At 38.0% G+C, this 60948-nt stretch overlaps 3 protein-coding genes and 1 pseudogene across 3 annotated transcripts; 1 reads left to right on the top strand and 3 right to left on the bottom strand.

Annotated features, from left to right (window-relative positions):
• Window positions 1-3066: 3066 nt before the first annotated feature.
• Window positions 3067-4020, top strand: LOC134385064 (olfactory receptor 6K6-like). Its single transcript, XM_063106930.1, has one exon. It carries the CDS (start codon window positions 3073-3075, stop codon window positions 4018-4020), a length of 948 nt encoding a protein of 315 aa, XP_062963000.1. The 5' UTR covers window positions 3067-3072.
• Window positions 4021-33929: 29909 nt separating this feature from the next.
• Window positions 33930-34749, bottom strand: LOC134384324 (olfactory receptor 6N2-like; annotated as a pseudogene).
• A 12224-nt stretch (window positions 34750-46973) lies between these two features.
• On the bottom strand, window positions 46974-47918 carry LOC134384323 (olfactory receptor 6N2-like). The gene has a single exon (XM_063105868.1). It carries the CDS (start codon window positions 47916-47918, stop codon window positions 46974-46976), a length of 945 nt encoding a protein of 314 aa, XP_062961938.1.
• A 7949-nt stretch (window positions 47919-55867) lies between these two features.
• LOC134383138 (olfactory receptor 10Z1) lies at window positions 55868-56809 on the bottom strand. The gene has a single exon (XM_063103899.1). It carries the CDS (start codon window positions 56807-56809, stop codon window positions 55868-55870), a length of 942 nt encoding a protein of 313 aa, XP_062959969.1.
• Between the last annotated feature and the right edge of the window lie 4139 nt (window positions 56810-60948).

The raw sequence follows: 60948 nt of genomic DNA, 5'->3' as shown, positions 1-60948 counted from the left end.
GGAGAAAAGACAGGGGGCTGCGGAAATCCTGAGGAACATTCTCGTGATCTCAGGCAGGGTTAGCGCTAAAGACTGACGTTGAAAGGGTGCCATCTAATCAAGACTTCTAACCTGCCTTTTACTCCAACTGTGCCTGCCTAGTACTTTCTCTATATCCTTAACTCCTGAGAGCCCAGCTGTTGCCCTAGTCTTTAATGGTAAAACCCCATATTTTAAGAAATTTATTACATGAGTGGAGAATTAGAATAATGAGACATAAAATCTGGAAGGGATATTAGAAAATATATAGTTCAGCTAACAGATGAAGATACTGATAATATTCAAGGTATTTTAAACACTAAAATTCTGTGGAAGCCCAAAGAATTGCAAAGTTTTGGGGAGTCACCTAAGAAACTACTGCTTCTTTTCATGAATGAAATCTAATTCAAGTCTCTTTTCACTATGCAAGGAATATTTGTATGCTGAACTCCTTGGGCACTGCTATTATCTCCCATTCCAAATTTTTATGTCCCCTATGTGTTTCAGGAGTAAGGATAATGTTTATTCACCTTTATATAGCTCTTGAACCTACTGCAGTGATTAGCACATATCAGAGTACCAATCAATATATGAGTGTGAACTGAATAAATGAATTATGAATAATGGTACAGTTTTACTAGCGAGAAGGACCCCAAGCTTAGAGCAACAAAATAGTTATTCTGTTTGGCTTTTATGAGCCACTTAGCACTGGACTTTCTTGGCTTTGTTTTTTCCAAAATGACTACTTAGCATGGCCATTCTCTGGTGCTTCAGGCTGAGAAAAGACAAACAGAAAAACAAAGAAGTGAGTGTTGTAGTCAGAGGACACCTCCCACCCCTCCTCACACCTTTCCTCTTGCAGGCTCTGCCCTTCTGCTGAGACCGTTGTCTGTTCTCTTCCAAAGCCTGTCTCCCCCATCTTTCTTCATCAAAGCTTGAGACACAAGGTAAGAGGTACCCTCTATAAATTTGTTTTCATAGTCTACAATGCATTTACTTGAATCTGCTTTTGGCCTCCTGAAGAACCATATCAGCTCGCACCTCAAATCCTAAATACATACATGGGGTACTCAGAGTAGGAAGCAGACAGAATGACTGATGAATCCTGATCTATATCTTAAACTGTGGTACACTGAAGAGCAGTGAAGTACTAAGACTAACGGACCTTGCTTCCAGGTTACTGCTTTGGATCTTAGCCGTGTGAATCTGAACAAGTTATTTCTCCTTTCTGGTTCTCAGTTTCTCTACCTGTAAAACAATGGCAACAGTCTCTCTAACATAGGTAGAAATAAAGGAGATAGAATAGGTAAAGTAAAATATGTAACGCAGGGTGTTCTAGATGTCATGAAAGAGCAAAAATAAAGCACTCTTAAGGGTCACAGGAAAGAGTGATTACTTCGGGTAGTGGGGATCAGTGAGACTTCCACGACGATGGGAACATTTAGGGAAAATTGGCAGCTAGAATTCCAGTAGGAGGAGATCAAGAAAATGGAAAGAAGAAATGGCATCAGCAAAAATAGAAATGCAATATATTGGTCCTATTGGGCTGATATATTGATTATGTAGAAAGATATTTGCCTCCAAAATTTCATTGGAACCATTTTAAAGATGGCAATTACTACCAGGCTAAGACTTTTGGGCCTTATTCTTCAATGTTTTTGAAAAGAAGAAAGTCAGTAAAATCCGTGATTAAGAATATTGATCTGAAGAATGGCCCGTGAAAAGTAAGAGGACCAGTGGAAAAAGACGTTAAAATAGTCAAGATGAGACATATTGCATACTGCTTTCACCAACTTTAGTTACCCTTGCAAAAAGTTTAGTTGCTTTTTCTCTCTGACAGGTAGGTGCTGGTCTGATTTCTATTGCAGCTGACTTTGGTTTTACTCTTTTCCAAAGGCAGCTATAGTTATAATTTTTTTTTTTTTCATTCAGAATTATTTCCTTCCTTTGGCTCTTAGATCTGGCCTTCATAGGAGAAATGGGATGTGTAGCGATGGAGTTACATGCTTTTCCAGAAATCAATGGTCATTAATTAGGTTTAAGGTGATTCTGGACGAACTCTTGGTTTGAGCAACTATAATATCAATATTTGATAGAAGAAAAAGGGAAGAAGAAGTCACAGAGAAAGCAGAGGATGGAGATAAGTATCTAAATGACACTTGGATACTTACCATCTGATGAGAAGCAGGCATGCTGCTATGACATCAAAGGAAAAAAGGCAAAGAAGTAAATATGAATATTTTAGCCAGCCTGAGGCTAGATGTCAGTGCTACATATCAGTGCTGGAACAGATGAGGAAAGCAACATAACTAATTATCCTTATTTGAGCATCACACATTGAATGCAGGTATTGATAACCACAGTATTGATATTCAATGCTGTACCCCACACATATGTACAATCAGCTCTGTCCCAATAAAAAGAAATGAAAAACATTGGAAATAACATTATCCTGGAGACTGAGCAATTCCCACTAAGACCTAGTGTTTGATTTTATATAGGCTTAGAGCATAGCAAATTGCCTTAGAACAGGAGTGGAAAATCGGAGATTCATAAATCAAGGCAAATTAATAAATTCCTGAAATAGTATGGTTAAAAAAATGAATTATTAGGAGAAGGGCTCCTGATAGTGTCTTTGTATGTTTTACAATTTACAAAAAGTAACTTTTCTTGAAGAACAGGAGTAGAGAATAGTTGAAAATAAAAGTACAGCTTTAATTTAAGGCTAAACACAGTGGGGCAGGGAGTGAGCAGAACTCAGAAATTAAAGAAATGCCTGAACCTCCAGAAGATATTTCCAGAGAATTAAATATGTGTTGCTCGTGTTTTCTTCACATCAGTTGAAGATGTTTACAAAAAAAGCCATTTAAGAGTCCCAAAGCAAATATTTCAGATGTTTCCGGCATGAGGGTGCAGCTTAAGAGATATTTCTGTCTTGTTTAGGATCTCAGATTCAGCTTAAGTAACTGCTTACAGAAAGAAGTGAAGCAATAGTTAGTGGGCAATTAACATTCCCATTCTAAGGTTTTCTTTTGTTCCCAGATAACACGTTTGATGACCAGTGGGAATCACACAATGGTGACTGAGTTCCTCTTTTCTATGTTTCCACGTCTGCATGAAGGTGGCCTTTTATTCTTTATTCCCTTGCTTCTCGTCTATGGATTTATTGTAAGTGGGAACTTGATGATATTCATTGTCATCCAGTTGGACATGGCCCTGCACATCCCTATGTATTTCTTCATCAGTGTCCTCTCCTTCCTGGAGATCTGGTATACCACGACCACCATCCCGAAGATGCTCTCCAGCCTAGTCAGTGAGCAGAAGACCATCTCCCTGGCTGGCTGCCTCATGCAGATGTACTTCTTCCACTCTCTTGGCACCACAGAAGGCTGTGTCCTGACAGCAATGGCCATTCACAGGTACATAGCTATCTGTAATCCTCTTCGTTACCCAACCATCATGACTCCCAAACTTTGTATTCAGCTGACAGCTGGAACTTGCCTCTGTGGCTTCCTCCTGGTGCTCCCTGAGATCACATGGATTGCCACCCTGCCTTTCTGTGGTTCCAACCAGATTCATCAGATATTCTGTGACTTCACACCTGTGCTGAGCTTGGCCTGCACAGACACATTCCTGGTAGTCATTGTGGATGCCATCCATGCAGTGGAGATCCTGGCCTCCTTCCTGGTCATTGCCCTGTCCTACATCCGGATCATCGTGGTGATACTGGTGATGCCCTCTGCAGAGGGCCGTCGGAAGGCCTTTTCCACCTGTGCCGCCCACCTTGCTGTGTTCTTGCTGTTCTTTGGCAGTGTGGCTGTCATGTATTTGCGATTCTCAGCCACCTACTCAGTGTTTTGGGACACAGTGATTGCTGTCACTTTTGTTATCCTTGCTCCCTTCCTCAACCCCATCATCTACAGCCTGAGAAACAAAGACATGAAAGATGCTATTGGAAGGATTTTTCGGTATCAGAAGAGGGTTGGTGGGACGGGTAGGTAGTTCTGGATAATGGAAACTCTAGAAAGCCTCCTGGAAGTTCAGAATTTCATCATTCTTTGTTTTGTCCATGATTAAGCCTTCACTATTGCCACAGCTACTCATTCTATTATTACTAAAAAGAATAGTAAACGGCTGTTTCCTAGTCATCGGTGGTAACTGCATAGTCTGTTTACGTCAAAGTCCCTACCGTGCTTGGAATAGCTGAAGCAGTGTATGTGAATTCTGCTGCTGCTGCTCCTCACACTCTACCATCTGGGTTCCTGCCCTTCTCTTCTGTGATCCCACATGCCAGAGAGGCCAGTGAGCAGGACAGAAGAGACATGACAGTCATGACAGCTCTGAAAATTGCTACTGTTAACTTTCCTCCAATTCCCTTTCCAGCATTGAATCTCCCTGTCAGTCAGTATCCCACATACAAAAACAGTTTCTTGACTCTAGAGAGAAGCCTTCTCCACATTTAACTTATTTAGTCCACAAACTCAATTCAGCAGCCATGGACTAATTATGGAAATGATGTGTTATGAATTTTAGGCCCAAAGAGGTTCCACAAAAATTAATGAAAATAACAGTTCACTATATTTCTCTAGCACGTTACTATGTAAAATATTTTCATATATATGAAACCTCTTGAAATTTAAAATGCTCTGAAGCAAATAGGTCAAACATCATCATTATTTAAATGTTGAAACTAAAGCTCAAAGATGTTTAATGACTTGCCTAAGATCATGAAGGAAGTTAGAGACAGAGCTGGGACTTAACCTCAGATAATCTACTGCATTCTCTGTTCCCAATAAATATGTAGTTTTGTCTAAACTACTGGATGTTCAAGAAGCTAAATTATACAAATTTCTTTTTCGAAAAGTTTCATAAAATCTTACTGGTTTTATGAGTCAAGGAGTCCTAGGAGATCTTTTTATTTGTGAATTTCCCAGTCCTGAGGTGATTAAGGCATCATGGAAAGACTATTGGACCAGGGGATTCAAGGACCAGATTTTACACCTATTTTTACAACTAAGGTGTGCCATTTTTGGATGATCCACTTAATCCTCTGGACTTCAGTTTCCTATTCTGTAATGTGGTTGAATTAGATCGGTGATTCCCCACAATAACCGATCATCAGAACTTATTATTCACAGAATCAGAACGTGAAGCCCAAGCGTTTGCATTTCTAAAAATATCCCCAGAAAATTCTGATGATGGATAAGATTTAGGAACAGCTGGATTAAATTATCAGTAAGATCATTTTAAGTCCTAGGGTTCTTTGATATTCATAAAAGCTAACATTTTTTAAACAATGTCTGAACCTATGCTAAGGACCTTACATATATTGTCTCATTTATCATCACAACAATCCCATGAAATAAATATTAACCATTTTTTAAAAATTAGAAACATGAAACAGAATTTCAGTCACTAGTCCAAGCATGAAGAGTTAATTATTAGGAATTCAGGGCAGAAATTCAATTATGTATGGTCTCAAAGTCAGGTTCTTATTGACCATGATCTTTTTAAAAAATTTATTATTTTTTTTATTGGTTATGACTATTCATGAGATACAAAGCTGATTGTCACCCCTCGTGCCCGTGATGTGGGGGCCAGATTGATACTGGCTGTATACCCATTACCACAAATTGCATTTGTACCTCATGTCCCCCACCCAATTATCCCCAATGTCCCTCCCCTTTCCCCCTTCCCCCCCACTTCACTTTGTAGCCCATTGAATGTTCTCTCCCTCTGCAAGTCCATCACACTACTGCGGTCTTTCTTTCCTTCCTTCTTTCTCTCTTAGCTTCCACATATGAGTGAGCACATGCCGTATTTATCCCTCTGTGCTTTGCTTATTTCACTCAACATAAGTTTCTCCAGGCTCATCCATGTTGTTGCAAATGGGAGAACTTCGCTCTTTTCTATGGCAGAGTAGTATTCCATGGTGTGTGTGTGTGTGTGTGTGTGTGTGTGTGTGTGTGTGTGTGTGTGTGTGTGTGTGTGTGTGTGTGTGTGTGTATCACAGTTTCCTTATCCAATCATCCATTGATGGACATTTAGGTTGGTTCCATGTCTTGGCTATTGCAAACAAAGCTGCAATGAGATCTTGAACCTGCATCACAGAGCTTTCATCCTAATCACTGAATCTAAGAAGAGTTCCAAAGGGAATACGGTATTCACTGAGTATATATGGTCTCTAATTATTATATATAAAATAGTGAAAGAATTTATTCCTCTAGTCTTTAAATTTGTTCATTTAAAAAAAATGAGTAGGAACTGTTTGTTTGGCTCTCTGTTCAGTGCAGCATGTTCACTTAGTGACTACTGTATGTGTGGTCTTGGTCTTTGAAGCTCTCAGTATCTGATGCATCATTAATGCTGCTATTAATAAAAATGTTATTATCCAATGGATTCACGGTTTTTTCCCTGTTGCAAGATGTGATGATCCTTATAGTCTCATTGTTTTCTGCCTTAGGCTATTTTATTTCCTCTAAACCTTCCAAGGTTTGTTTTTTTGTGTTTTAAACCTCTTTGAATGTTACCTTTTCTGTACTCCCTTCTCTCAAGCCTGCACATTGATTCTTTCATGAGGATATTCTTAACCTTTAGGGCTGAAACTTTGAAATTATTATTTTTTTAACACCATTGCCCCTTCTTCTCAGCCTTGCTCCAAATTATCTCAAAATTCAAGAAAGATTCCTTTCACTAATATCCCTGGCAATGATTTCAGAATCAATATCGACCCTTATTTTGATGTGATTTATTTTCTTTTTGTTTTTCTTGCTGTTATTGTCATTTTGTTTACCCTGAACCTCCCAGTTAGACTAAGGGTCCACAGATAACAGAAGTAAGATTTTCTCATCCTCTGAATGTCAGAACACTTAGCATAAGGACCTGTAATTATCTGCCTCGTATCCGAACTTTGTTCTTAGATAGTGGACCAATTGATTGACAGGCTTGGCTGGCTGAGAGAACAGGCGAATAAATACTTGTGAGAGCAAATGAAACAGAGAAAAAAGAAATAGCCTTTGAAATCAATGACAAGCAGTGCACATATCAGCCTAAGACAGCAGAAGGAGAAAGAATAAAGAATAGAGGATTTGCTATTCAGGTGGAGGCAAAATTCAAAGGATCCAGACTAAGACAATTCCTTCCAGATTCCTAATTGCTTTATTCTCAGGTCCAACCCCCTTGACCTCTTACTAGCCTCAGCACTAGTTCAATACAGGAGCATCTCTTATAAATAATGGAGCCCTTGCTTTATGCTTAAGGTCATTAATGCAAGATAACAGGTATTTCCCCATTTGTTTTGAACTTGACATCACCTTAGAAGACATCTACTTATTTCTCCACCTAATGTATAACCCCCTCCTCAGCGTATTTGAAAAGAAGGTAATAGAGCATCTGCTTGAACACTTAACCAAAGTGGCCTCCTTCAATGTTAGTTCTAATTATCAGAAAACCTATCCTAATTAGAGTAAACCTAACATGGCCAGGAAGACCCAGGACTTTGGAATCATAATATCTAAACATAAATCTTGGCTTTTCCACTTACCAGCTGTACAACCTTAGAAACTGACGTAAGTGTCCTGGGCCTCGGTGTTCCTATCTGTAATATGGGATCTTCTAGGATTGTGAAGATCAAATGGTATAATGTGTATAAAATGCTGAGCACAGTGCCTATAATGCTTAACTATTTTTTATTATTAATTAATGCTTTTGTTACTGTTACTTTTATTATTGTTGTGAGATGAAAATTACTTCCAGGGCTATCATGTTGTATAATTCCAGAAGATGCCATTCAATCTTTAGTTTTAGCAGTCTGGAACTCAAAAGCTAAGTTCCCCAAATATTATAAAGTTAGTTTCACAGGGCCAGTAGCTGAAATTGTTATATAGCCTTTTGGCATAAACAAAATAGCACCTTGCCATTGCACACGTAGGAAAAAGGAATAATGAAAAGTTATGGTTAATAAGCACAGAGTTTATGTTTAGGATGATGAAAAAAATTGGAAATAGATAGCGGTAGTTGTTACACAGAACTGTGAATTAATCAGCTCCACCCAATTGTATGTTTAAAAATGCTTAAAATGGAAATTCTTATGTTGTATGTTTTGCCACAATAAAAATAAATAAATACATAAATAAAGAAAGAAAATAGAGTCCCATTTAGGATGTAGTAATGTTTTCCCATCTCAGAAATTTACTGTCTTTCATAAGGCAGTTCTTTTTACTTCGGAAACTGGAAAATCATCAGTCTTATAACTGAACCTTTTAGCAGAACAGTCTGGCACTTTCAGAGGGTGGCATTAAACACTGCTCCTCTAAACCTGGAATAAGAGATCCTCATTCTCTCAGTTTAAATCTTATTTCCCTCAAACAGGGATTGCAGTACCAGGGAACAAAGCACCAACTCTGCCTAAGCACATGTGCTGGCCGTGCAAAGCCTTGGATTGAGTCAACTTAACCAGTGCTTCATGTGTAATAGAAAAGTGCATATTCCTTCAACGTGTTCGGTGTATAGGAGATATATATGATACGTGTCATATCATATTCAAGCATATATATATGATTAAGATAAGATTTGATTTTTTTCATACCCTGACTAGTCTATTATTTGCTTGACATTCATTTCCATATTACTTAGAGATAAGTAAAATATATTAATTTCTCCCCATTTTTTTGTTATTTATTTCCTTTTCCATGATTCAAAGCTATGTTGTTAGATATAATCTAGATGAGAATGGTATTTCTGGTGCAATTTTACTTATAATACTTCAGTTTCTCTTTATATTGTTGCTAATGCTACTTTGCCCTATGTCTATTTTGCCCATTATTAATATTGTTGCACCAAACTTTTTCTCTATTTCTCTTTTCAAGACTTTCTATTTGCATGTCTGTGTGTTTGGCTACATATCTTATAAGCAGCATATAATTGGACTGAAAGATACAATATGATAACACTTAATCCATTTGCATGTTTTGTGATTTTAAACATGTTTGGAAGTATTTCTACCAAAACATTTCTTTCCTGCTTTTTTTGTCCTCTGTAATCTTTTTCTTTCTGTCTCTAATTGAATTGATAAATTTTATGTATTTTTTCCTACAAACTTTTTTTCTGTGCTAGCTTGAAAATGTAGGTAAAAATTATTTTTATAGTGATTACTCATTTTAAAAAATGTTTTATTATACAATTTTTAAACATTTGTGGAAGTAGAGAAGATATTAAATCCATATTTTGTATATTTTAATAATTTCTAATATTTTAAAACTTTAGGTATACCTCTTTAAAAAAATAATTTAAAAGTAAATCCCCAAATCTTGCGAGTTAACCATTATCACAATCTAAAAAATTAAAAATTCCTCAATATCACTTAATACCTAGTCCATAGTCAAGGGTCTCCAATGCCAAAAGCCTTTTCACAGGTGGTTTATTTAAACCAAGATTTGTGTTACTTTTGGTTGTTATGTTTCTTTTTTTTTTAAATTTTATTTTGTCGATATACATTGTAGCTAATTAATGCTCCCCATCACCAAAACCTCCCTTCCTTCTCCCTCCCCCCCTCCCCCCCAACAATGTCCTTTCAGTTTGTTTGTTGTATCAACTTCAAATAATTGTGGTTGTTATATCTTCTTCCCCCCCCCCGTTTGTGTGTGTGTGTGTGTGTGTATGTGTGTGTGTGTGAATTTATATATTAATTTTTAGCTCCCTCCAATAAGTGAGAACATGTGGTATTTCTCTTTCTGTGCCTGACTTGTTTCACTTAATATAATTCTCTCAAGGTCCATCCATGTTGTTGCAAATGGCAGTATTTCATTCGTTTTTTTAGCTGAGTAGTATTCCATTGTGTAGATGTACCACATTTTCCGTATCCACTCATCTGATGATGGGCATTTGGGCTGGTTCCAACTCTTGGCTATTGTAAAGAGTGCTGCGATGAACATTGGGGAACAGGTATACCTTCGACTTGATGATTTCCATTCCTCTGGGTATATTCCCAACAGTGGGATGGCTGGGTCGTATGGTAGATCTATTTGCAATTGTTTAAGGAACCTCCATACCATTTTCCATAGAGGCTGCACCATTTTGCAGTCCCACCAACAATGTATGAGAGTTCCTTTTTCTCCGCAGCCTCGCCAGCATTTATCGTTCATAGTCTTTTGGATTTTAGCCATCCTAACTGGGGTTAGATGGTATCTCAATGTGGTTTTGATTTGCATTTCCCGGATGCTGAGTGATGTTGAGCATTTTTTCATATGTCTGTTGGCCATTTGGATATCTTCCTTAGAGAAATGCCTACTTAGCTCTTTTGCCCATTTTTTAATTGGGTTGCTTGTTTTCTTCTTGTAAAGTTGTTTGAGTTCCTTATATATTCTGGATATTAATCCTTTGTCAGATGTATATTTTGCAAATATTTTCTCCCACTCTGTTGGTTGTCTTTTAACTCTTTTAATTGTTTCTTTTGCTGTGCAGAAGCTTTTTAGTTTGATATAATCCCATTTGTTTATTTTTCCTTTGGTTGCCCGTGCTTTTGGGATCGTATTCATGAAGTCTATGCCCAGTCCTATTTCCTGAAGTGTTTCCCCTATGTTTTCTTTAAGAAGTTTTATTGTCTCAGGGTGTATATTTAAATCCTTAATCCATTTTGAGTTGATTTTAGTATACGGTGAGAGGTATGGATCTAGTTTCATTCTCCTGCATATCGATATCCAGTTATCCCAGCACCACTTGCTGAAGAGGCAATCCCTTCCCCAGTGAATAGGCTTGGTGCCTTTGTCAAAATCAGATGGCAGTAAGTGTGTGGGTTGATTTCTGGATTTTCTATTCTATTCCATTGGTCAGTGTGTCTGTTTTTATGCCAGTACCATACTGTTTTTGTTATTATAGCTTTGTAGTATAGCTTAAAGTCAGGTAGTGTTATGCCTCCAGCTTTATTTTTTTTGCTGAGCATTGCTTTGGCTATTCGTGGTCTTTTATTGTTCCATAAAAATGTCTGAATAGTTTTTTCCATTTCTGAGAAAAATGTCTTTGGAATTTTGATGGGGATTGCATTGAATTTGTATATCACTTTGGGTAGTATGGACATTTTCACTATGTTGATTCTTCCAATCCAAGAGCATGGAATATCTTTCCATCTTCTTGTATCCTCTCTAATTTCTCTCAGCAGTGGTTTGTAGTTCTCATTATAGAGATTTTTCACCTCCTTGGTTAACTCAATTCCTAAGTATTTTATTTTTTTGGTGGCTATTGTAAATGGGCAGGCTTTCTTGATTTCTCCTTCTGCATGTTCACTATTGGAGAAAAGAAATGCTACTGATTTTTGTGTGTTGATTTTGTATCCTGCTACTGTGCTGAAATCATTGATCAATTCCAACAGTTTTTTTGTAGAGGTTTTAGGCTGTTCGATATATAGGATCATGTCATCTGCAAACAGGGACAGTTTGACTTCATCTTTTCCAATCTGGATGCCCTTTATTTCCTTCTCTTCTCTGATTGCTCTGGCTAGTACTTCCAACACTATGTTGAATAGGAGTGGTGAGAGTGGGCATCCTTGTCTAGTGCCTGTTCTTAAAGGAAAAGCTTTCAGCTTTTCCCCATTCGGGATGATATTGGCAGTGGGTTTGTCATATATGGCTTTAATTATGTTGAGATACTTTCCCTCTATACCTAACTTATAGAGGGTCTTTGTCATGAATGAGTGCTGAACTTTATCAAATGCTTTTTCAGCATCTATAGAGATGATCATATGGTCCTTGTGTTTGAGTTTATTAATATGGTGTATCACATTTATTGATTTGCGTATGTTGAACCAACCTTGCATCCCTGGGATGAATCCCACTTGATCGTGATGAATAATTTTTCGTATGTGTTGCTGTATTCTGTTTGCTAGTATTTTAGTGAGGATTTTTGCATCTATATTCATCAAGGATATCGGCCTGTAGTTTTCTTTTTTGGTTATATCTTTACCTGGTTTTGGTATCAGGATGATGTTTGCTTCATAGAATGAGTTTGGGAGATTTGCGTCTGTTTCAATCTTTTGGAATAGTTTGTAAAGAATCGGTGTCAATTCCTCTTTGAATGTTTGGTAAAATTCTGCTGTGAATCCATCTGGTCCTGGGCTTTTCTTTGTTGGGAGCCTTCTGATAACAGCTTCAATCTCCTTTATTGTTATTGGTGTGTTCAACTTTTCTACGTCTTCATGGGTCAGTTTGGGGAGCTTGTGTGTGTCCAGAAATTTATCCATTTCCTCCAGATTTTCAAATTTGTTGGCGTATAGTTGTTTATAGTACTCTCGAATGATTCCTTGTATTTCAGATGAATCAGTTGTAATATCGCCTTTTTCATTTCTAATTTTTGTTATTTGAGTCTTCTCTCTTCTTTTTTTTGTTAGCCATGCTAATGGTTTGTCAATTTTATTTATCTTTTCAAAAAACCAACTTTTTGATTCGTTGATCTTTTGAATTGTTTTTTGGTTTTCAATTACATTCAGTTCTGCTCTGATCTTAATGATTTCTTTCCGTCTGCTAACTTTAGGATTGGATTGTTCTTGTTTTTCTAGTTCTTTAAGGTGAAGTGTTAGGTTGTTCACTTGCCATCTTTCCATTCTTCTGAAGTGAGCATTTAATGCAATAAATTTTCCCCTCAATACTGCTTTTGCAGTATCCCACAGGTTTTGGTATGATGTATCATTGTTTTCATTAGTTTCAATAAACTTTTTGATTTCCTGCTTGATTTCTTCTTGGACCCATATGTCATTAAGTAGAATGCTGTTTAATTTCCATGTGTTTGTATAGTTTCCAGAGTTTCGTTTGTTATTAATTTCTAGTTTTAATCCATTGTGGTCTGAGAAGATACATGGGATAATTCCAATTTTTTTGAATTTATTGAGACTTGATTTGTGACCTAATATGTGATCTATCCTGGAGAATGATCCATGTGCTGATGAGAAGAATGAATATTCTGAGGTTGTTGGGTGGAATGTTCTGTAGATATCTGCCAATTCCAATTGGTCTAGAGTCTTGTTTAGATCTTGTGTTTCTCTACTGATTCTTTGCCTAGATGATCTGTCTAATATTGACAGTGGAGTGTTCAGGTCCCCTGCTATTATGGTATTAGTGTCTATTTCCTTCTTTAGGTCTAATAGAGTTTGTTTTATAAATCTGGCTGCTCCAACATTGGGTGCGTACATATTTATGATTGTTATGTCTTCTTGATGGATCAGTCCTTTTATCATTAAGTAGTGTCCCTCATTGTCTCTTTTTATGGTTTTTAGTTTAAAGTCTATTTTGTCAGATATAAGAATAGCCACTCCAGCTCGTTTTTCTTTTCTGTTTGCATGGTAAATCTTTTTCCATCCTTTCACTCTTAGTCTGTGTGAATCTTTATGGGTGAGGTGGGTCTCTTGTAGGCAGCATATAGTTGGGTCCTGCTTTTTGATCCAGTCAGCCAGTCTGTGTCTTTTAATTGGGGAATTTAAGCCTTTAACATTAAGAGTTGTTATTGAAAGGTGTTGATTTATTCCTAGCATTTTATTGGTTGTTTGGTTGTCTTAGGTGTCTTTTGTTCCTTGCTTTCTGATTTACTGTTTGGTTTCTTTGTTTGTTGGTTCCTTAGGTTGTAGATAGTGTTTTTGTTAGCTTGTTTTCTCTTCATGAATGCCATTTTTATTGTACTAGCGGGTTTAGATTTTTCTTAGGTTTTTATGGCAGTGGTAGTTATTTTTCAGGAACCAAACCCAGTACCCCCTTGAGGATTTCTTGTAAGGGTGGTCTTGTGGTAGTGAACTCCCGCAGTTTTTGTTTGTCTGAGAAATATACTATTTGCCCCTCATTTCGGAAGGATAGCCTTGCAGGGTGGAGTATTCTTGGCTGGCAATCTTTGTCTTTTAGTATTTTGAAAATATCATCCCATTCCTTTCTAGCTTTTAGGGTTTGTGATGAAAAGTCTGATGTTAACCTGATTGGGGCTCCCTTATAGGTGATTTGACGCTTCTCTCTTGCAGCTTTTAAGATTCTCTCTTTGTCTCTGAGTTTTGCCAATTTGACTATGACATGTCTTGGAGAAGGCCTTTTTGGGTTGAATACGTTTGGAGATCGTTGAGCTTCCTGGATCTGAAGATCTGTGATTTTTCCTATACCTGGGAAGTTTTCTGCCACTATTTTGTTGAATATGTTTTCAATGGAATCTCCATTTTCCTCCCCTTCTGGAATACCCATGACTCGGATATTTGAGCGCTTGAGGTTGTCTGATATCTCTCTCAGATTTTCTTCCATGTCCTTGATTCTTTTTTCTTTCTTTTTGTCTGCTTGTGTTATTTCAAACAGCCCATCTTCAAGTTCAGAGGTTCTCTCTTCAACTTCGACAAGCCTGCTGGTTAAACTCTCCGTTGTGTTTTTTATTTCCCTGAATAACTTCTTCAGTTCAGCAAGTTCTGCTACATTTTTTTTCAGGACATTGATTTCCTTGTATATTTCCTCTTTCAGATCCTGTATACTTTTCCTCATTTCATCATGATGTCTAGCTGAGTTTTCTTGTATCTCATTCAGTTTCCTTAGAATTATCACTCGAAATTCCTTGTCAGTTATTTCAAGGGCTTCTTGTTCTATAGGATCTAGAGTATGAGATTTATTAACTTTTGGTGGTGTACTTTCTTGATTTTTTGTATTTCTGGTGTCTTTTTTTTGGTGTTTATTCATTGTGGCAGGGGGTTTCACAGTCCACCGGTTTGAGACTAATGACTAACTAGGATGTTGCTGTGGTTGCCAATTTGGTATGGCTCCCGCTGTGACTGCTCAGTTGGCCTCTAGTGTCTTGTGTGTGTGGTTGCCTCGGGTCTTGGGCTTCTCCGGGGATCCACCTTTCTGGTCAGCTTGTACTCTGCTGGGCTGGTGGATCACATACCACAGGGTGTGTGATCTCTGTTGAGCTTTCACTTTCTGTACAGGACTTCTCCCCGTTCCGTGTGCTCTGGCCCAGGCTGTTAGATCGTGCAGTGGCGACCCCACCGGGTGTGTGGTTTCTGTCGAGTCTCCGCCTCCCTGGCTGCACGTCTTCCCCCTCTGTGCACACTGTGCTGGGCTGGGGCGTGTCTTCTGCACCCCTCGTCTATCAGCTGGGCCTTCAAGACCCTGCTCAGCACCGCCTCGCCCAGGAAGTCTACCAGGTTTCTGCTAGGCACAGACGACCGGTCTCTCTGGGTGCCTTTGTAGCACTGTGTAGATCTTTCTCAGGTCTTGTTCACCTTTGTATCCCCCCGGTATAAACCGAGTCTAGTGCCCGCCTGCAGCCTGGTCTCCGGCAGTTTCAAGCGGACCTGGGAACTCTCCTACCACACTATTCCCAACCAGAAATTCGTTAGGCTTTTTTCCAAACTGGTGGTCGCAGAGATGGTATCTGCCTCCCAGTAACAGGAAGTTTACCGGGGCCGGACTCCAGGGTGTGGTGGAGTGACAGTCGGCCCGCCCGTACTTCCTAGCCCTCCCAACACTGGTCGGGACGCCCCACACCCCCAGCCCCGCCAGAGAACCGCGGAGGGAGTGGGAGAGGAGGCCGGCCCGCAGGGTCCGGAAAGCCCCGCGCCAGGCCAAGCAAATGGGCTCAGTGATGGCCGAGCAGGGTGGAGCTGCCCGCTCCTGGGAAAATGGAGGCAGCACCGGCGCAGTGAGTGGCCTGGTGGTGCAGGCGGGAGCCGCGTGGGCATCCACCCCCCGAACAGAGCTTTGCCAGGGATCACTCACAGTGCTGTGCCAGGTCGGGCGCTCGCTCTGTCTCTGGTTTGTTGCCTTCCGTGTTCTCGGCGCTGCCGCCTCGGGCTGTTCAGTCGCGGCGCCGCTCGGGCGCTCCCAGGAATCTTCTTTAATGCCGGCCTGAAACCTCGAATCCTGAATAGGGCAGCTGGCCGCCTTCAGTGCAGCCCCAGCCTCCGGGATCCTGGCTGCATCCACAGCAGCCCTGGCGCCGTGTTCCCTGTTTAGAGACTCGCTTTTGCAGCTAAGAATCAGTTCTTTTCCTGCTCCACACTTCAAAGCTGTTGCCTGTAAATGAGGCAGCCTCTCCTGCCGGGGGCAAAGTGGCGTTGAGCCCCCACGACCGGCCAGCAGCAGCAGTCCTCCCTTAAGAGATGGCCAGAGGAAGGTCCACAAGTTTCCCGGCTTCCTGAGGTCCAATGGCCACCTTTTCCACCTCAGCTACTCCGCGCCAGCCGCTGCAGCCGCCGCCATCTTGAAACTCCTTGGTTGTTATGTTTCTTAAGTCTCTTTTAATTTAGAAGAGCCCTTCCTATGTGCTTGGCCTCTATTCCTCTTTTTCTTTTGCTTTCACCAGTCACTTCTTGAAGAGCCAGTCAGCCTGTAGAGTGTCCAATATTTTAGATTTTATTTATTATTTTGTCATGATATTGTTGCTTTTCTATCCTCTGTAATCTCTTTAAAACGAAAGAGATTAGAGTCTCAGTTATATTTCCGTCATCATTTTTATACAAGCATTTCATTGATTGTGCTGTGTATTTCATACTCCTTCAAATCAGAAAGCATTGGGGAAATTGGGAACTACAAAAAATAATAATGACTTCAATTACTTAAAGCATGTGGACTATATAATATTCCATTAGCTCATAATTAAATACCAAAGGGAGAGAGAGAAAGAAAGCGTAACAAAACAGACTAAAAACGTATTCATCTGTCACCATTGAGATTAGATAGTTTACCCACTCCTTACACAGAAAAATTGTAAATAGGAAGAATTAGGTACTCATCCTTTCTTCTCTGCATGAACCATATTTCAGGATAACCAAATAGCCTGAGTTAATGTTAGAAAGATCTTCTATACCTTCCAATTTGATTTGAAGGAGTGTTCTTCACACACACACACACAGGCTGACTGGTTCTTCAACAAGTGAATGGTGAAAGCAAGAAGAGAGAGAGAGAGAGAGAGAGAGAGAGAGAGAGAGAGAGAGAGAGAGAGAGAGAGAGAGAGAGAGAGAGCGCACGTAGGGAGGTGTCAGGCTGGATCTCAGATCCCTCTGCCCCTTCCTGTGCAGGCCATGAGTCAGATAATTGAAAGAAGATTCTGGCAGCTTTATGCAAAGTAGACATACTTTATTCTTCAGATGTGAGCTTCACAGACATGCTTTATTCTCAGACATGAGCTCTGCCATCCTCCATTGACCCTCCATACTCTGCCATCCAGTGGTTCAGAGCAGTTACCTTTCTACTCTCCGTACATAAAAGTGGCCACAAGCCAAGCATCGCATAATTACAACAATCATGCTGAATCAGTAAATGGACACACATGTGCAGTTACAATACTTTTATAACTTGCCTCTAGTGAATGTGCTGGATCTTGCCCATTTGTAACAGATGCAAGGCGAGTGAGCCTGACTAAACTTTTCTACTTTCCTTATAGGAGGGCTCTTCTAAATTAAAAGAGACTTAAGAAACCTAAATACCAAAAGTACTACAAAACTTGACTTAAATAAACCAACTATGAAGGCATTTTTTTTTACTTTTAATTATGCAAACACATTCTGGTCCCTCCAATTTTATAGTATATGTATGTATTAAAAAAATACTGTACCCCACAATGATGTACTATTAAAATATTTTTAATGTTGCAATTTTAAAAAATAAATAAGTTAAAAAAAGAACAAAGCAACTTAAAAATGACATCCTGTGAATATTAAGATTCCCCTTACCTTAACTTTTCACCTCTTGGTTTGAACATAACATTGATTATTTCAATTATTCATTGAAGATGGCAAAACAATGACTTTATTTTAATTCTAACATCATGTAGACACAGGTAATTCAAAAAGTTTGTGGAAAAATAGAATTAAAATAATATGAATCTTTCCATCAACTTTTTGAAGATCCCTGATATTATATTAAATATTAAATGTTTATATATATATATGGAATTTTTTTGGTATACAAGATCTTCCTATCATCAACTCAGGCTATTTGGTTATTCTGAAATATGGTTCATATAGAAGAGAAAGGATAAGTACCTAATTCTTCCCCTTTAATCACAATTTTCTTAGTAAGGAGTGGGTATACTATTTAAACTCAATGACGACAGATGAGTAAGTTTTTAGCCTGTTATGTTATGCTTGCATTCTCTCTCTCTCTATTTAATACTTAATTATGAGCTAATGGGATTTTGAATATTCAGTGAGCTTTGATTAATTGAAGTCATTGATATTTTTTATACTCAAATTTTCTCTTGGCCATTGAGGAGCCCTCCAGTTTGCATCCTGTGTTCTTTTGATTTCACCTCATTGATCTCTGATAATGTCATCACTTTACAGCTCATAAAATCTCCAGGATTTTATACAGTTTCTCCCCCATAAGTGGCAGCAGCCACTTCACCAAGGAGTCCTGATTCCTTTTTTTAAAAAAAATTTAAATGCATTTCTATTTTTATTTTTATTTTTTTTACTTCCACAGTTTATTTTATTTTGTCAATATACGAATTGGTTGATTATTGTGGCCAATTACCGAAACCTCCCTCCCTCCTCCCTCTCCCCCCTCCCTCCCAACAATGTCCTTTCTGTTTGCTTGTCCTATCAACTTCAAGGAATTGTAATTGTTATGTCTTCTTCTCCCCCCCCCGTTTTTTTTCTTTTGTATGTGTATGAATTTATTTATCTTTATCTCCCACCAATAAGTGAGAACATGTGGTATTTCTCTTTCTGTGCCTGACTTGTTTCACTTAATATAATTCTCTCTAGGTCCATCCATGTCATTGCAAATGGCAGTATTTCATTCTTTTTTATAGCACAGTAGTATTCCACTGTGTAGATACACTACATTTTCCATATCCACTCATCTGATGATGGACATTTGGGCTGGTTCCAACTCTTAGCTATTGTAAAGAGTGCTGCAATGAACACTGGAGAACAGGTATACCTTCGACTTGATGATTTCCTTTCCTCTGGGTATATTCCCAGCAGTGGGATAGCTGGGTCATATGGTAGATCTATCTGCAATTGTTTGAGGAACCTCCATACCATTTTCCATAAAGGCTGCACCATTTTGCAGTCCCACCAACAATGTATGAGAGTTCCTTTTTCTCCACAACCTCGCCAGCATTTATCGTTCACAGTCTTTTGGATACTAGCCATCCTAACTGGGGTGAGATGGTATCTCAGTGTGCTTTAAATTTGCATTTCCCGAATGCTGAGTGATGTTGAGCATTTTTTCATATGTCTGTTGGCCATTCATATATCTTCCTTTGAGAAATGCCTATTTAGCTCTTTTGCACATTTTTTAATTGAGTGGCTTGTTTTTTTCTTGTAAAGTTGTTTCAGTTCCTTGTATATTCTGGATATTAATCTTTTGTCAGATATATATTTTGCAAATATTTTCTCCCACTCTGTTGGTTTTCTTTTAACTCTGTTGTTTCTTTTGCTGTGCAGTAGCTTTTTAGTTTGATATAATTCCATTTGTTTATTTTTCCTTTGGTTGCCCATGCTTTTGGGGTCATATTCATGAAGTCTATGTCCAGTCCTACTTCCTGAAGTGATTCTCCTATGTTTTCTTTAAGAAGTTTTATTGTTTCAGAGTGTATATTTAATTCTTTAATCCATTTTGAGTTGGCTTTGGTATATGGTGAAAGGTATGGGTCTAGTTTCATTCTCCCCCATATAGATATCCAGTTCTCCCAACACCATTTGCTGAAAGGCAGTCTCTTCCCCAGTGTATAGGCTTGGTTCCTTTGTCAAAGAGCAGATGGCTGTAGGTGTGTGGGCTGATTTCTAGATTCTCTATTCTATTCCATTGATCAATGTGTCTGTTTTTATGCCAGTACCATGCTGTTTTGGTAATTATAGCTTTGTAGTATAGTTTAAAGTCAGGTAGTGTTATGCCTCCAGCTTTATTTTTTTTTTTTTGCTCAGCATTGCTTTGGCTATGCATGGTCTTTTGTTATTCCATATAAATGTCTGTATAGTTTTTTCCATTTCTTATAAAAAATGTCATTAGAATTTTGATGGGGATTGCATTGAATTTGTATATCACTTTGGGTAGTATGGACATTTTCACAATGTTGATTCTTCCAATCCAAGAGCATGGGATATCTTTCCATCTTCTTGTATCCTCTCTAATTTCTCTCACCAGTGGTTTGTATTTCTCATTGTAGAGATTTTTCACATCCTTGGTTAACTCAATTCCTAAGTATTTTATTTTTTTTTTTTGGTGGCTATTGTAAATAGGCAAGCTTTCTTGATTTCTCTTTCTCCATGTTCACTATTGGAGAATAGAAATTCTACAGATTTTTGCATGTTGATATTGTATCCTGCTACCTTGCTGAAATCATTTATCAGCTCCAAGATTTTTTGGTAGAGGCTTTAGGCTGTTCGGTATATAGGATCATGTCATCTACAGACAGGGACAGTCTGAGTTCATCTTTTCCAATCTGGATGCACTTTATTTCCTTCTCTTCTCCGATTGCTCTGGGTAGTACTTGCAACACTATGTTGAATAGGAGTGGTGAGAAAGGGCATCCTCTTCTAGTTCCTGTTCTTAAATGAAAAATTTTCAGCTTTCCCCATTCAGGATGATATTGGCAGTGGGTTTAGCATATATGGCTTTAATTATGTTGAGATAATTTCCATCTATACCTAACTTATAGAGGGTCTTTGTCATGAATGAATGTTAAATTTTATCAAATGCTTTTTCATCATCTATAGAGATGACCATATGGTCCCTGTGTTTGCTTTTATTAATATGGTGTATCACATTTATTGATTTGCGTATGTTGAACCAATCTTGCATCACTGGAATGAATCCCACTTGATCATGGTGAATAATTTTACATATGTGTTGCTGTATTCTGTTTGCTAGTATTTTAGTGAGGATTTTTGCATCTATATTCATCAAGGATATCGGTCTGTAGTTTTCTTTTTTAGTTGTATCTTTACCTGGTTTTGGTATCAGGATGATATTTGCTTCATAGAATGAGTTTGGGAGATTTGCGTCTGTTTCAATCTTTTGGAATAGTTTGTAAAGAATTGGTGTCAATTCCTCTTTGAATGTTTGGTAAAATTCTGTTGTGAATCCATCTGGTCCTGGGCTTTTCATTGTTGGGAGCCTTCTAGTAACAGCTTCAATCTCCTTTATTTTTATTGGTCTGTTCAGATTTTCTACGTCTTCATGGCTCAGTTTTGGTAGCTTCTGTGTGTGTGCAGAAATTTATCCATTTCCTCCAGATTTTCAAATTTGTTGGCATATAGTTGTTTATAGTAGTCTTGAATGATTCTTGTATTTCAGATGTATCAGTTGTAATATCACCTTTTTCATTTCTAATTTGTGTTATTTGGATCTTCTCTCTTCTTTTTTTAGTTAGCCATGCTAATGGTTTGTCAATTTTATTTATCTTTTCAAAAAACCTTTTTTATTCATTGATCTTTTGTATTGATTTTAGGGTTTCAATTTCATTAAGTTCTGCTCTGATCTTAATGATTTCTTTCCGTCTGCTAACTTTGGGTATGGATTGTTTTGTTTTTCTAGTTCTTTAAGGTGGCATGTTAGTTTGTTCACTTGCCATCTTTCCATTCTTCTGAAGTAAGAATTTAAAGTGATATTTTTCCCCCTTAGTACTGCTTTTGCAGTATCCTACAGGTTTTGGTATGATGTATCATTATTTTCATTATTTTTAGTAAGTTTTTAAATTTCCTGTTTGATTTTTTTCTTGGACCCATATGTCATTAAGTAGAATGCTTTTTAATTTCTGTGTGTTTGTATGGTTTCCAGAATTTCGTTTGTTATTGATTTCTAATTTTAATCCATTGTGGTCTGAAAAAATACAAGTGAGAATTCCAATTTTTTTGAATTTGTTGAGACTTGATTTGTGACCTAACGTGTGATCTATCCTGAAGAATGATCCATGTGCTGATGAGAAGAATGAATATTCTGAGCTTGTAGGATGGAGTGTTCTGTAGATATCTGCCAAGTCCAATTGGTCTAGTATGTTGTTTAGATCTTGTTTTTCTCTGCTCATTCTTTGCTAAGATGATCTGTCCAATATTGACAGTGGGGTGTTCAGGTCCCCTGCTATTATGGTATTGGTGTCTATTTCCTTCTTTAGGTCTAATAGAGTTTGTATTATAAATCTAGCTGCTCCGACATTGGGTGCATATATATTTATGATTGCTATGTCTTCTTGATGGATCAATCCTTTTATCATTATGTAGTTGCCATCATTACCTCTTTTTGTGGATTTTAGTTTAAAGTCTATTTTATCAGATATAAGAATAGCTACTCCAGCTCGTTTTTCATTTCTGTTTGCATGGTAAATCTTTTTCCATCCTTTCAGTCTTAGTCTATGCGAGTCTTTATGGGTGAAGTGGGTCTCTTGAAGGCAGCATATAGTTGGGTCCTCCTTTTTAATCTAGTCAGCCAGTCTGTGTCTTTTGATTGGGGAATTTAAGTGTTTTACATTAAGAGTTGTTATTGAAAAGTGTTGATTTAATCCTAGCATTTTATTGATTATTGCTTGGATGTCTTAGGTGTCTTTTGTTCCTTTCTTTCTGATTTACTGTTTGGTTTCTGTATTTGTTGGTTCCTTTGGTTGTAGATAGCCTTTTTGTTTGTTTATTTTCTCTTCATGAATGCCATTTTTATTATACTAGTGGGTTTTGATTTTTCTTGGGTTTTTATAGCAGTGGTAGTTATTTTTCAGGTACCAAACTCAGTATTACTTGAGAATTTCTTGTAAAGGTGGTCATGTGGTAGTAAACTCCCACAGTTTTTGTTTGTCTGAGAAATATCCTATTTGCCCTTCATTTCGGAAGGATAGCCTTGCAGGGTAGAGTATTCTTGGCTGACAATTTCTGTCTTTTAGTATTTTGAATATATCATCTCATTCCTTTCTGGCTTTTAGGGTTTGTGCTGAAAAGTCTGATGTTAGTCTGATTGGGGCTCCCTTACAGGTGATTTGATGCTTCTCTCTTGCAGCTTTTAAGATTCTCTCTTTGTCTTTGAGTTTTGCCAATTTGACTATAACATGTCTTGGAGAAGACCTTTTTTTTTTTTTTTTTTTTAATAGTCCTAGAGTTTTTTTTTCTTTTTTTTTTTTAATTTTATTTTCTCGATATACATTGTGGCTGATTATTGCTCCCCATCACCAAAACCTCCCTCCCTTCTCCCTCCCCCCCTCCCCCCCAACAATGTCCTTTCTGTTTGCTTGTCGTATCAACTTCAAGTAATTGTGGTTTTGGATTGAATACGTTTGGGGATCTTTGAGCTTCCTGAATCTGAAGATCTGTGTCTTTTCTAATAACTGGGAAATTTTCTGCCACTATTTTGTTGAATGTGTTTCAATGCAATCTCCTTTTTCCTCCCCTTCTAGAATACCCATTACTTGCATATTTGAGTGCTTAAGGTTGTCTGATATCTCTGTCAGATTTTCTTCAATGCCTTTAATTCTTTTTTATTTCTTTTTTTCTTTCCTCTTTTTTTTTTTTTTTTGGTCTGCCTGTGTTATTTCAAACAGCCCATCTTCAAGGTCAGAAGTTCTCTCTTCTACTTCTGCATGTCTGCTAGTTAAACTCTCTGTTGTGTTTTTTATTTCATTGAATGAATTCTTCAGTTCGGCAAGCTCTTCTTTTTCAGGGCATTGATTTCCTTGTACCTTTCTTCTTTCAGGTCCTGTATACTTTTCCTTGTTTCATCATGTTGTCCAGCTGTGTTTTCTTGTATTTCATTCAGTTTCCTTAGAATTATCACTCGAAATTCCTTGTCAGATATTTCAAGGGCTTCGTGTTCTATAGGATCTAGAGCTTGAGAGTTATTACTCTTTGCTGGTGTGTTTTCTTGATTTTTCATATCTCTGGTATCTTTCCTTTGATGTTTAGTCATTGTGTCAGGGGTTTTCACAGTCCACAGGTTTGACACTATTTTCTGGCTAGGATGTTGCTGGGGTTGCCAATTTGGTAATGGCTACCTCAGTGTCTGCTCAGTTGGCCACCAGTACCTTGCATGTGTGGTTGCCTCTGGTCTTGGGCCTCTCCAGGGAGCCACCTCTCTGGTCAGCATTCACTCAGCCGGGCTGCTGGGTCATGTGGTGGCACCACAGGGCATGTGTTCTCTGCAGAGCTTCTGCTTCCCCTGATGGACGTCTCCCTGCGCTGTGTGCACTGGGCCAGGCTGCTGGGTCACGCACCAGCACGACAGGGTATGTGGTCTCTGCAGAGCTTCCACCTCCCCTGCTGGATATCTCCCTGCTCTGTGCACACTGGGCCGGGCTGGGGATCCTGATTCCTTTTAGGGAAGAATATTTAGAGACCAAAAATGGCAGAGTGTGTAACTCCAAGGGCCTGTCCCTCCACATAAACTAAAATTCAGCAAAAAATGAACATAATCAACTCAGTTCAAACTGTGAAAATGTTAAAAGACTACAGCATCCAAGAGCACCAAGAAATGTGTTTAGGTGATGGGTATGCTGTCTACCCTATGTGAGTCATTGTATAGTGTATGTATTGAAACAATACTGTACCCCACAGATATGTACAATTAACCCATTTTAAAATGCTATGATTAAAAACATTACAAAAAAGAATAAAGCAATTTAAAAATAGGGGAAAAGCTTTGTGGGGTTTTTACTTGCCCTTGCCCACACCTCGTCCCTGGTTCAGTGGTGGTCTTGAAGATGGCAGACTGTATTCCCGGTGTGGGGCCTTCGTCTCTGCTTCCAGAGGAAGCAGAGCAGGCCTTATTCTCAGTGAATTGTGCTTGTCTATTCTAACCTTTCTGGAGGATACTTGGAGGTCTGAAACAGGCACTTGTCCTGGTTTCCACCTAACTTACAACGCATGTATGGGCCATTCTGTGCAAATGAAAAGGTTACAGTTAAGGTAAAACATAAGGCACTAAATACATAGGAGAAAAAGCTCCCAGCTTTTCTTTGGGAAATTGAGCATTCAAAAACACCCATGCATATTGGAGAATATAGAAAGCCATGTGCATGCCCAGGGCAGGACACATGCTCAAGAAAGATCTGAGAATAAATTGAGCTTTCACATCTGTTTGATTTCTGTGTTAGTGCAAGCTGAAATTTGTAAGGCATAGTTGTAAATGGGTTATCTAAGCACTAAACGAGTGCCCAAGAACAGAGATGTCTGCAGACTGAGGAGATTTTTCCTTCCTTCCTTCCTTCCTTCCTTCCTTCCTTCCTTCCTTCCTTCCTTCCTTCCTTCCTTCCTTCCTTCCTTCCCTCCCTCCCTCCCTCCCTCCCTCCCTCCCTCCCTTCCTCTTCCTTCCTTTCTCCCTCCCTCCCTCTCTTTCTCTCTCCCTCATTCTTTCTCCTCTCTCACCCATTGAACCAGTCCCCTTAATCCTGCATACCAAAAGTAGTATTTGCAGAGATATTTAGAATATAATATATTAAGCCATCATGCCAGTGGACAACTTGGCTATGTTCTACTGAGACCGTTCATTCACCCCTTAAGCCCACAGTTTCCTGTAAAACTCCAGGCGATTTACTTCAGTAGTAAATATTTTTAAAGCAAATCATCATAAGCAGGTTGACTTAACTTCAGACCCACTTATAAACATAGATTTATTGAGATATAATTCACAGACTATTTAATACAAGCATTTAAAGTGTGCAATTCAATTATTTTTTAAAATTGTCACAAAGTGCAACCATAACCACAGTTAATTTTAGAACATTTTGATTGCCTAATAAACAAAACAAAACAAAACAAACAAAGCACCCCTGTACTCTTTAGCTATTACACTTTGTCCGCCTCCCAACTCCCAGACACTAATTTCTGTTTCTATAGATGTGCTTAGAAGGTTCTTCTATGTTGGAGCATGTATCAATATTTCATTGCTTTATACAGGTGAATAAGATTCCATTGAATACATGTACATATTTTGCTTAGCCAGTCTGCCATTTGCAGACATTTGGGTGATTTCTGCCTTTTGGCTACCATGCATAATGCTGCTATAAGCATTCCTGTACAAGTTTCTATGTGAACGTACATTTTTGAGGGTAGAGATATAAAACTGGGAGTGGAATTGCTGGGTTATATAGTAACTCTGTGTTTAATCTTTTGAGGAACTGCTAGACTGTTTTCCAAAGTGGTTGCATGATCTTACATTCCCACCAGCAGTGCATGTGGATTTTGATTTTTCTACATTCTCACCAACATCCAAGATTACCTGACTCTTTGATTCTAGACATTCTAGTGGGTGTGTAGTAGTATCTCACTGGAGTTTTGATTTGCATTTCCCTGACGCCTAATGATGTCCAGCAACTTTTAATGTGCTTATTGGTAATGTATATCTTTTCAGAAGAATTGTCTATTTAGACACTTTGCCCATTTTTTTATTTGGGTTGTATTTTTATTATTGAGTTATGAAAATGGTTTATATATGCCAGATACAAGTCCTGTATCAGATATACTGAAAATATTTTCTGTCATTCTGTGTGCTGTCTTTCCACTTTTTTGAAGGTGAGGGCCACTTTTCAACCTGCCTCTGCAACCTCTCAGAAACCAACCTTCTGGTAGCCACTGCCTTTCTGTTTCCAGACCCATAACCTAGTTAACACCTTTTAAACTGTTACTTTCATCTTTCTCATTTTCTGTTTTTTTTCACTGGATCTTTAAAAAACTAGAGGAACCTAGCCTGGGAGGATAAAGACATTACTTTCTTATTCAGAGTCCCTGACTCTGACTTGCTTTGTAGTTTTGGCAAATTATTTCATCTATCTAGGTCTAAATTTCCAGTTTTTAAAAATAAACATAATTACTGCTATGCTTGGTTTCTATAAATGGCTAACTCTGATTTATCCTTGAGTTTTCAGTTTAAATGTAACTTCCTCAATAAGAGAATGCATGTTTATCTTATTATTAATTCCCACAATTATAACTAATTAATCGTAACTAATAATATATTAATTGCAATTTTAATGTCTATATTCTCACCTCTTTTAAAACACCCTAAAGATAGAAACTGGACATATCTGTTTTGTTCATCACTATATTTGGGGCTTATCACTGTATCTGAAACACAGTAAGAGCTAAATAAAAGTTTTGGATTGGATGGAGGGATGTAGGAATAAAAATAGTTTGGGATCTTATTAGAAGGTTCTATGGAATTGAAAGGTTTCCTAAAATTAACATTTGATCCTCTACTCATAGAAGATATTCATATACATAATAATCCCTAAAATTAGCTAATAATTAAATCCCCAGATTTCTCATATGCTACATTTTAGAATTATCTTTCTCATTTAAAAAATATATTTCAGGAAATAACTATCTTGAAATAAAATAAAGAAGTTGTCCAATGTCAAATGAAATCCTATTTACTGCCCTTGACTCAACTCCTAAATTTTCATACCTTATACTGAGCACAGATATTACGACCCGGGAGACTGACACATATGACTCTCCAGGCCAGAACAGACATGTGACAAACTGTATTCTTCTCAAAAGTGATGTCTCGGACAGGTTTACTTCTTTCCTTTGGGGAAAAGTACCTGGAAAGTGTTTTTGTTTATTTATATTTTACTAGATAGTTTTCTAAAACCCAGAGTAATAATTAGCAGTCTGGGCAGAATAAAGTATAACCATTTTGTTTGTTTCTTTTTTATTTTTTATTTACTTATTTATTTACTATCTGCTAAATGCCAGACACTGTGTGCTATGGTTTACAGATCCTATCACTAATTCTTAAAACAACCTTCAAGAAAAAATTGTTATCAAATGATGAAATCAAGACTAAGAGAGGTTGTGCTTTCTAAATTCATATAACTAATAAGTGACTGAATGAACCAGGATTTAAACACAGATAAAAGTGATTTCAAAGAACATGTTTTTCTCTACTACACTAATGTCGGAGGGAGGGTCCGGGGGGTGGGGGCTGACAATCGGCCTCAAACCACCCAGTCGTCTTACTAGGTTCTTGCCTCTACTACAGGAAAGAAGTCAAGGGCGCAGTCACAAGTTTAACAAAATAGATTAGAAATACAGGTTCCATGGAGATAGTGCAGCACGCTCCAGAGACTGAGCAAGGCCCACGCCAAGTTTAACACAAAAGCAAGTTCAGTACAGGCATCAAGTCTAACACAAAAGCCAGAAAAACAAAGTTCAGTACAGAGTACAGACTGGCTCAAGAGAATAAGCCGCTGCTTACTGAAAGCAAGGTAGTTACAAATTCAATTATACACACCGCAGCCAGCAAGGTGCAGTTGTCACCAGGAAAGAGAACAGCAACAACCCTACCTTTGCCTGGGATCCAGCTTTTATAGGTTTTCTATCTAGTTAATATTCAGTTAAAGGGGTGGTTCCCAGTTTTATGCACCAGAATGTTCTGTGCTCTCTATTGAGCATGCCCAGCCACTAGATTGCATAAGCCAGCCCCTTGTCTCATTTTCCTTTGTTGGTTCTAAGAATAGGTCTAACTGGCAACAGTGGCTACTTTCCTCCTGGGGAGAGCTCAGAGGAGGGGACCTGAAACCTCAGGGAATGGCTGGAAACGCAGAGGCATGTCCTGCTGTTTGCCAAACGGGTCCCTAAATTTAGTATTTAAACCTTTCTTTGCAGTGTACCCTCACTAAAAATACACTTTATCCTAAGTCAGTCTGAAGACACCAGACAATTTTCTGGCTCAAATCCATCACTTTCTTCCCTTGACCATCCAAGGTGAACACACATCTTTCCTGCTTCTAAATTCCTGGTAGAACTTCCTCACTGTTCTCTTAATTATATCCTGTCATGTACTGCAATTATTTCCCATGCATATTTCTTATCATCCCAAAGCAACTCTCTGTGAGCTACTTAAAATTAACAAAGAAAGTTTACTCTATATTCTACCTCCCAGTAGGATATTAGCACCATATCTGATATATCCCGGTTGTGATGGCTAATGAGAAAGATGGTGAAAATTAAAATGACTTTGGCAGTGCCTGAGCTCATCAGCTACTCATCTCCTCCTTTGGTCTCCTGTCATTGGAGTCAATGCTCTTCCAAAACCTACCACATGTGCAAATTAGCATTTATCTTATTTTTGTCCTTTGAAATTATATTTTATTCTCCTCACTCCAAGAAGCTTTAGAACAAACCCCTTGCATTGCTCTCTAGTTACCACAGTTGCATTAACCATAGGCTGTAATTATTCAGGGATAGGGTCAAAGAGCTGGGGGTTAGGAGGGTGATGCAAATTTAGAGATCACCTCATTCAGTGTTTTCATTTTGCTAAAGAGAAGCCTAGGATCCAGAAAGAGGAAATGATTTGCTCATAATCACACAATTAAAAGTATAGACAATTTGCTAATCCTGACCCCAGACTCTTCACTGTAGCATTTGTAAAGCAGTATATATGTTTTTTACTTTATTAAAAATAGTTTCTGTGTTGTAAATGATGTGTCCTGTGGCACTAATTATTCAATACCTCTTTCTATTTCTTAATGCTCTAGGTCTCTTCCCAGTGCTCCGACTAGGAAGCAACATGAGGATAAAAACGCCTTCCTGACAAAGACCTTACCCACAGCTTGATGGTGGGGAGAGCTCTGCTAGGACTTGACTCCGGGAGCCTGGCCACTGCTCAGAGTCCAGGATTGCAAGAGACCTGCCTGCTCACTTTCTACCTCTCATTTGTCATATTATATCTAGGCACGCCTGGGGCCTGGAGCAGTTAAAGTTTAGCACTTTGATGGAACCTGTGACAGTAAGTAAAACCACAAAACATTCTTCTCCCAAGACCAGAATCCTTGATGTGGTTCTTACAGAGGAAGAAGCCCCTGGGCCTACTGAGCAGGCCTCCTGGGGTTGCTACAGTGCTCTCTCAGGAGGGGAAGCTCATTCGCTAGTGTTCTTCATCATTGATTAGTTCACTACAACTGTAACTACCAGTGCAAGTTGTGACAGAAAATCTCACAAGGCAACAATTTCCATCAGTGAAAAACAATAACTGTTGTGTGAACTCTCGGTTCAAATAGATCTTTGAATTATGTGACTTGAGAGAAAACATGTACCTTCCAATTATGATAGAACATTTCCAAAATGTGACTGTCCTCTTTGGACCCTGAGAGCAAGAGGATAGGGACAGGCTTAGGACATAAACACTTCAAGGCAAACTCCCATTCACATCCACAGCAGTTTTATATGTGACGTTAGCCACCTCACTGAGCGCTTTATTTCAAAATTGCCAACTAGTAGATTTTAAATGTTCTCTCCACAAAGAAGTGTTCAGTATGTAAGCTGATGAATATGTTAATTAGATTGATTTGATCATTCCACTACGTATATATTTATCAAAACATTAATCACATTGAATCTCAAATATATACAATTATTATTTGCCAGTTAAAAGTAATAATAATTAAAAAATCAAGAGGATACCCCTTTCTTCATATAAAAGTAACAATCAAATGTGATAATGAATGTGAAAAAATGTACTTACAAATTATATACTTTGCGAGAAGACAAATAATTTTTTCACTTTCCAGTGTCACCCACACATTGAATGTTTTTCATCCATGTTTTTTCTTCTCTACCTCCTAATTTCTTCCTTGAAGAGTTTTTTTCAAACTGAGTTGCAAGTGTTATTTATTTTTTGTTTGTGGTAGATAGGTTTTTGCATAATAGTAATAATTTAATTTTTGAATCAATGTATTATTTTATTCTTTGGTATAGATATATTTTAACCAATCATTTAATTTACTTAATGACTATAGCTTTATTAAGGTTTTATAACTCTTTATGAGCCAATTATGAGCTAAATGACCACTACTTTTAAAATTCGATATTTTTCTCCTCTCTATTTCATTTTCAACCACTTCCTTTCTGTGAAATAGAACATTCTGTATACTTAAAATATCACCATTTTTACTATCTCCCCTCCAACTGATATCCTATCTCTCCTTGTGTGTGGGTAAATGTTTAACAACTGGCTTTTTCTTAACAAAGATTTTCTTCTTGATGAAATTGTAGCCAGGCTCCCATGAGCCTTTTTCTTGACTAAGCCTCAATCTCGGCCTATAGAAACTATAGACTTTCAGCACAAATATTTTCACCCATACTCCTACTTTCCCCATACACACATGTAAAATGACTTAATCACTAACATAGTTTCTAACAGCTCAAGGCCATATCCCTAGGATAATCCTGGCCCCTCTTACAGTGCCTGCCTGAGAAAATTCAAGGCTACCCAAATAATTCACTGTTTATCTTAGACAACACCAAAGGGCCCCTGACTACCTTTTCTTAAAGCATTTACTAAAAAGAACTTACAATTGTGAATCTTTCCTTGATTTCTTCGAAAAGTATATACATTTCCTAAAATCAGGAGTTTTTCTCTTAAAGAACTTGAAAGCCCTTCCTTTGAAATGTAATCATCAGAAATGATAAGGCTTCTGTCTCCAGATCTTTCTGGAAGGATAGAATGCAAATTTAGATGATTGCCAGCTACCAGACATGACTGGCCTAATTGCATTCACACTGACCAACCCTTTATAATTTTTCACTTTCCTGGCTCTACTGAGACCCCCTTTTATCACCCTCCCTACTCCCTCATTCTCCCTTAAAACACCCAGTCAACTTTGTACAAGTCAAAGTTGAGTTCATCTCATGTTGAACCCTCTTCCCTATTGTATTAATAGATTATGGATTAAAATCTGTCCTTACCATTTTAACTAAGCGCCTGGCTTTGTTTATCTTTCATATTCCCTCTCCTTGAAAAAAGGGCCTGATTTGTAGCACTTGCTGATTTACATACTGTAAATAATCTACCATACCTGATTTCAACCTAATGGTTCACAAAATTCCTGACGATTTAATCATCAGCTCTCAAAAGCTGGTTTGAGCAGAATTTAACAATCAGCTCTTAAGAGCTGGTAAGATCGTCACTAGCATGTGGCTGCCTATTTCTTTCATGGCATCACATGTAGTAAACATGACGCTCCACTGGCTTCCTCAATACTTACTAACCTCTCAACCCCTTGCAATGTCTTTTACCTCCACCTGTTTATAATGACAGTCTAACAGATAAATTCAATGGTCTCTTCTTGCAACTCATTTTCCCATATTTCTCTGCAGCATATATCGTTTTATTTTCATATTACTTGATACTAAACCCTCCTGGTATTTCTTCGTGGCCTCTTCCTTCACTACCTCCCTTATGAGGTCTCTCCTTTTAATATTCTATCTCAGTCTCTTAATGTGCTTAGTAAATTTCTCTACAACTTAGTCCCAAGCTACCTTTTTAGATTAAAAATCAACTCCCATTCAAGTATCCAGAATTTGAATAAAAGCACACTACTTGAACTTTCATCTTTCGCTTAGGATATGTAAAGCTAAAAACAAGATCGCTCCCATACTTATACATAAAACAAACAAAAAACAGATCATCTAAAAACATTGCAACTTTTCTTGAATCCATTAGAGAGCTGAGCTCACAGGGTAACCTAATTAACTCAAAAGGAGACTTGGGGTATGAGAACTTGCTTACCTGAAAGAGGTGTCAAACATTGGGTGCCATTCAATCAATAAGAAGAAAAAAGTTAAACTTTGATAATGAATTGGTAAAGGCTAAGTATAATCTAGCATAAACATATAGCACCTACAACAGCAACTGACTTAAGGAAGGTTCACAGGAGTATTCTTCATGGACCACACTGAGTGATAGATTAGGAATAGGTTAAGAGCACTGACACAGTCTCCATAATGGTGCAGGATTGGAGAATGGGAAAAGCAGCTACTGTAGGAATGGCATAAAGCCCTATGGAGATCTTTCTCTCTCTCCCATCTCACTGGAACAAAGTCTTAAGCCATTTGGGGAAGGACAGCATGCCCTACCACTCTTTAAGTACAGATAAAGATATTTCAGTTGGTAGAAAGGAAAAGAAAGGGAAAAAAAAAAAAAAAAAACCTTGACCTACAGAAGAGTCAGCTGCATGTCTTAGGTCTAGGACATGAGAAGTCTCCTGTAGTTTGGAAAATAACAAAATAAGTGAAAAGACTTCACTCCAGAGACCCAGGGATGTGAAAACTAAGACTGAACCAATACAGAAGAGAACACCGCTCACTCAACTCCCACAATTGGAAGTTGGGTCACAGTTGACATCAGTCTACTTAGAGGGGAGAATCAAGCACGTGAGGGATACCTTCTGAGAGACACAAGTGCAAACGAAAGACCAGAAGTTTAGAGTAGATCAGACAATGGGAAGAACCCTCTGACAAACCAGTCACTGCCATAAATACAAGGTAATACAGGATTTTTAATTTTGTGCCACATTGAATGTAACATACAGCAACAAATCACATACTCATCTCAACTCCTAACTAAATTAATTCAAATCTACAAAAGACATGGCAAAAAAGAAAAAAACAACAAAAAAAAGACATGCCCATTCTGAGGCATAAATTTACCTCAGTCTCTACTGTACTACAAAATATGTCTGACTTTTAACAAAAAGCTATGAGGTACACATATAAACAAGAAACAGAAGAAAACAAAAACAAACAAACAAACAAAAACCACCTAAAACATAATCAAGAGCAAAACAATTCACAGAAAACAGATCCAGATATAAAGCAAATATTGGAATTACCAACGTTCTGTTCTGAATGCTCATTACATAAAAGAGATTACATTTCAATATGTGAAAGTTCATTGAGTGCACATTTATGTTTTGTACAGTCCTTTGTGTGTTATACTTCAACCATTTTTTGAAAAATTGGTAATCTACTATCTAGCTTGTGCCTTTTGCATTTCTTTGCCAATTTGTAAGTTCTGCATAATAAAGGTGTTTCAGTGCCAAGAAAGGTAGCTGGCACATTGTTGTAGATTTAAAAAGTAATAAGAAAGTGAGCTTAAAAGAACCTAAAGAAATTATGAAGCAGGCCAAAATAAAGTTGTCTTTCCCTATATGATTTCTAAATCCTTTTACTCTCAGTTTCCCATGAAAATTTAGATTCACAACAATATTATATATAGAATATAGAGTAGACTACAGCCAAGTGTTCAGTCAAGGGTCAGTGAATAGCTCTTTTTCAGCCGCACATACAAGGAGATGTGAGACACATGTAGAGAAGGCCTTCTTTCTTCCCACAGCCATTTTTATCTTCAGCACAGCCCCAATAATCCTGCCATAAGAAACCATGATAAAGAGGAAGGTGATGAGAATAATGAAGGCATTGATGGCAAAGTCCACCAGAACATTAGTGGATGTGTCCTTGCAGGCCAAGCTCAGCAGAGGAGGAAAGTCACAGAAGATGTGTTGGATTTCATTGTAGCCACAGAAGGGCATGTGTGAGACCAGGATGACCTCAAAAATGGGACAAAAGAAGCCACAAGTTCAATAACTAGCAACCATTTTGGCACAGAGTGCCATGGTCATAATTTCAGGGTAGTGGAGGGGTCGGCAGATGGCCAGGTCATAGGCCATGGCTGTAAGAAGGTAGCATTCAGAGGCCCTAAGGGAATGGAAGAAGTAGGTCTGAAGGAGGCATCCTGAAAAAGGAATGGTATTTTTCTCACTGAGGAGATTAGCTAGCATCTTGGGAATGGTGGTGGCTGTATAGCACAACTCCAAGGAGAGAACGCTGATGAAATGGTACATGGGCATGTGTAGGGCTGCATCCAGTTGTATAACTAAGAAGATGAGCATGTTGCCACAGACGGTCAGCAGGTATGCCATCAGCAGCAGCACGAAAAGCCAGAGCCTGAGAGGTCCCACGTTGGGGAAGCCAAGGAGCACAGATTCAGCCAGGCTCGAGTGGTTACGTTGCTCCATGGGAGGCTGAGGTGGAGAAGGAGAGGAGAAAACTGTGTCAAGGTGACTGTCAAATCCAGGTCAAAACTTAATTTCATATTCTCTCTCTCTTTTTAATATTTAGAGATAACACATCAATTAGTACTACTGCTGCTACTACTGTTAATACTAGCCTAAAAAAATAGCTTACTCTTATTTGAACTTAGTGGTAACCAAACATTTTTACAAGTGTTTTGAATTCAATACTTTAATTAATTTTCATAGGCCAAAGAGACAAGAACCATTGTTATGTCTGTTTCAAGGATGAGAAGACTCAGGAACAGAGAGAATGGAGAGATTATGACACTCCTATTTCATACAGATACTATGTCACAGAAATAAAATTTGAATTTATGCACTCTAACTTCATGCTGATTATTTCTTTTTTTTAAAATTTTTTTTTCTTTTTGTCATTTTTTTTTTCGTGACCGGCACTCAGCCAGTGAGTGCACTGGTCATTCCTATATAGGATCCGAACCCGCGGTGGGAGCGTCGCCGCGCTCCCAGCGCAGCACTCTACCGAGTGCGCCACGGGCTCGGCCCATGCTGATTATTTCTATACTTTGTGTCTTTCCCCAAATTTTTTATCTTCTCTCCTCAGGTCATAGTTATTTTTTCAGTTAAGTTTCAAAGGGGGAATTCTGTATATGAGATTAGTGCAGAAGCAAATCTTTTCTTACTGCCCAGTTCACCTCTGTAAAACTAAATTTTTTATTGAAAACATACATGTCAGGCATAAGAAATACAAAATTCAGCAAGGTGCAATCCCTGCCTCCCAATAACTGTCAACCTCATAGCAGAAGCAGAGACATCAGTCAGTCATCTCAATATAACCTGTGAAGTTCAGAACACTGCAAAGTGCCAGGGAAGGAGATCATTTCTCCGAGCAAGATGACTGAAAAAGGCTCCTTAGAAGAGAAAGCCCTTGAGCTGAATTTCACAAGAACAGCAGTAACCAGCTAGATAGCATAAAAAAAGAAAAGTTTCAGACAAAATATACAGGCCCTGAGCATAAGCAGCCTGAGTTAAGGAAACACATGTTTCCTGTATGGTAAGAGAAGTGGCAAAGCTCACCCAATGATTTGGAACCTTGTCTCAAAAGATGTGGGGCACCACCAAAGAATGTTAGATAGGTGAGGGGTGCAGCCAGACATAGATTTTTAAAACATAACTGAAATTTAACTCTTCTCACCTCAAGGGCAGAGATGAAGGTGTGAATTTGCCTCATGGGTGTTGCTAATGGAAAGATGAGGGGGCCGGTTAACACACTTGGTGAGAGAATACAGATTAAAAGAAACTTAATAAAGTGGCCATAAGCATAAATTCTGTATTTTTAGAAACTAATTATATAAATACAGAGCTGGCTTGGTGAAATTTCACACCAAAACAACAACAACAACAACAACAACAACAAAACACACAAAGTATTGAACATTCTCATAGTTCTAAAGAACGATGTGAGATAGATACAAAACAAAGAAAAAGAAGAAAAAAGTAACAACAAAAAACCCAAATTATGTGACTTTAAATGCATAAAAATGGTAACCAGTGTCAGCGACACTATACCTTGGGTAGATCACACTGCATTTGAAGATGGGGTCCAATTTCAGCCATCATACTGACAAACTGCAGTCTCTTGCTTTTCATTGTTGTTGTTGTCATTCCAACACTTGGCATAATGGCTGTCACATTAAAAATATTTAAAGAAAATTAAATATTTAATCAAACTAATTAATGTAAATAATTAACTTAGTAAGTAGTAGACCAATACTTTCCCTTTAACTCATACCAACCCCTCAACTCCAAACATTTCTCCCAAACCCTTATGCCTGCCCTGCAGCAGAAATAAACTTTCAGGTTTGATACTTCAAAATGCTAAATTCATTGAAAGCAATTAGTAATTAAGGTACCCCTCCTGTTGAATCTGTTCCATTCTAAAGAGACTGTACATTCATCTCTCCAATCACAGGAGACAGACATGTACAAACAGAAATCCTTGCTTTGTTACATTTTGGGTACCTTTGCCCCTGCTGACCATCTGCTTCGGTTGTATACTGTCCTCGTGTTTTCTCCAGCTGGTAACTGATACTCGTCCTTCAAAATCAGGCCCGAGGTTAGCTCTTTAATGAAGCCTTTCCTGATTCCCCCAGAAAAAGTTACTTATTCTTTCCTCTATGGTCTCATAACTTTTACAGTGTCCACTTAGCACAGCATGTTACCTTTTTATCAAGTCTGCCTTCCTGTAAATTGGTAAGATCTTTGAAAGTAAATATAATACTTCATTAATTATTGCATGTCTCCCTACTAATACCTGGAACAATAAGCGTAGAATTGTGAATTCAATTAATGTTACTTAAATGTACTTGATTTCTTTTTGTTCTAGCCTCAATTTAGGTTATACATATATTTTTTTCAATTTCACCTGAACACATCCTTCCTGTTGTCCTCGGAGCATCTGAACCTCAATATATGCAAATGATCTTAGCATGTCAAATTTAGTCTGGCCTCACTTTCCCTAATCTTGTTGAAGGGCCCGTCATTATTTCCACTGATCCAGAGAAATTAAATTCAATAAATATTTTGTTCATCATCTGTGTTCAAGGGACTGTTATGGACTATTTTTCTTCTTTCTACGAATTAGCTTTTCTGAAGCCAACTGTATGTGTAGGTTAAGTACGGTCTTGTATACGTAGAATAATTTCAGGAGCTCTCTGAAACCCTCCAACACTAAATTCTTGTACCACCAAGTGTCTTTAATCCCCAATTAGAGAACCTATGTAACCCTCTCTAGGTGAAGATTTTTTCAAATACATCTACTCTTGGGAGGACACAATACCTCGTTAAATCTTCTTAGTCACAGCTCCTATGTCATAAATGATATTTTTTAGAAATCTCCACTTTCTGCTTTTCTTACCAGCACATAACAAGTCTAGAGCAGCACACAGGACAATTCCTTGTCGCAACATTTTCAAAGCAGGTGTTAACCAAACTCTTGATTGTAGAGTGAATTTAAGGATCAAATAGGGAAGACAGTAGGCTGGCAAGATGGCCTTTAAAATTTCTCCGTGCCAGCCGCCGCAGCTGCCGCCATCTTGAAAAACCGAGAATTTTGTCTTTAAAGGCACATACTATAGGCCTGCTTTTGCAAAGAAGGCATGAAAATAGAGTTCCCCTGCCTTGAGGTCTGGTGCTGAACAAATCTTTCTAACAGCTAATAGGAACAGCAGCAACTAGGTCCAGAAATGAAGCTGATAAAGACACTCTCATCTAAAATATGTATTTTTAATAATTGCAGACAGAAAAGTGAAAAGAATGAGAATGCTCTACCGATACCACGTCAGAAAGAAAACATTTCAGCATGGCCAGTTTGGAATGGGTGAAGAGCATAAATGATGTAGAATCAAGGGGCAGAGGAGGCAGAGGATATGGGCAAGACCAGTGAGAAACAGTTTCCTCTACTGCAATTCCCTTCTACAGTGTTCCTGATGGCTGACTCCTGTCATTCTCCCCACCAGATGATTAGTCCAGGCTAGTTGTGGTAATTTTATTTTATTTTATTTTTCGCCAGTGATTGGTTTAGAAATAGACATGTGACCCGATGAGGAAAAGTTTCTGGGGAGTTTGGGGGAAAAGTTTCCTCACTACCATGAAAGAGACAGAGGAAGAGATGGACTTTCTTTATTGTGTGTATATTCAACTAAACCTATATTCAGAAGTTCGCAGAGTGGATAAATGGAAAGACTTCAGTATTTCATGAAATTGCTGAATTACTAAATCAACTAATCTTGAATCCTGCCCAACCACTGGACTTCCATTTATGCAAAATAATGTTTCCCTATGTTTAAGCCAGTTGAAATCAGGGTTTTCTATTAACTTATTAACCAAGAATATTCTAATTGATATAATTAATGAGGAAAATAGGGGATTTCTCCAAAACTCTTCCATGGACATATTTTAATATATATTTATACTTAAGTTAACTGAGCCTAGTTCATTCCACAACTCGGGTTCTCTTCTCAACCCTGAGTTCTCTTTCTTAAGTCCTGACTCAAGAATCCCTTTTATGTTGTTTAGTAGAAAGGTACCTGATTTATTGACTTTAAACATCTTTGCAACCAAGATTCTGGTGTTCAGAACTGGAAGATAAGCATTACAGAATAATGTTTAAAACATCTGTGAATGTGTCACATGTTATCCCTTCTAGATTATATGACGAATGAGCTAATAAAGATGTCATAAACCAGCAAATTGGATATTTCTAATAATGTGGTCAGAATAATAAGTAGAATTTATACAGAATTTCTTTATTCTTCTCCTCACCTTTCCACCTTTCCACTGCTGACTATCTTATCCATAACTTAATGTGTTCTCCATTCTACACTGGCAACTGAGAGCTAAGCACACACACAAAAAAATAAAATAAAATAAATAAATAAATAAATAAAATTTCTTCCAAATCTGATACTACAAGATCTCAAAATTGGATATTCCCAGTCCCAGTTATTTAAATCATTTTTCCACTAAACCACCTCTCTGATATCAAAGTAGAATGTTTTCAAATCTGTTATCAGTCCCAACACTCAGATTGCAGATCAGTACAGCAAGTGTAGCCCCCAGTTCACCTGCCAACCACCAAAAATCACTGTGTCTGCTTTGGTCTTGCCTGGCTAGGTATACATGTGGGAAATTGAGACTGGATTTAGGAGACTTTTCTTCTCTTCATTGAGTCTTATCCCCACAGGCACAGTCCCCAGAGCTGATTCTTTAAGACAACAAGGGGCACAGGGAAGAGAGAGATCTCCAGCCCCAGAGGCAGGTGAGACTCAGGCTCTTGGGAGGGCACTGGTGACAGGCAGAGTGTGCCCCCACCTGAGGAGGTGGGCTCAGAGAAACCTTTCTCCAAATGCTTGCTATACCTTCACCTTCCTTACCACTCCGCCTGCCGTTCTGTAGTGACTTCTTAACATACAGTCTTGGACTCTGGCTCTGAAAACATTACCCCAATCCTCCTAACACTCTTTCCATAAACAAATGCACTCTCCCATTTCTTCTGTTACCACAGAAGTATTCTCCCCTGTCTTTTCAGGCAATTACTCTCCCTGAACTTGTGCCTGATCCTACCCCATATTTTCCTGTGAGAAGACCGTCTGATAGGAGTTGCCTATTCTGACAAAAAAGCATGGGTTGTAGAGGCTCAGAAATCTTAATTTGAATCCTGGCTCCAATAAAAGACCCATTTTTTGAGCATTTTCTAGCTAAGACATATTGTTATTCCCATTTCACATCTGAGAAAACTGAAGCAGAGAGAGTTTAATAATGTTCCCAAGGTCACACCCGTTCCAGTGTCAGGACTATGAACCAAATTGCTCTGACCTTAGAGCCCCTGATCATCACTTCTATGCTCCACTGCCTCCAGAAGTGTTGATAGTGGTCAAAGGTACATTACAATGGTCACGTAGTCACACAATGGCACCTGTTTCAAGGCCTATGCTCTTGGTCACTACTTGTTACCTAAGTGTTCTTAGGAAGTCATTTATTTATTTGAATCTATATTTTATCCTGTACGAATGTGTTGTGAGAATTAAGTGAGATGAAATACAAAAAGTAACTATACTAGTTTTAAAAAGTGTTATTCTACATTTTCTGTTCCACATAGCAAGTGTAGAATAGATGTTTGTCGATTAAAATCCTTCAGATAACAACCTTGTCCAAGTTGCTTAACATCTTGCAGAGTTATTCTCTTCACGTTTAAAGAGGACTTATTTGATTTGCTTTGAGAATCAAATGACATATCAATGCCTTCCATCCAAAGAGAAGGAACATACCTATAGTTTAACAAAATTGAGTTTACTGACTCACTGCAATGAAGGGGATCACATACCATGGGAACTGCGGATCATTGCAGTAAGAGGGTGTTAGAAAAGAATTATTATAGGATGTGTGCTTGTGTTAGGTGATTTGGGGAAGGTTCAAGGAGGCAGAGCTTGCTCTGGATGGGGTTCTGCCAGTCACTGGGAATAATTCTATGATTGGGTTTCATAATGAATCTTATATAAAGGTAGACCAAAGCTGTAATTGATAAAGGTACAGTAGTCACACATGCTAGTGAGGATAGGGAAATATTTTTTCTGGCTTATACAGTGATCTTGTTTTGTATGTTCTTAGACATGATTATTAAGTGGCTACTTTTATTTATTTATTTATTTATTGATGTCATCATGGTTGCAGAGTGACCTTATTGATGTTGGTATTCTGTGAGAACACCACAGGCTAGCTTTCAATGCCTCTTTCTCCAATAAAATACATAAATGGCAAGGTATAAAGTCTTGTGCACAGTAGGTGACCCATAAACTTTAAAATTTTTTCCTTCTCACTCATTAAACTATTTTTCTTTTTAGTGTTTCTAACATTAACTAATAATTTCCCCATTTAGCTCACTATATAATAAAATAACCACAATAAATGTATAACTCTAGATTGTTTAAAATTTAGTTTTCATGAAATGAAATCCATCTCCTTGTCACTTCCCCTGACTCGTCCTAAGGCAAATTTCTGGATCCAACATAATACTAAGTTCTGCAAATATTAGAACACAGCTTTCATGACCTGCCTTGATTATCTTTTCTTTCAGCTGAATGACCTTCAACTGATCTACATGTGTGTTACAGTCCCCTCAACATGCTGGTCACTCTTTCTTAGATTGGCTTTGGTTTATCACTGTCTCACTCCCTGATATGAGCAACAGGGCCACGGACATTTCATATAAAAATAAAAAATAGCAAAATTCCATATGTTTTTTAATCACACTCCCTTCTGCTTAGAACTCTCTTAAAATAAAATCCTTTTCCTGCTCTCGGATCCCTTTCACCAAAGTAACACTTCCTTATCCTTCTGGTATCTACTTTAACTTCACCTCTTCAAAGAAGTCTTACCTGACCTAACCCCACCATAAATATTCTATCCTCCAACCCTTCAGGTTTTGTTTTTTATTTTAATAGCACCTACCACAAAATTTAATTATATACTTTTATGTTTCTCTCTTTCTTTCACCAGTAGATTGTAAGGTCAGTGAAGACAGGGACCAAGTTGTTTCAACACAATCATTCAAAACTTAACATTTTTCCTTGTACAAAATAGAAATTCAATAAATGTTTATTGAATGAATGAATGAAGAAAAGGCTTGTGTGACTCCTCTCTCCCCAGATATGAGGTATCTTCAAAAAATTTATGGAAAATTCATATTATCTTTTAATCCCATTTTCCATGAACTTTTTGAAGTACCCTTGTATATATGCAACATTTATAACCAGTATAGACCATATTCTCCTGTTACAGGTTTCCAGAGCACTCTGTTTCTGAATTTATCCCATTTTTTAATAATTCACTCAACATCTATCTTTCAAACTGAATTTCAGGCTTTATAAGGGCAAAGACCATCTCTGTCTGCTCCATATTTCTTCGTTCAATGCTATATACATATTGCCTATTGTCATAAAGAAGACATTCAATACACTTAATAAAGAACATTTTTTTCCCTATATGTACTTATTTGGAGGGTTTTGTTATGGTCATTGTATTCTTTTCATTTTGATACCCAAACAGAAGACCCTCTCCTTGCTCATTAGAGTTCATCTTGTGAGATTCAGTCTATTTTCCCAGTGCCTCAAGACATTATTGACTGTGATTCTGTCATCTCCCCTCTTGTGCATTCCACCCACTTTATGTTAACCACAAAGTTGACAAGTATGCTGTTTAGATTTTCTTCTAGGTTATTAGTAAAACTTTTGAATGTCACTATTGATTGAGTAGAGACCACTGTGACAGACTCCTAGATCCTCTTCTTCAAAGTCGTTATGAAATAAACCTTCTTTAGGAAAAGTTATTCGTCCAGCTATAAACTCTCCTAACAATACTCTCATCCAACCCACATATTTCCTTTTCTCCCCAAAGAGTATCCAAGACATGTCCATAGGACTAGGATCACGCAGGCAGAATGAAATGGAAAGTAAGGAGCCCTGGTAGTAATTAAGTAGAGCTAGGAAAGGCATTGTGTAAAATATCCGAGGATGCTGATTCAGGATTCAGAATCACCAGCGGGGAGATGGCAAGTTGTAAACCAATATGAAAAGATATATGACCATTTAGTAATATGTTCTGAGAATTTTTCTTAAGATTATAATTCACTTAATATAAGGTTTACTACTCTAAACTTAACAGAATCCCATATGAGTACTTTAGGGCAGCGGTGGGCAAACTTTTTCTTAAAGGTCCAGAATGTAGAGAACTTAGGCTTTGCAAGCCCTTTAGTCTCTGTCACAACTACTCAACTCTGCCTTTGTAGCATTGACAATATGCAAATTAATGGATGTGGCTGTGCTCTGATGATAAAACTTTATTCACAAAAACACACTGCAGATCTTATTTGGTCCATGGGCCACAGTAAAATCCAGGGTTGTAGCTTGGCGATCCATTACATGTGCGCGCGCGCGCGCACACACACACACACACACACACACACACACACACACACACACACACACACACACACAAACACACACACATTTTATTTTGAATAACATTTTTGATTCCAGTGTTTTCAGAATGCTCCCATTTGAGATAATATCTGAAAAGATATTGCTCTCTTTCCTCAAAATTATTCACTCAGCAAAAAAATCCTGAGTGTATTTAGATAAAATGCATATCCTCCTAAAACTTTTCCTTATTTGTGCTTTAATAAACTTTTAAATTATAAATTTTTAGAGTCTTATACCCACTGTACATCTTGGCACTTAGAACGCACAGGCACTGCCCTTTGTATGACTGGGTGACACCAGAGATAACTCCAGCAAACCTGGGAAGGGTAGTGATCACTGTAAAAATGTCACATAAGCCTCCTTTTAAAGAAGAAAAAAAATCAGTCGAATAGCCTACCTATTAAGAAGAAAATAAGCTATAATTGAAGGGAAACTGTAAAGTCTATCACTGGAACATCAAACTTTATTTAGAAACTTTTATATATATCTTAATTATTGTTAATAGAAGAGGCATATAAATATAATTATGTAAAATCCTTTAAACCAGACAATTGAGCATACTAATCAAATTAAAGAAAAGTTCTTAAATGAGAACAATGATAACTCCACCTGGCAATTTATTCTAAGCAGAGATCCCATCTATTTTGTTTCTATGCATTCAAGGAATGAAGTCACCACGGTATTGATGTTAATTTTTATTATGCATATAAAATGTAAAACTTCATCTTTGTCATTAGTTGTAAAATAGTATTTAATAGATTCTAGGATGCTGTAAAGCATGTCCATTATGAATGATAAAGAATGGTTCATGAATTGTATTCATGATTAATCATTTTAGATGCATTTGAATATGATATCTCCCCATCAAAAAATAAAGTTCACTCTTTGTTTTACAAGAGAAAAATTATAAACATTCAGACCAGCTTTTAACTTCTAAAGTGATAATTACATTCTACTTTCTCCCTTCTGCTCAACTTTGTAGTAATTTTGAAACGAACAAACAAAAAAAACATAAAAGTGCTTTTGCCCATTTCTTTTCTTTTCTTTTCTTTTTTTTTTTTTTTTTTTGCGGCAAGCCAGTACGGGGATCCAAATCCCAGCTTGGTGTTATAAGGCTGCATTCTAACCAGCTGAGCTAACTGGCCAGCCTATGCCCCTGCCAATACTGAAACTGAACCCAGTGTGGAGCTTTTAATAAACTCTGACTGCACCCTTTAACCTCCTACTTGGGAATTCAAACTCTGAATATTTTTTCAGTTTCTCATATGGATTTAATACACTTCCACAAGGATCATTTTAGTTCTGTTTCTGAAAGGCTATTAGAGAAAACCTTCATATTCAAAATCGTGCTTCATTGTATAAACAAAAGTTTAAATTATAATTTCTTCTAATACTGAAGAAATTTCTTCTACTGTCACCTTTGTAGACCACTGAGCATAAATAAATTATTGTATAAGTTTTAATCACTTGATGTCACGTGGAAATCCCCATCACCACCATGTGCTGACTTTTCTCTTTTCCTTTTTTTCTTCTAGAATGTTGTGAGTATTCTTGGCCTCAGGAAAAGATTGTTACATTTCCCTGAACATCACCTTTGCTGCAGTTGGAGACCCTTACTCCATTATTGGTGGAATTTTGTATCAGATTTTATTTTATCAATAGTCCAGTTCAGAAAGCATTGATTTTTTCTAATATTGATTTTCTTATCCATAAACGTGTTCTATTTCATTTATATGACATAAATGGATTTAAATATAAATTTTTAAGAATTTCCAAAAGAGCCTCTAACATTTTTGTCAGTTAATTTGTATACATATCGCTGCTATTATAAATGCTATCCCTTCTTAAACACTGCCTAAATCAGAAATTCAATGATTGAGTGACTTTCCGGTGTCATTCACCTATCTGTAAATGGTATTTGGTCAAAATAAATCTTCATAAGTTATTCATTGGCTTATCCTGAGATTTGAACCCAACCATTTCTCACCACAAGAGAAAAATTGCCTTGACTTGAGAAAGAAAAGAATCACAGAATTGATTTTTACAATTGTTGTGTTTTATCTCCCCACAAGATTAACCTTCATAGTTTAATAATATTGAAATGGATTTCCCTTTACAAATGTCAGAGTAGAAATGTTGTCTAGATCTAAGTGGAATGATCAGCGAAATTTTACCTGAGGCTAAATTGTCATAGAAAAACCTCCAATTGACGACCTACCCCCATTTAATAGTATGTGCTTCCAAAAAATTCTGTGATATGAGAATTTCTGAATTTAGAGAGAAGCCAAGGCCTCTGTAAGCCACCCTACATATTTTCCTCAACACACATCTTTTCTCCTGAAATCAATTAAAATAAACACCAAGTCATTCTTGTATTAGAAAGAGAGCATTTCAACATCATTATTCAAAAACAGGAGACCCAAATTTTGTTTACCTTATCAGTATAAAAATAAATGCTGCCCAGAGAGTTTTTATTTCAAAAATGAATTGTCTTTTTCTATTTTCATTAGAGCTGTTGCCCTATTATCCTGAGACTGGCAATCTCCTAGGAGTATCCCACACTTGTAACCCTGGTCAGAAGAGAACCTTCAGAGAACTGCCAACTGGGTGCCCAGGGTGGGATCTCAAAGTCTGAGGCTACGGGAAAATGTCAGAATAAACTTCTGTGAGATTACTTTCATTTCCTCATTTTCCTTCGGCCAATCTATGCACTCCTTCCCACTGCTATTTTATGACCTCCCACTGTAGCAGATGCACATAGATCAAAGTGAAAAGTCTGTTTCTTGGTATTTGTCAATATGTTGCCATTGCTACTGGAGTGTGTGTTTGTGTGTGTGTGTGTGTGTGTCTGTGTCTGTGTGTGTGTGTTTGCACATGTATGAGGAGAGAGAAAGTTGACTCTTCAATACAAAACTGTAAGCTCTTTGAAAACAAATTTTGCCTACCATTTATGTGTTTCCTCTCAGTTCCTAGAGCTAGTTTTACACTCAAGGGACTCCATCAATGATGTTTGTTGATTGACTGACTGATGATTTCAAATTTAAAGTGCAGGCTGTGTATCTATAACTCACTTTAGACCATCAATACATCCAGCCCCCTCATCTCCAATCCCCTGCTCTTCCCCACTAGAGAGTAAATTCTCAGCCCCAGTTTCATGAATCCTATTATAGCAGGATCATGCAGGAGCACTCAGCGCCACACTCTATGACCCCTTTTCTGTGGCTCACCAATCCACATCTGAACATTCACCCATGGTGTCCTTCTATTTATCTTTTTGCTAATCTCACTTACTACCTTCTTGACCCTTCTCCAATAATTCTGTCTTGACCACACACCCACAGCAAACATTGGTTCTTCCAAATTCTCTCAACACAGTTTGATCTCTTTCTAATTTCTAAAAAAAAAAAAAAGATTCTACCTAAAAATTCGAACTTCATTCTTTCTTTCTGGTTATTTTTTTCATTTATGTGTCCTTCCTTTCGTATTAGGTTGAGGGACCATACTTGTATTTCTCCTTCCTCTACATTTCCCAATTTGTCCTAATCCAAAACTAAGCCAATGTTAATTGTATGTTTTTCAAATTTTTGATTGAATAGTTGATTAGTTGATTTACTTGACTAACCTACTCAATCCTACAGTTACCACATGGAAGGACTATGACCCTAGAGATCCTCAGGGTCTCTTCAACACAGCCCTAATCCTCTGAGTGATCCTCCTGATAGCCTCCTTCACCTCCTTGTTACGAAGGGTATAAATGATGGGATTGAGAAAAGGGGTAAGAAAAGAATAAATTAAGGTAATAAGCTTGTCTTTGCCCTCATCTCGAATCCCAGGTGGTCCCACATAGACAATGAAGGCAGAGCCAAAGAACAGTGTCACTACGATTATGTGGGAGGAACAGGTGGAGAAAGCCTTGGAACGGCTGGCAGCTGAGGGCAGCTTCAGCACAGCTTTCAGGATGCCTCCATAGAGTCCCAAAATAAGAACAAGACTGCATGAGGTGATCATGCCAATCACTACAATATGGATCCGAGTATGCCAGCCTGTATGCACACATGCCAACCTCATTAGTGGTGCCAGGTCACAAAAATAATGGGCCACCTCTTTCAAGCAGAAGGGCAGAGTGGCGGTGAGACTGGCTGGCACAAGCGCAGCTGAGAAGCCAGCCACCCAAGGGGCCCCAGCTAGCCACAGCTGTACCCGTCTGCTCATGAGTGCATGGTAGTGGAGGGGGCGGCAGATGGCAAGGTGGCGGTCCAGTGCCATGACACCCAACAGGTAGCACTCAGTCATGCCCAAAGAATGGAAGACATACAGCTGGAGAAAGCACACAGTTGATGAGATGGGTGAGCACCTGTGAAGCAAGGTGTGTAGCAGCGTGGGCACCGTGGTGCTGACGTACCAGAGCTCCAGAAAGGAGAGGACACTGATAAAGAAGTACATGGGTGTGGACAGTCTAGAATCTGCCTGAACCAGGATGATGATAAAAATGTTCCCTGCAAGAGTGAGGAGATAGATACACAGTGTCCCCAGGAAGGCAAGAGGTCGTAGGGTCCCACTGGCAGTGAGACCAGCAAGGATGAAACTCTGGCTCCAGGTATGGTTGAAATGATCCATAATTACTAGAAACAAAGGATAAAAATAGAAGGTGCATGACTTCAGGATTCTTCCTCCTGAGAAATATCTTCAGAGTCAAAGCTATAGAATATATGAGAGTTCTACAAAAACTTCATGGAAAAATAGAATTAAAAGAAAAAAATAGAATTAAAAGTGGGAATCTTTCTATGAAGTTTTTGAAGTGCCCTCATACAGGCTTGAAAAGAACTTACAGATTATCAAATCAACTCCACTCATTTTGCAAAAAAGGAACTGAAGACTAAAAGGCAGAAGTGATTTGCTCAATAGCTGTCGCTGATGGAAAAGGAGTGTTCAGGTTCCCTGACTCACAGATTAAAAATTTTCTTGTTGTATAATACGTAGCATCTGAATCTCAAGCCCCAGGATTTTTTCCCACATATCAGAGGAGACAAGTAAACCCCCATGCTTGTCCTCCTACAGTCCCAAGTAACATGTCCCAGTATACTTCACGACAACCACCCATAGCATATACTCTGTATCGAATAACCAGCTATACTAAATAGTGGAAAAAGGAGACATACACATTTTAAAATACGACTGCTAAGGCATCTTCAGGGAGCCTCTCTGGAACTCAGGAATGTTCACATCAAGGGCTGAAAGAGAAAGAAATGGGAGAAAAAAATGTGGATATTCTGGGAACATTTCTTAAAGCTCAGAACTGTAGGGCCAGATGAAAAATCAATGAGCAGATGGGTTACATTTTAAGGAAAGATCCCAAAGGGAAGCATGGATCAGGAATTCTCAAAGAGGTTGGAGGAGGGGAGAACTGATGCAGCAAGTCCCCTGTGGTGCTGGCCCAGAAGTGCTGCAGTATATCAGAACACGCATTCTCTTGGAAACTGGCTTTCTAAACTTTCTTTGCCACTAACTCAAAATGAACACTGGGCCTGACCATTTTTCTTTACCTCAACTTCCACTTCTCTAAAATGAAGAACTTTCAACAGATGTTTTATAAAGGCCCTTACAACCCTAGTAGTCTGTGGCTCTCTAAAGCCATCGAAGCGTGTTTTTGGGGTGCGTGTGGAGGTGGGTGGTCTATGTCAATGTCGCTTGACTTTTCCTCCCACATCCTCATAGGCCTCATATGGGAAAGGTCACAGCTCTCTCCTAGTTCTCTTCTTGAGTTGCTCTTATCTCTTCTGCACCAACCCTGCCCGTTACCTGTCTGTCTTGATAACACTAGAACTGGTAGCATCCTCCTCAGCATCCTTTCTACCCCTAGACACTCCCCTACGTATATATCATGTTCCTGGAAACACTGGCCTCCCAGGGGCTCCTTGCTTATGTTCCCTGGAGTTGCTAAGCGACTGTTCTCAGTAAAGGTTCCCCTGGGGCAGGAAGTTGGGCTCAGGGAAGTGAAACAGACCACCTGTTTTCTCAAATGAATTTTCTCACCTCTGCACCCCTCACAGTTGGGTAATCCCAAGGACATACTGCCTCCTGTGGTCCACGAGAAGTTTTCCAAGTTCCCAACAGTTTCTCATGAAGAAAGTCCATCCAATTTGCATATCCTTGTGCATATGCAAAAGATAGCACCTTGAGCATTTGGGAAGTGAGATTCACTTTCTTAAAAATTATTTTTTCAAGATTTCTCATCCATCACTACTAGCTTCACCACCATACAAGCAGAATCGACATGGTCACCACCATCAATTTTTGCTGATCATCTCTACCTCTGTTATTCTCACTTCCACCCCTACCTTCACTGTGTCCACTATCATTTATTCATTGTTCTAGTTGTTGCTTATTGGATAGTTAATACTCTGTTCTAAGTCTCCATCACCAGTGATACTACCATTACTTACACGACTACAACTGTCATTCTCATGGGACTAATCCACTTTTTCATTTACACTTTTATTTATGTGAATATCCTCAATATTTTGGTCAAAATTCCCGATAGTAGCTTCTGATCTCTGATCTCAGCTAAGTACTATCTGTGAGTATGTACTTGGATAGGTATGGAGCAAAGATAAACAATAGAAGTGTAATATTTATCCATTGAAAGTAAGGTATTTGAATCACTCATTTATCCAAATGTAATTTTATTTTTCAGAATCAGAGGTGAGGACAGAGTTGCTATTATTTTTTCTTCAGAGAACAGCATGACTTGTCGTTTTCTTTCTTTTCTTTTTTTTTTTTTGATCTGCAATTTTTGTTAATTCAATTTTATTTTATTTTACTTCTCAAAATACGTTGTACTTGATTTTCATGCCCATATACCCATTCCTTTCCACCCCTTCTCCTCCCCACTCCCACATCATATCTGTGCACTTGACTTAAATAATTCAAGGAATTTTTGTGGCTACTTGTATATCTTCATATGAGAAATTTCTATTCAGCTTCTTTGCCCATTTTTAAATCTAGTTACTTGTTTTCTTATTGTTGAGATGTTTGGGTTCTTTGTACATTCTGGATATTAATCCTTTGTCAGATGCATGGTTTACAAATATGTTCTCCCATTCTGTAGGTTGTTTTTTCCCTCTGTTAATTGTTTCTTTTGCTGTGCAGAAGCTTTTTAGTTTGATAGAATCCCATTTGTTTATCTTTTCTTTTGTTGCCTGTGCTTTTGGGATAATATTCATAAAGTCTTTGCCCAGTGTTATATCCTGAAGTGGTTCCCCTAGGTTTTCTTTTAGGAGTTTTATAGATTCAGGTCTTATAGTTAAGTATTTAATCCATTTTGCATTGATCTTGATATATGATAAGAGGTACTAATCTAGTTTCTTTTTTCTACATATGGATTTCCACTTTCCCCAGCACCATTTATTGAAGAGGCAGTCTTTCCCCCAATGTATGTTCTTGGTTCTTTTATCAAAGATCAGTTTGATGTAGGTATATGGGTTGAGTTCCAGTTTTCTATTCTGTTCCATTGATCTGTCTGTTTTTATGCTAGTGCCATTCTATGTTGTTTACTATAGTTTGTAGTATAGTTTGAAGTCAATATGTATTATGCCTTTGGATTTATTTATTTATTTATTTATTATGTATTTATTGCTCAGGATTACTTTGGCTATTTGGGGTCTTCAGTTGTTCCATACGAATGTTAGTTTTTTTTTTTTTTGTTGTTTGTTTGTTTGTTTGTTTCTGTGAAGAATTTCATTTGTATTTTGACAGGCATTGCATTGAACCTGTAGATCATTTTGAGTAGTATGGCCATTTTCACAATTTTAATAGCAATTGATTAATTAAATTTAGGATCAGGAGGTAACCATAAAAGATTAATAAGTAGATCACATTAACAAAAGGAAAAAAAAATGAATGTTATGAGTCAAATTGGGAAAGCTTCCTATAGGAGCTGGAGATTTTTGAGCCAAAGGAAAGAAAGATATTTGTTTCTGAGAATGCCAATGTAACTTCAGGATTGGAAGAGTCCTTTGAATATTTGGACAATCTGAGAGTATTATTCAATCTTAACCAGTAGTTACCCTACATCCTACTTCCTCAGAAATACTTGACCTTTCTCCAGGTTGAAGATTTACAACTGTTCTTCACTAATTTACTGCATCTCCCACAGTTCCAAACACTAAACATTCCTTTTTTTTTTCTTTTTCTGGTGGATCTGTATAGATTAGCCATGTATCCAGACTCTTCAAATGAATAATTGTGCTGTAGTCAGAGTGGCCATTTTTATACTATTTTTATTCCCCCGTATATTACATCACATTGCTACTTCTACATTCCTCCTTGTGAGCCAGGCTCTGAGTCAGATTTCCCTCATTATTTGCAGTGCCCAGTTTTATATCTAGATGGCTTGTCATGAACTGAGTAGATTCCAGTGCTCATGCACTATCTCTCAGAAGGCTGTCAATGTGACATAAATACCTGAGCATAGGAATTGTAGACATTGTCTAGAATCATTTAGTGCAGAAATACATACTAAAGGATTAAGGCTTCCAAGCATAGTTCTTGCATAGCCAAGAGAGTTGTTCCTTGTCTTTCATGTTATCACTTGTCAGTAGAGTGCTTACTTAGCATTTATTCTGTATCGGGAATGGAAAAATGGGAAAGTCCTGATAACTCCATCAAGCAGATCATGATTTAAAGAGAAAGATGATGTCTAAAATTACCTATGTTAAAAACTTAAATTAAAAAGGTAGGATTCAACATGTTCAAAAATTTACAATATCATTGCTAATACTTAGAAAAAACAGCATATATATATATATATATATATATATATATATATAAGTATTTTACTGATTCTTGCTTAAACAATCAAGTACTATGAAATATAACAATCAGAAAATATTTTGAAAATAAATAGTCACAAATGTCTAAATTGTCTGATTATGAGTTACCAAAAATGATTACAGTAGAAAAAAGTGTAACCCAATATACCATCAAAAATCAGTATCATTAAATATCACACTTACAAAGTATGGAGAGTCTGAAATATGTATGTTGGAAGTAATCAAAGGCAAAGGTTGGCGTGCTGTTATTCTGTCCACCCCCCGTACCCCTCCCATCTCACCAAAGATTTTCAAGGCCTAAATCATATTATTATGTATGTGATGGGTCAAAAAATGTTCTTTAAAGCAAAAGTCAATTAGCACCATTAAAAAAAAAAAAAGATTAGAGTAATTTAAAGGCTAAAAAGGCAATGTTTATATGAGGAAGCAATGAAAATATTATAAGAAGATGAAACTGTCAGAACTGCATACAGCTTTTTCTGAAATCAGATTCTGACCACTTAGGCACTCAAGCAAAAAAGGGCAATATCTAAATCAGCATACATAATAATTTAGTAGGAGCCTATAAATATTGTGTAATATTATAACAGTAGAACTTATATCAAATTGTCCTGTTAATTGCAGTGTTAAGTCCATCCTAATTAATTCTCATCTTCTTTTGACCATCTATCTCCTAACTTTAAATTGGAATCCTTGGCTTATTCTTGCTAATTATCTTCTTTACAATGTATAGATTTGGGCCTGCCCCTGAGCCCCAGATCTGAGGATGCATCCTTGATTTTTCTTTCATGGTTCCCACTGCTTGGTTGGAACTCCAAAAGTCTTCCACTCCTTTTTAAAGAACACTCTTTTACTTTTTAAGGATGTCTTTGATGCCAACCATCTGATTCTTGTTTCCAGTTCTGCCTATAACTTGACCTATTTTCCAATACTTAATCCTCTCCAGTCTCAGGGATAGAGATCCATCTTCCTATTTTCTCAGACACAGTTTCAGACACAGTTCCCAGGGACAGAATTTTACTCTTTGTCCAGCTATATCATGAAATATAAGATGCTGGATGCTGCTGACTCTGGCTTCCACCAACATCAGCTAGGCAAAAGGTAGAGCAGCCTAAAATGATACTGTCTAAAAAATTCAAGTAATATATGGTTGAATTGAGGGCTTAATGTATAGCAAGTTTTGTTCTGAAGACTTTATATTAATCTTCACCAAAAGAAGTCCTATAAAATAGATGATGTTATCATTTCATTTTCCAATTGTAAAAATGGAGGCACTTAAGTGTTAAGAAATTTTCTCTACGTCACACAATTAAAAAGTGGCGAGACTAAGTAAGTCTGATGTTGGAGTCTCTGGTATTAATTGGCCTTTTAAAATGATCATGAATGGGCATATATGGCCATGTTAACATCAGAGAGACTTCTGATTTTCTATGCATGTGTTTGTGTACTAGAAAGAAGAGTTTGCCCTTTTTAAGCACATGGTTACATCCTTAATCAAGGGAAGGAATTTTAATCACCTAGGAAATCTTGTAGACTGTTTCTGTTGTTCCTGCCCCAGATCAATTGTGCCAAGGCTGATATTGATGGATCACAGGAATGTGTATTTTAAAAAATCCCCTCAAGTTTTTCTATTCCTCTCCATACTTAAAAATACTATATTTGGAAGTCAGATGGACTTTTGAGTATTACTTAATTCTTAAAACATCCTTACCCACTGCTGGTCAGTGTGCATTTAGGGAATGTTACGCTGAGTGGATTGAGTGGATTGTGGAAATGAATTTTCTCAAAAAGCCTCTGTGCAATGGGAGATTACTTCCAGCCTATACTGAAAAGAACCCTAGAGTAGATGGCTTTTTTCCACTGACCTGGGCCCTTTCTGTCATCTAACTCATCTGCTTCTCTCCCACCTATCATCTTTTCTGAGATCTAGCTTTATTCTGACCAAATTTGGTATTTATCAAATTCCTAGCTATGTGATGTATTTCTTCCCTGGGAGTATGAAAAATATGGATTCCTACCTGAAAAATATTCTCTCAGCCTAAGTTCTTCCCTTGCCTCTCAAGTCATGCCCAACTTCTATCTCATCACTAAATCATTGTGGCTGCAACCTTTTCAAAATCTCTTGTGTTTCTAATTTTCTTCAGTTTCCAATGTCACTATGCATTTCAAGTCTTTTTGCCTTTCTTATGAATGTTGGTGGTGGATTTCTTACTGGTTTCCTAGCCTCTCCTTTCTCCCTTCTGAAATCCATCAGCCTCTCTGCTGCTGGTTTAATCTTTCTACATCACTTCTCAGATGCCACTCTGCTCTCTGCTCAAAGCTTTACTGTATCCTGTCTCCCACTGCCAAAAGAATCATGTCTGAAGCAAGGTATTCAAACTGTTGCTCATCTCCAAAAACAGTCTTGGCCAAGCTAACTTCTCAGCTTCACTTGTGAGCCATTTCCATCCCCCTCTAAACAACTCACCACACTCTCCTCTATGTTGTCTCACCATCTAGCCTTTGGTTATTTTGTTCTTTCATCTAAGAATGTCCTTTATCCCTAGCCAGTGCATCCAAAAGTCACCCATCCTTTAGGATCAAGTTCAAGTACTACCTTATAAGACATGAAGCTTCTTCTCTGTTCCTTCTCCTAGATAAACTCTCCCTAAACTAAAAGCCAATACCACTTTCCTCAAAACATTATTAATAGCAGCAGCTGACATTTATTGAAAGATAACTGTGATCTGAGTATTGTGCTAAATTATATTCATGACCTTGTTTAGTCACTAAAAGAAAACTCTGGAGTTACAACCACTTTACAGATGAAGGTTAAGTAACTTACCCAGAGTTACAGAGCTAGTAAGTTGAAGAGCTTGCATTCTAATACCTGACAGCTGTGTGAGCTCATTACACTTTACTCACCCATAAGAATGTCTGGCACCATGTATGATACATTGTAGGTGAAACAGGCAGAATACATAGCTCTGAATTAGACTTTAAAGGATGTTATCCCAGCTGGAAAGTGACCCAAATAAAGAGGGTTCTTCACACCCAAGATTATGAGGCCACCAGAGATCATTGGCAATGATAAAAAAAAATAGGAAATAAATCTATTTTCTGAAATAGTATCTACCCAGCTTGGATAACCAATGAAAATGAAGAGCACAAAGTAATAATGAGTCAGAGACAGCAAGGACAACTATATAAAAAGATGAAAAACACCCAGTGGGAGAGAGAATAAGTAAGGCATTAAACTAATTTGTCAGACTGATAGTCACCGAATTTCAGATTTTGAAAGAACATTACAGGTCAAATAGTCTAATGATATAATAATTCTAGAAATCTCTATAATATGCCTGACAGGGCTTCTGCCAACCTTGCCTTGAACTTTACTACTTTAAACTTCCCTCATTTTGTTCAACACATTAGAAAAATCTTAATAATCTTAATAAATTCAGACAATTCTTAATTCTTACAAGTTTCAATACCTAAGGGTGGCATCTGTGAGTATGAGGCTGAAAGTCAAGATTCATATTTGGAGCTCATTGTGAGTTGAACACAGTGAGCAGACAGGAAGCCCTGACTTCTGCACACCCAAGCAGCCTGGGAGAAGGGCAGGAGATGGGATGAGGCTCTTCCAGGGGCTTGGAGGTGGGACTGCATTGCCTGAGGCCCTGAATTTCAAGCCCATTGGCCTGGGTTCCTAGTCTAAGGCCAGTCTACTCCGAAGAGAGTATTTCTTTGGGTTAGCCTTCATCCTTTACCCAGCAAGCTCCCTCGGAAAGCATTTCTCAGAGCTATCTGCACAGCCCGATTCCTTAGACTATAAACAATGGGATTGAGGAGAGGGGTTACCACTGTATAGGTAACAGCGATAAGCTGATCCCGCTCAAGAGAGTAGATGGCTTTGGGCCTCAAGTACATAAAGGAAGCACAGCCATAGTGAATAACAACCACGGTGAGGTGTGAGGCGCAGGTGGAGAAGGCCTTCTTCCGCCCCTCAGTGGAGGGGATCCTCAGGATTGCTGCCAGGATGTAGGCATAGGAGATGGTGATGAAGAAGAAAGAGACCAAGAGGACCAGCAGACTGAGGATGAGGATCCCCAGCTCACTCAGGCCTGTATCCCCACAGGCGAGGCTCAGCACTGGTGGTGTGTCACAAAAAAAGTGCTGGATCTCATGGGAGCTGCAGAATGAGAGGTGGAAAATGACCAGTGTCATTCCCAGCCCGAAAAAGTATCCACTTAGGAAGGAGGTACCAATCAGCTGGGCACAAAGTGTAGAATTCATGCGGCTGGCATAGTGCAGTGGGGTACAGATGGCTACATATCTGTCAAAGCCCATGACAGCCAGAAGGAAGCAGTTGGTACAAGCCCATGAGGCAGAGAAGAACATCTGGGCAGCACAGCCCACATAGGAGATAGCCTGGGCCCCCATAGCCAGGCCAGAGAGCATCTTCGGGATGATGCCCAAAGTGTAGCAGGTCTCAGAGAAGGATAGGAAGGAAAGGAAGAGGTACATGGGGGTGTGCAGATGGCTATCCAGCCTGATGACTACGATAATGAAGACATTGCTGGTCAGGGTGACAAGATACAAAGAGAGAAACAAGGAAAAGAGCAGGAGTTGCAGCTCCCCAAAGCTGGAGAAGCCCAGAAAGACAAAGCCCCTCCAGGAGGTTATATTGGTATGCCCCATTCTGAGTGATATCCCTAATGCATTTGTTAATTTCTTCGACCTTGGCAGCAGATGCTTAGCTTCTTTAAAAGGCAGAATGAGATGAATTCTCTTTTCTCTGTGCCTGTTGTAACTTAAAAAAAAAAAAAAAAAAAAAAAAAAAAAGCTCAGGTTTATACTGAAGTCAAACTCCAGAGAGGTATTTTTATATTTTACACACAAACATATGGATCCGTTCTTACATTCATGTATATGCACACACATATACAAAGATACTCAATCATCACACATATTCATATGCACACACACAAATACATGTATGACTACATATATGCAGGCACATAATAAGCACTCACACATAATTATGCACATTGCACACATTCAAAACTATGCATTGCACATTAATCATTTATGACCCATATCTGCAAATATATCAGGCATGCACATACATTACACATACATGTGTATTAGTATAGCATGGAAATTTGTAGATAAATGTACCACTTGTATGTTCATACTGACCTTGGATATACACTGTCACATAAGAACACACATATGGACACACAGAGATATTGCTTGTTAGAACTTGGGATGGAAATGGAGGGCTTGATAGATATTATTTCATAGATTGGGCAACAAAGGCCAAGAGAAGTGAAGTGACTTTCTTGAAGTCACACAGAACCAGGACTAGAGAACAAGTATAGTCGGTCCTAATCTAATATTATTTCTCCCATACAATGAACGACTTTCCTCAGACACTGTGGGGCATTCACTGATATGAATACAGAATAAGAAACAGCTTGCTCAGTAGTAATCCTCTGTGTCTATACAACCCCACCCCCTAGTGCTTTTACCACTTCCAACTTCCTTAGGCAGAGTAGGGCAGGCTCTTTTACATGTGAGTCTACGCTGAGCACTGAAGGAAGAATCGGGATTGAGGGCAGGTGCTTCATCGGGTATTTCTTGGCCCAAAAATCAGACAGCAGGCTCTGCTGCCCCCTAAAAATCTGCTGCAAACCAAAGCATGGGAGAAATTAGGCAAAGGAGGAATCTCCACTCACCTGAAGAGGCTCGCAGTGAGAGCAAGACCTGCCTTTCAGTAGCCGTGCACTTGACTGACCCTCAATAGGCTAGCCTGCAAGAGAAAGACCTGAGGTCCATCGCGGAAACTCCTCTTCTGAACAGAGTGATGTCCCTAAGTGACACCAAGAAACCTTCTTCCGCACCCCTAGCCCCAGGTGATGAATCATATCTGCTTCCATCCAAACAGCTTCTGTCTCTGAGGATTCCCCAATCCCAATGGTACTGTTTCAGGAAGCACATCTAATTGTGCGTCTTGTCATTAGTTGGGAATATGCTTTTGGGGAAAGCAGAAAGAAAATGTGAACAAAGAGACACTGGGATGGTGATTCAAACAATAATTTACATATCTACTATGCGCTAAATATGAGGGGTCTTCAAAAAGTTCATGGAATCATTATCTCTTCACTCCATTTTTCCACAAGCTTTTTGAAGTACCCTCGTATTATATTAATTATTTCCACATGATAAATCTATTTTAAAACTTCAACTAGCCTAGTGAAATAGCGTTAATAGTTACATTTTATAATAAAGAAAACTAAGCCTGATAGAATTGAAGTGATCAGTCCAAGATCACAGAACTCAGGATTTATTCTTTTAAATTCACACTATAGGACATATAATTAAATTACACAAACAAACAAACAAACAAAACAACAAAAACAGCAAAAATAGAACTCACCTTCTCTTCTGTTGCCTCAAGAACTTGGTATGCCTATTTCAGATATGCATTTGGTTTCAAACTTATTCTGAAGAAAATCCTGGTCTCTCTCAGGATCAATTTATTTATGTATTATCCTCATCTGTCTGCTCTAATTTTTTTCAGGTGCATCTTTTTAAAAGTATCTTTACCTTATTTTTATTTTGTTGCTTTCTTTTTTCCACAATGCTGCAATATCTGCACCCAGATTTTCAATCTACTTTCCAGCCTCAGGTTATCCTGAAACCTAAAAATCTCACAAAAGTCCAACTAGATTAACCATTTTGTCTGAGTTATCACTCTCAAAGTGCATTTTTTTCTCTAATATACTAATGGTATAAATAGTTGCACCTCCAATATACATTTTTACTTATTTTCTGACTCAATAGAAACAATAGTGATAATTGGTAATATGTATTCAACACCAGATATTGACTAACTTCATATATGGATTCCATACATTTAAGGACTAGTATTATTACTTCTGTTTTAGAGATCAGAAAGGTGAGGCATGGAAAAATTAAATAACTTACCCAAGATAATACAGCCAATTGGTAGCAGTGGCAAGTAGAATCAAGAACACTTTCTCTTAACTACCATACTATTCCTGGTACTCTGCATCAGTTAGGGGGATCTAAAAGATAACAGAGATAGGAAACAAGTTTAACATTAGTATAACTATTGGGAAAAGAGAAAAGAGAAGAGAGGAAAAAGAAAATAGAAAAAATGTATGTGTGAACCTAGTCTTTTATATTTAACAAATTTTTATCATTTTCAATTTTCTACATTCTTTCCTATATATTCAAGTTACCATGGGTTTCATTTTCCTTCAGCCTGAATGATTTCCCTGAGTATTTCTTAGAGTGCAGGTTTGCCAGCAACACCTTATCTCCCTTTTTATTTACTTGAAAATGTCCTTATATTTCCTTAATTTGTGAAATGTGATTTGCTAGATGTAAAATTCTTCGTCAACCAGATTTTTTCTTTCATCTTTCAATATGTCATTATATATATGTATGTGTATACATATATATATATGTATGTGTATACATATATATATATATATGTATGTATAGAGAGAGAGAGAGAGAGAGAGAGAGTGTTGTTGAAAGATAATTTACACATATTTTTAGGATACAAAGTTGACTAACAATAGTTGGGTACAATGTGTGATGGTCAAGTCAGGCTAGTCAGCTTATTCATCATTACAATACATAATCATTCTTTGTTTCCATTAACCAATTTCTCACTAAACCCCCTCCCTCTCCCCCTTCCCTCTCCTTTTCCACCTCTAGTAAGCACACCTCTGTTTTTTCCTTCTAAAAGTTTAACGTATTATTGTGATTATTGTTCTCTCTCTCTCTCTCTCTCTCTCTCTCTTTCTTATTTGTTTATTTATGAATTCAGCTCCCACTTAAGAGTGAGGATAGGCAGTATTTCTCTTTCTACATCTGGGTTGTTTTACTTAGCCTAATTTTCTCCAGGTGCATACATGTTGCAAATTACAGAATTTCATTCTTTTTTATGGCTGAGTAGTATTCCATTGTGTGTATATACCACATTTTCCTTATCCAGTCATCCATCAATAGACATTTAGGTCAGTTTCATGGCCTGGCTATTGTAAATAGAGCTGCAATAAACATGGTAGTGTACGTATCCCTTCAACATTATGATTTCCATTTCTTTGGATATATACTTAGTAGTGGGATTGCTGGATCTTATAGTACTATCCATAGTTATTTAAGGAATCTCCATACTGTTCTCCATAATGGCTGTGCTAATTTATAGTCCCACCAGAAGTAGAGAAGTGCTCATTTTTTCTACTTCCTCACCAGTATTTGTTTTTGTTTTTTTATTGGTTATGAATATTCATGAGATACAAAGATGATTGCCCCCCATCATGCCCTACATGTGAAGGGCAGATTCATATTGACAGCATGCCCACTACCACAAATTGCAATTGTACCCATGTCCTCCACCCAATTATCCCGATCCTCCCTCCCCATCCCCCTTTCTCCCATTCCACTTTGTATCCCTAGGTATGTTCTCTCCCTCTCCAAGTCCAACACACCAGTGTGGTCTTTCTTTCCTTCCTTCTTTCTCTCTTAGCTCCCACTTATGGGTGAGTACATGCGGTAGTTATTGCTCTGTGCCTTGCTTATTTCACTCAACATAAGTTTCTCCAAGCTCATCCATGTTGTTGCAAATGGGAGAATTTCATTCTTTTTTATGGAAGAATTGTATTCAACGGTGTATATATACCACAGTTTCCTTATCCAATCATCCATCGATGGACTCCTGCACTCCCATGTTCATTACAGCTCTGTTTACAGATTTCCAACTAATTTCTTTTTCATTATTTCCTTTCTCTAATAATTAT

Source organism: Cynocephalus volans, chromosome 8 (assembly GCF_027409185.1).
Source record: "Cynocephalus volans isolate mCynVol1 chromosome 8, mCynVol1.pri, whole genome shotgun sequence".
Classification (NCBI taxonomy): domain Eukaryota; kingdom Metazoa; phylum Chordata; class Mammalia; order Dermoptera; family Cynocephalidae; genus Cynocephalus; species Cynocephalus volans.
Note: the sequence above shows the minus strand (reverse complement) of the source record. Positions and strands in the feature narration are given on the sequence as shown.

What these genes read in the sequence shown, in the direction of transcription:
- LOC134384323 (XM_063105868.1), bottom strand. Translation starts at nt 47,918, where the DNA reads ATGGATCATTTCAACCATACCTGGAGCCAGAGTTTCATCCTTGCTGGT.
- LOC134383138 (XM_063103899.1), bottom strand. Translation starts at nt 56,809, where the DNA reads ATGGGGCATACCAATATAACCTCCTGGAGGGGCTTTGTCTTTCTGGGC.
- LOC134385064 (XM_063106930.1), top strand. Translation starts at nt 3,073, where the DNA reads ATGACCAGTGGGAATCACACAATGGTGACTGAGTTCCTCTTTTCTATG.